Source organism: Peromyscus leucopus, chromosome 6 (assembly GCF_004664715.2).
Source record: "Peromyscus leucopus breed LL Stock chromosome 6, UCI_PerLeu_2.1, whole genome shotgun sequence".
Lineage (NCBI taxonomy): Eukaryota > Metazoa > Chordata > Mammalia > Rodentia > Cricetidae > Peromyscus > Peromyscus leucopus.
In genome coordinates, this window is record NC_051068.1 from 117,677,361 (window position 1) to 117,746,765 (window position 69,405).

The 69,405-nt window shown below is 43.1% G+C and overlaps 2 protein-coding genes across 4 annotated transcripts; one reads left to right on the plus strand and one right to left on the minus strand.

Annotated features, from left to right (window-relative positions):
- Positions 1 to 300: 300 nt before the first annotated feature.
- Positions 301 to 36,473, minus strand: Dnase2b (deoxyribonuclease 2 beta). 3 transcript variants are annotated; one of them, XM_037207188.1, is made up of 7 exons: positions 35,286 to 36,473; positions 15,604 to 15,808; positions 12,554 to 12,731; positions 8,164 to 8,245; positions 5,331 to 5,492; positions 2,653 to 2,850; positions 301 to 781 (listed from the first exon to the last, which is right to left on the minus strand). In XM_037207188.1, the coding sequence occupies exons 2-7, from the start codon at positions 15,714 to 15,716 to the stop codon at positions 441 to 443; spliced, it is 1,074 nt and encodes a 357-aa protein (XP_037063083.1). In that variant the 5' UTR covers positions 15,717 to 15,808; positions 35,286 to 36,473; the 3' UTR covers positions 301 to 440. The 3 variants fall into 3 exon arrangements, with proteins under 3 accessions (XP_037063083.1, XP_037063084.1, XP_037063085.1); XM_037207189.1 differs by lacking the exon at positions 5,331 to 5,492; XM_037207190.1 differs by lacking the exons at positions 12,554 to 12,731; positions 15,604 to 15,808; positions 35,286 to 36,473 and adding an exon at positions 9,078 to 10,527.
- On the plus strand, positions 16,355 to 52,292 carry LOC114698269 (uricase). Its single transcript, XM_028876869.2, has 8 exons — positions 16,355 to 16,505; positions 29,661 to 29,879; positions 31,705 to 31,821; positions 31,915 to 31,993; positions 44,688 to 44,871; positions 47,029 to 47,152; positions 48,972 to 49,055; positions 51,781 to 52,292. Exons 1-8 carry the CDS (start codon positions 16,476 to 16,478, stop codon positions 51,853 to 51,855), a joined length of 912 nt encoding a protein of 303 aa, XP_028732702.1. The 5' UTR covers positions 16,355 to 16,475; the 3' UTR covers positions 51,856 to 52,292.
- The last annotated feature ends 17,113 nt before the right edge of the window (positions 52,293 to 69,405 follow it).

Below are 69,405 nucleotides of genomic sequence, written 5' to 3' on the forward strand. Positions count from 1 at the left end.
GATAGGACCATAGGAGCAAACAGTATAAAAGAGGAGAGAGACAGACAGACAGACAAAGACAGAGAGAGAGAGACAGACAGACAAAGACAGAGAGACAGAGAGCGCTTTTGTTTTCCTTAACTAGGACAGTCAGGAGAGGTTTGTGAAAGAGATCAGATGTAATCTACAAGACAGGCCAATGAAGATGACCAAACTGGAGAGAGTATTTTCTTTTGTTCCATCATTATCATTATTTGGGTTTCTAATTCCATAAATACAAAAACAAATTTCTACTGATTAAAACAGAATGGTAAATGTGGACCCATTACAGTTTTTAAAGTGTTTTATTGGATGCTATGTTGTGTATACCCAGAAGTTTTTAACATCTGGAGAATGGATCCAAGGCAAGAAGTTCCATTTCCAGTGCTTTCAAGGACAGTGCATATGTCTTTTCCCCAAGCTTAGTCACATGGCTCATAATGGACTAATAATCTATGAAATGCATAGTAAATTTCCTGATTGTGGGTACAGATGAATCCTCCACTTCTGAAGGCTTGGCGTGGGTCCCGGTTTAGGTCTCCAATACAGGTCCAGCGATATTTGGAGCCCTGGGTGGAAACGCACCATTTGGAATGGTCATGGTAAGAACTGAAGTAAGGTCGGTGATACAGCTTAATGGCCTTGATGTTGTAGACATGGTAAGGAAGGGAACAGTTTGAAGGAAGCGCATGTCCCTTTCGCTGCCAGGTTTCTGCTAGCAAATCTGTCTTCAACTGTTGAGCCATCCAGGCTGTAAAGATGTCTAGGGGCCAGGAGGAGAGAAACAGTGAATGAGATCACCAGATAATCCCTGAAAAGTCCCTAGGGAGTAGAAGCCTCCATTTATTCTTGCTCTATACATTTGACAAAAGTAATAGCATGACCACATTATAACATAGTGGATGAGAAAGTATTTTCTAAATCCTAAAGCAATGTTCAAACAAAAGTTATTATAAAGTTATTGTAAAGATGTTGGAGTCTGCATATGCATTCTCTCTCACACAAAGAAAGCAATAGACAAATGTTTTAGCCATAAAAAGACTTCTAGAAATAATAAGATGGAGAATTAGAGGCAATTTCAAGGATTTTTGTAAGCCATACTACTATGACTGAATTTTTTAAGTCAGTGAGAGAATTTTTATAAAAATGTTAGTGTAGAGAAACTAATGTATGGTCATAAATGTCAATTTGAGAGGTACCGTCCAGGATGAACTTGGAAGGGTGGATTTCAGAAGATGTAGGAAACATCAGCTTTTCACAATAGCTGTGGCAAAAACACCTGTGTGGACCATGATGACAAGACAGTTGGAGAGGATATGATAAAATTGAAAGCTATTAAGGACCTGAAACTGGTTGGATTTGGTGGCTTGTTGGAAGAACGGGAAAGAAGGAATCTGGAATGTCCTGGAAACTGTGTGGAATGTGAAGGAAAGAGTGGGTATGTTGAGGATAATGGCATGACCAATCTGGCACATTGTACTTGGTATACCTCTACCAACTCCTGGTGGAAATAGCCCATTCACCGTTGAGTACATCTGTTAGTGTAGAAGTCAGGGGCAGAAATCCCAGCCTTGGAAATCATCCAAAGTCTTTCTGGAATTGTGTTACATGGTACATAGAGTAATATAAGGAAGGATAGAAAACCATATAGCAATCTCATCTCCTAAGGAGGCAGGTCTGGCACAAGGGACTTCAATACACCAGAAGGAACACCAAGAGGCTATGCTCCCAAAATCAGTGAAGGAGAGTGTTTCAGGAAGGGAAAGTTTTCATCAGCACCATGGCTGACAATGACTTTTCCTGTCCCTTTAGTTTCTGTACGTCCAGAGTCTGACACAGGCTGTAGGTATTCAGTAAATTCCTTGTAATGTATAAACGAAGCAAGAGAGCAAAAAGCATGGTGGACCACAAAAGTTATGTAAGCATTCATGGCTGGGAGAGATTGTTATAGACAAGCAAGACTCAAAGGGAAGAGAATCAAGGTGCTGAAGGCTCTGAGGTTGTTCCAAAAGAAATTTGGGTGGAAAAAGGGAAACCAGAGAGATGGGCAGTTTAGACTTGAGGGATGGTTTTTAAATAAGCCTGTGTGATACAAAGAAAGAGCCTGTGAGGGCGGGAGGTTTGAAAGACAGAACAGATACAGAAGAAAAAAATAGCAAGGTATTCTGAGGCTAGAGTGGGTTGCAGAGAGAGTCAGGGGGCTGCTGGAATGTATACAACCCCAGGTACAAAAGCATAAAGACAGCTAAGGGGGGTACGGAACTTAAGTGACTGCTCCCTCGTGTTCTTCGTTCTCACCAGGGGAGAGAGGGAAGGGCTGTATAAAGAAAGGGCTTAAGAACATGGAGGGCTCGGAGCAACTGTCTGGCAGATGCTGGAAATAGCTGTGGCTCTCTGCCCAGCCGAGACTGAGTTTCTAGAGCCCCAGCTCTGTGTGTTTGAGGTGCTTCTGTGGTTGAACCAGCAACTGCTACCATTCATACAGAACAAGAAAACACGAGCGGATGCCGGAAGTCTCTCTTCCTTTTTCTTCTAGCTTCCCGACTCCTCTCCCCTTCTCTGTCCTGAATAACCAGAGTGTTTTCTCTAAGCAATCCACACAATTCCTACTAACATGGTGATAGCTTCTCATACCATCAGTATAAGAATTGGATTTCACAAAATGGAAGAAGTTCTGTCCCTGGGCTGACTGAAGCACGGTGAGGTGCCGGCCACGGATCTTTAAGGAGCTGGACTTGGCACACAGCTGGGGCATGTGGATGAGTTCCTGGTGGAAGGTGTTTGGGATGGAGCAGCTGTAGATGTTTGGTTGGGAGACCAAGAGCTGAGAGTCTAAATCAAGAGACAACAAGGAAAAGTCGAGAACTTAAGCACGAATGGAAATACTTACCATGTTCTGGATTTTTGTGTCGATTAAAATACAGAAACAAAAAATTCCCCAAGTGTGGGCACTCCTCCTCACCTGTTTAGAGTAACAGTCTTCAAATGAAGCCTTGTGGTTAAAGTAATTAAAGCCTACTGAACAGTCCTACTTTCCATATATGTTTTATGGTTTTATGTATTTTTAATCTTCTTGGGGGTGGGGGGTATAATGTTTGTATGTATCTATGATGTGTGTGCATATGTGCCTGTGCCCGCCATGGCACACATGTGGCAGTCAGAGGACAACCTCATGTCAGTTCTTGCATTTTACCTCATTTAAGGCGTGGTCTCTCTGCTGTTTGCCACCGCATACCCGAGGCTCTTTGGCCCATGAGCCTCTGGAGATTTTCCTGTCTTACTTCCGTTCTTGTGGTTGGAGTGTTGGGGTTACAGATGCACTGCCACTATGCTTGGTTTTATGTGAATTTTGGGGATTCAAACTCAGGTTCTGGCAATCTGTTTATCCAAACCCTCTTCCCAAACTGAGTTTTATATTTTCCTAATCTAATCATTAGGTAAATTCTAATTAACCTAATAATTATCTAACTTATCTACTTATTCAGTAAATTCTATTGTTATCATCATCCTCATTTTTGAGATGAATTTACTGAGACTCTGTGCCATACACCTATAAAGCTTGTAGATGTGGAGTTGAAATTCATTCTTATATAACCCTGCCCTGGAGGCCACATGCTTTTTTCCTCTGTGTGCATAAATAAAAGTAAAGAACTCCTAGTGCCAAACATTCATTTGAAGGAAAATCAGCTCATTGTATGTCTCATCTCTGTAGAGTTCAGCACTCTAACATATGACTTCAGCTAGTTAGATGAGGGACATGATGGTTGTTCTTGATTGTCAACTTGACTACAGCTGCAGTCAATGAGACCCCAAGTGGATGTGTACACCTTGAGGGATTTTTCTTAATCAAGTCATTTGAAGTGGGAACACCCACCTTTAATTTGAATCTTTTTGAGGTGGGAAGATCTACCTTTAATCTGGGCCACACCTTCTGGTGGCAACCTACATGAAGAACATGAAAGAAGGAAGCTTTTGTTCTTTGCCTGCTTGCCTTCACTCTCAATGTCAAGTTTAACCTTTCACTGAAGTTAGAGGTTACTTCTTTTGGGCTCAGGCATATAATGAAGATCAGCTGAGACATCAAGCCTCATGGTCTGAATAACTACTGGATCCTTAGATTTCCCACTGGTAGACAGCCAACGTTGGACTAGCTATAAGTCACTCTACTAAATCTCATATAGATAGATATTCATTCTAACATTTCTGTTTCTCTAGAGTTTAGTCTAGAGTCTAGACCAGTGGTTCTCAACCCTTGGATCTCAAATGACCCTTTCAGAGGGGTTGCATATCAGATATCCTGCATATATTTTGACATTATAATTCATAACAGTAGCAAAATTACAGTTATGAAGTGGCAACAAAAATGCCGGGTGGTGGTGGCACAGACCTTTAATCCCAGCACTCAGGAGGCAGAGCTAGGTGGATCCCTGGGAGTTTGAGGCCAGCCTGGTCTACAGAGTGAGATCCAGAACAGACACCAAAGCTACACAGAGAAACTCTGTCTAGAAAAACAAAACACAAAACAAAACAAAAGGTTTTATGTTTGGGATCACCACAATATGAGGAACTGTATTAAAGGGTTGTAGTATTAGGAAGATTAAGACATTGGTCTAGACTAATACAGGGCTTATGGTGAAAATCCGGTGAGAAACATTTTCTAAGCTTCCTGTACCTGAAGGTGGAACACACTACATCTTTTCTTAATTCCACACAATATTTTGTCAAATAGAAGTATTTTGGGCTATTTGGGCATGAGATCTTAGAAGACATTATCTGCTGCTGAGGTATGATGTTGGCAGTATGGAGGCAGCATTTGGTCTGAAGAATTAAAAAAAAACTAACATTGAGTCTATATTTAAAAACAAAGGTTTGTCTCTTACACACATACATGCACATACACACGTAGACACAGTTTCTAGTTCCTCATGTAAAGTACAGACATCTCTAATCAGTAGTCTTGTGTTTCTGTATATTTATGTTGACACTGAGGTCTCTGAAGGCAACCAAGGGAAAGTCGACACCCAAGTTTGTCCTTTTCCCAAGTACTCATGTAGCATCTGTCTGCTTCATCCATTTTTTTTTTATTACTTATCTGGCCCCAAAATTAATTTGAAATTATTACCCCTGTTTGAGTTCAATAATGTCATTTACAGACCAGGAACTGAGGCTGGGAGGGACCCTGCCCAAGGTCTCACCACAGCAGAGACAGTAGGGGGGACTCTAGGAACCAGAAGGTCTATGAATAATCAACAGATGAAGTGTCACACTTCCTCCTTCAGCATACTACCCCTTTACATACGCTCCGGTGTTACCTATGACTTCATACTGGCTGTATTTGAAAGTTATGCAGATGCCACTTTGTCCATATCGTCTCCCCGAGGATGGGTATTCATAGCCATCTTCTGGAAATGGAGGAAACCTAGGAACAGAATGAATCAGCCAGAACCCCTGGATTCTGTTCCATACTAGTAGACCTACCAAAGAAAGACACATGTGATTTGGAAAAGTTAGAAAACAGATCTCCTCTCTAAATACATTTTAAAACTACAATATTGAAGCCTACTTACACTTTAGGTTAGTGTTTTCTTAGGCTCTTGAGAACTACTGCTCATTTTTGAAGAATTTCAGTAACAACTCAGGTACATATCATGGTATACCCTTACTGAAAAGGGGAGCCAGGGAAGACACTTTGTGAAGATGTAGGAGTAATTCCATATTGAAACTAGTTGGGCAATTTCGCTGAACTGGAATTTGATCTCGTTAAACATAAAGTCCCCTGGCAAGCTCTAGCTGAAGCCTTCACTGGTGAGTCTCTAAGTTGTCTTCAAAGAGCTGCTAAGAGCAGCTAAGAGACAATAGCAAACCGAGGAGGGTGCTGGCAGCACTTGGCTTTAAGAGGCAGCTGCTCATTTGTTGGAGAAGGCTCACCCAATTTCTACAGATCTGATTTAAAAGAGACAAAGAAAATGCAGGTGGGCATGCAAAAGCATCCTTGTTGAGCATGTTTTTAAAAGTCTCAAGAGCCTACTAAAATGAAAGCCACAAAGGCAGGTTGTGACATGGCAGAAAGGCCCTTGTCCAAAACACTTGCCATGTTTATAAACATGTGGTGGGCTAACCAGAGCTTCCAGGCCACATAAGAACATGCCAGCAAAGGCATTCAGATGCCCGCTGACTTGCTTTTGCAAAGAGTGCCGCTTGAGAAGAAAGTATACCTTGGTGGAAACTGTTGGAGGTTCTGTTGCCTAACAGGTCTCATGACCTTGGTATTAGCCTCCTGGGTGTCAGTGTGCCTGTGGGTCAAATGAAGCCCCAACTTCACATTAAACTCTCTTTTGTTTCCCCCAATCCTCGATGCAAACAACAGGTCAGAAAAGGAAGGCTCAGAGGCCACTGGGGGTGAGGATGGAAAGCATGGCATCTTCCAAATGCCACTGGGTTCCATGGTAACAAGGCTATCATAAGGGCAGCAATGGGATCACAAGCTCTCAATGTCACAATGTTTGATGGGCATTACAAATGATTTATGTTTGGGGGGGTATAGGGAGTAGACAGAGCCTCACGTGGTAGCCCAGGCTGGCCTCATAGTCTATCCCAGGCTGGCCCCGTACTCACGGCAGTGCTGCTGTCTCAGTCTTTTCAGTGCTGGAGTTACTGTGATTGTGACTGTGCCTGGAATTACACTATGTTCTTAATCAGACATTGAAAATTAGCTGCCCTAGGCCCAGACGCACCTCAGTGATATATTAGTTTTGCTGTATAGTATTAAACCTGAATTTATTTCCTGCCATCCATTAAATTTCAAAATATTTTCTAAAATACTAATTTTTTTCATCTCCTGAATAATTGCATCCATAAAATTCAGGGTAATGGTGTCCTTGTTAGACATTGTAAGTACTCTCCAGTCTCCTGCTAGCTCAGCCCCATGTCACCTGCTGACCTTATGTGGCTTCCTCTGAAGATATTTGGGTTTGGAACATTCTGAAGAATACTTATTGCTGTAGAAGTTATTTGAGATATAGTAAGTTAAAATGAGTTGGAAAAATAATAATTATAATAGTTTTATAATCTACTGAGTATTAGGATTACAAGTTTTTGTTTATCTACATTTAAAATTTTTCTATGACACATATACTTATGCATAGTTTGTAAGTGGAAAATAACAAAGACTACTATGTTAAGAATTCCTGTATCAAGTAACAATATGTAACAAAGCATATATTAAGTTACTATTAAGAAAAACTTTGCCAGGCAGTGGTGGCACACGCCTTTAATCCCAGCACTCAAGAGGCTGAGGCAGGAGGATCTCTGTGAGTTTGAGGCCAGCCTGGACTACCAAGTAAGTTCCAGGAAAGGCGCAAAGCTACACAGAGAAACCCTATCTCGAAAAGCCAAAAACAAAACAAAACAAAACAACTTTAAGGATTTTTTAAATGTTTAAATGGAGTTACACATTAAATAGAGTGAATTTTATTCAATGCAAATTACAACTCAGTAAACTTCCATAAGCTGGGTATAAGCCTGTAATCCTAGCAACATGGGACAGTCAGATAAAAAGATCAGAAGTTCAAGGCTAGCTTGAGCAACTTGGGGAGATCCTATCAATGCTCTGGGTGTATAACTCAGTGATAGATTGATTGGCCTGCAAAAATGAAACAAATAAAAAACCAATAAAACCTAACTGAAAAGTGTATATATGCACATGTCTTTCTCTCTCTCTCACATACATATACACATACAAGTATCCTTGCTGGTGTGTGTATGTCCATGTATATATACATATGGATATATATACACACATATACATACATGTGAATATATATGTGACTGTATGTATGTAAGTATGTATGTATGTATGTATGTATGTATAACTGGTATTTGAACAACCAGTAATTGAGTGCTTACTTTAAAGTACGTTTTTTTAATTTTAAGAAATAAATTGGGATTTCTGAAAAGGGATTTGACATGTCAAGCCATATAATTATTTTGTAAAGTGTTATATAGCAATCATATCTCAGTAAGTCAGGATAAGCCATAAAAACGAAAGTTGTCTTTTTAATGTGGAATATGAGGATACTAAAGATGAAAGACTTAAGAAAATGTTGATTCTCAATAGGCAAGAGAAGCCAAGAACCACTTACTTACCTTTGGTGTGCCCGTACTTGCTGCTGTAGTTCGTAGACTTGGGGACACCATCATTGTACATTAGATAGGCTGTTTCATTGCTCTGCAGGAACACATAGAGTTATAATGGCACAAGTCTTCTATTTCCAACTATTCTCACTATTTCTATCAGCTACCCAGCCTACAGCACAAAGCTTTCATTAATACACTTGAGAAATCACCCACAGGAACATGAATTCTGTGATACCAAGATAGAGCGGGAGAAGTCCATTTTCACTCATACAGGTTTTGTGTGTATATGTGTGCATGCATAGTGTGTGTGTGTGTGTGTGTGTGTGTGTGTGTGTGTGTGTGTGTGCTAAAGAACAACCTTGAGCATTTTTTCCTGGCCTAGAACTAGCCAACTAGAGTAGGTTGACTGGTCAGCAAACCTCAGGGGGCCACCTGATTCCACCTCCTCTGCTCTGGGATTACAGGCATGTGCCACCACCTAGCTTTTTTAGCCTCATGTGACAGGAGTCCCATGTGATCTGTGTGTGAAGATGACACTTACATTTTTCTTGGTTGTTTTGGAAGCAGGCATCTGATTGAGCAAGCAGCGTATGATAAAGGAGTGTGGAATTGTTTGCTCAGGAAATGAAGTTGGAACAACCTGAGATTACACCTGGGTTTTTCCACTGATGTTACAGGCACAGTGCGGAGCGGGCTGTGGGGATCTCATTCCCCTGCCTGTGTCGTGCCTCCCTGCCTTCACACAGCTTTGTATTTAATCAGGACTCTTCGTCACCTGCTCCCCTTCCTCTCTCGTATGAGAGCTGTTTTCCCCAAACCATTTCTCAGTGCCACGTTGACATTTTTCTCCTTAGAGAAAGCGGTGAAATTTAATGTGTGATATTGGATTTCTTCTAGTGAGATTCTCCAAAGCGGTTGCTCACCTTCTGAGTCAGAGGCAAGCTGTTGTTTTGGTGGTGTCTCTTTGTCATGTTTTGGGAACTTCTTACGTTTGTTCTGGAGCTTCCATTCCATCTGTGTCAGGATACAGTGACTTTGATCGAAACCAGTGATGTTGATATTGAAAAAAATTCAGTGACATAATAAAAGCAATGAGAGTGACTCATTTCCTTAAAAAAAATCCCTATTCTTTCCTCAGGTAGAAAAGTCAATAATGGGTCTCTCGAAGTTACTTATTTGAGGTAATTCAAAAGCACTTAAAAATGTGTAGTAGCATAGTTTTGATTACTCTGTTTTGGCATTCCAGGAAAGTAAGCTGTTTACTTAGCCTTGGTTTTTTGTTTGTTTGTTTGCTTGCTTGCTTTTTGTATAATCAACCACAGCAGCTACAGAATGGTAATGCATTATCCTTCTCCTGAGAACTGACAGTTACTCTGAGCTGGCATTGGCTGTGGTAACAAGGCCATATGTATGCCTTCCAGGTACCACATGGATGATCTATTGAGGGTATTTGCTCTTATAATAGATGATATTTATTATTACAGCCTGGAGTGTAACAGACAGCTCTGTCTAAATTGGTTACAGCCTTTGTGGGAAGAGATGCTACTGAAGAGTGGAAAAGATCACAGAACAGGCAGGATAGACCTGGTGGCACATACCTGCAATTACAGCATTGAGGAGGGTAAGGCAGGTGGATCGTGAGTTCAAGACTAGCTGACTAGCCTAGGCTACAGGGAGGCCCTTTCTCTTAGAATGTGTGTGCGTCTATGTGAGTGCCTTTGACTGAGCGGGTACGTGTGAAGGCTGGAAGTTGATTTAGGGGGCTCTTCCATTACTTCTCCATCTTACTTTGATTCTCCCACTGCTCCTGGAGGTCACAGATCCAGCTAAGCTGGCTGTCATCAAACCCTAGAGATCTGCTCGTCTCTACCCCATGCTGATGTTGCCGGCATTCGCCACATTTGGCTTTGCGGGCTATCTCCATCTCCCAGGCTCCAGCTCTGTTCCTTTAACCCGTATGTTAAGTGCTGTCTTGATTATTGGATGCTGGACTAAGGGTATTACTCTCTGACCCTAGTCTAGCTGGAGATATAGTTAGAGAAGGGCAAGCCACTGCAGTGTAGTTTGATTATTAAGGAATCTGAAGGGTTCTTATTTGCAAAAGTAAAAGAATAGGAACAACTCCAAATGTACCCAGGCTGTTGGACTCAATCCCCTTGACACTGGTGATCCTCAATTAGCTGTCTGATCTTGCCTCCCACTATCAGAAGGTCAATACCAGGTCAAAGGGTAGAGAAGACAGTTCCCAGTCATGGGGGCAGATGGTTCTGTCTTCCAAAGAACACCCAGTCACACCTACGTGCCGTTTGCTCTGTTGCTTTCTAATTTTGAGCCAATCAGATATGGAAACCTGACATCAGCACTCAAAGCACTGTACGTGTGTGGGTTTTACTCAAACATCGGATGCTTTTACATCATCCTTATGCTCTATCCCAGCGTCCCTTTCACTTCTCACATACTCTTTAATTCCTTACTTCCTTCAGTTTTAGGGTGAGGGTGGGCACGATTTTAGTCTGTAACCCAGACCAGCCTGGAGGTCACTTGTATATCCCAGGTGGGCCTTGAACTCATGCTGATCCTCCTGCCTCAGTGATCCTCCTGAGTGTTAGGATTACAGGTGTGAATCACACCTGACCCTTCTTCCTGTTTCTGTTCTGCTAAGCAGGTGTAGTGCCTTTCATGCCCCAAGGTCACTAATGGAATCTGCCACCGAAAAATCAAATGGTCATCTACCCCAACTAAGGTGAATGGCAGTGGCCTGGCAGTGTTATCTTTTCCTCTTCTCCGTTCCAGGAGTTCCTGGGGTTTATTTTCTCACTAATGGGTTCTTTTCCAGGTTCCCTCCACCTTGGGGAGCAGAAGCACTCAGTCAGTTTTCATTGTACACAATAGCCTGGTTGTTCAAAACAAGCTTGTTGTTGAGATTAAAGAACTCTGGAAAACACCCGAAACAGTGCTTGGCACATCGCATGTACTCAAACAGCCTCCAGTCGTCTTAGCTGTGTAATGTTGCTTCAAGGTTGCTTTTAATGGCTGGTGAATAAAACAAGCACCACCCCGGCCCCACCACAGTGACAGCTCCTGAGTGAATGTTCAGGTAGACTTGTGCAGTAGTACTAGAAGCTAAAGCAGTCTTGTGGTGAGCATCAAATTAATTAACAGGTGAAAAGCCCAGCAAAGAACCTACCATAGTATAGAAACAGTTGTTTTAAACATGCCCATAAGATATTGTCAGGGAATGCATTCACTGGGTGGGTCTACCATAATATAGAAACAGTCATTTTCAGCACGCCCACGAGCTCTTGTCAGGGAATGCATTCATGGAGCAGAACTGTGTGTTAGTTACCGCTTGGTTTTACTTGTCACTCGTGTCTGGAAAGAACTCACGGTAAACCCGATGGAACCTGGGACACTGCAGAGCTGGCCACCCTGAGGCAGCAGACCTACTTATCTAATCCCTGTCTTTGGTCAGTTTATTACCTGAAGTCCAGGTTGTAGGCTTCATCTCCACTCAGGTAAGCCAGTTCTGGGCTCCTGAAGCTAAAGCCTTAGCTGTCAGCCTACTGCTTTGAAAATAATTAATTAAAAGGAAGACCCAGAGGAACCTTTACATGAATCACCAGCACTCATCAGCACCATGATTTAAACAACCTACAGCTCAAGGCATGATGCTCACAGACCTGCATTGCCCAGCAGCCGGAGAGAGCTCTCACCCCATTTCTATTAGGTGCATAAAAGAGTAAGTGCTGAGTGAGTTGGCAGAGATCTGGCAGCCTGAAGGCTTCAGTAAGCAATCATTTCACATCTTGCCCAGTGATGCTGTTGCACTTGATGCCAAATTGTGAGAATTTTGTTTGTTTGTTTTTTAATCAAAGGTAGTTAGCTTAACAAGAACTTATATTTCCTGACCCTTCCTGGTTCCCTTTGCACTGATTAACTAATTGCATCAGATTGTAAAGTTGAGTTCCCATCAATGAGATGAGACAAGGTTGCTGTCTAGTCAGGGATAAAAGATGGAAGCCATCTTGGCTAAGCACACTGGCTAGCCCAGTTTGGGTCCAGCACACCCTTTTTGTTAAAAGAATTGCCTTGCCGGGCTGCTTTCGTTTGGTCTGTGTGTTCCTTCATATGTCATGGATTATTCTTTGTTTTTAAGAAAGTGAACCAACAACTTGGCATTGGTGTAGATTATGATGATGTATTTCTTAAGGCCTTGGTCAGGTTGATTTGGTTGTCCTGAGTGAGTTTATCTCAAGCTTCAAGGGTTAGGTGTGTTAAATATATATCTATAATATAACATATATTTAAATATATATATTCCAAAGATGCTCTTTGAGGAAGATTTAGATTTTGTTTACATACTTTTTATGATCTCCACGAATGATTGACTGTAACCTACCTTGGAGGTATACACTTTATATAGTTGCTCTAAGGTCCTTCCCAAAACACTCTTGCTGCTGTTCATCAGATACTGGCTCTTCCTCCAGCTTCTCATTGTCGAGTCCAGGTACAGGTACTCCAGCCCGGATGCTGCATCTTTACTGCCAGGCCTTTTGGGTAACTTATAAAAGATAAACCTAACACAGCAAATAGTTATGAATTGCTCTCACTTATTGATTGCTTTTCTGATGACAGTCTATGCTAAACAAATATACCACTCACTGTGTTTCATAGGAGGCCTCTAAGCAACGGGAATACTCCAGGCTTCTGCCATTTCTCTATCTTTTCTTTCTTTCTTTCTTTTTTCTTTTTTTACCTTTCCCCCAGGAAGGAAAGTTTGGTGTGGGTGGTATGTGCTATGGCTTAGAATCTAAGACATTAGCTGGCCTAATGACTGGGGCCCCTGAAATGAAAGCTCATGTGTATTGGGAGTGATTCTCTCATTTGTCCCCATAGCCCCAGTGGTCACAGGGGAGAGAAGGCCACGGTCTTGGATTTGCTCTTACCATAATGCTTAGCACCTGGTCTCTTTGGGGATAGTCAGTTGGGGTGGGCTTTGTCTGAGCTGGAGGCTTCTTGCAGCTTGGTCCCGAGCAACTTTGTCCAGCTCAGTTTATCAGAATGTTCTGGATGGAGGATTTGCTCATCAACTGTTTGAAGCGGCCTCCTCTTCTTGTGCCTGTGGTTACTCTGCTTGTTATTTTCTCTGCATATCTCACGGTGAGGACAAGTGGTTGGGCCTATGTAGCATTCAGCCAGCCTTAGGTCATGCCAGGAAAGCCCAGGCTTTCTCGTGTGCTCTAGTCTCATTGGGGTCAAGGTTATTTTTACTGAGCTGGCCTTTGTCCCATAGGACATCTGGCCTCCCCCTTTTAGATATCAATAGTATTCTGAAGTTGTAACCATCAAAACTATCTCTAGACCTTGTCAAAAGTCCTCCAAAAGTAAATCTGGCCTAATTTAAAAACTACTGGTCTAGCCAAATACACTATAGCAGCATAAAGTCCTGGAATTAACCCCAAGAGACTCAGTGAGCCAAACACAGTACGTACACCACCATAATGCAACAGTCTGCCCAAGAGCATCACACTGCTCACCTGGTCCTCTACAGATTTATGTTTCTGTTCAAGTGTCCTGCCTTGTTATCCGCAGGTCCAAGTCCTCACATGTGGCAGAAATATGCTGATTTTGTGACAATTGAGCAATTCCTCTTCCTAGCAGCTACGCCTGTCTTTTTGACACATATTACTAAATAAACCCATTCAGTCACGGTGAAAAAAGAATTCTGTCAGTCACAATTTGGTATCCCTGCCCCCAGCAGAGTAACTGACTGCTACCATGCCATTGTCTCTAGGTGACAGTGGCACTTTTAGTTATTTTTCCTGGGTGACCATCTCTGTATGCAGGTTCTAGCCTAGAACTCCAGGTTGAGTTAGATACCTAGAGAAAAGGAGGCCCAGAAGCTTCTAGCTCCACATTTTTGAAGCAAGTTCATAGTATTTGCCCCAAACCTATTCATCCTATGCTGTTATTGAACATATGCTCTCAAAAGCCACCCAGCCCAGGTGCCCACCTACCTTCCATCTTCCCAGGCTATTCTAACCTCTGTTTCCACTACCAGCTCTTTAACTCTGGTCTGTACACACTGTGGTCTGTTTTGTCTGTCATACTGTGGAAGTCCTTTCACTCTGTCGTTCTAGACTGGTTCTCTCCCATTGTCTTTGCACTATTGCCATGAAGATTGGGTCGTATCGCAACCTTGTTCCAAGTCCCTTTCAACATCAGATTCACATCCCATGGAAGCCCTTCCTGCCCCGCCTACACCTGTCATTGCAGTTTCGTCTGCAGACACCTTGGCACATTCTCCTCATCTCAAGCAGTGTGACACACTCTGAGTGCCAAACTTCCCATGCTACCTCCCGATTCTGCACTGATTCTTTGCTCCTCTGTTGGCCTGAGCTGCCATGACTTCTCTCTATTATTTTTAAAACAACTTCATAATTATTCTTAAAACTTGGCCCAAAGAGGCCTTCAGGGCTGTGTGCTTCCTAATGTCCTATGTCCATCCCACAGAACTGAGCTCCCTTAAGGGTTGGAAATACGTTTTGTTCATATCTTTGTCTTTAAAACTCAGGGCAGGGCCTGGTCAGAGCTCATAGATGTTGAAAGACTGAATTGATTGATGCTCTTTATTCGAAGTTCTCTCAACAATGTCAACTGCCATAGCAGACCTAAACACCAGAGCTGAAGAGTGGAAAACGGCCAGATCTCCAAAGAGGATCTCACCACATTGACATAGGGTGGTTTGTCTCTGACACTGTGATAGAGACCAAGCAGTCACTCCTGCTCCATGCCTAGGCTGAATGAAGGTTAACCAAACAATGCTTGGCTCCATTAACTAGTTTCTCTTGTTCCCCTGGGGAGAAAGGTACGCCTCAGTTTTAGAAAAAGCCCTGTGCTTTCCTGGCTTTGTATGTCAGAAAAAGCACACGCAATGAAAGGTAATTGCCAAGTGACAGCTGTCAGCTCGGTTGCACTCTGCCCCGCCCCCCAAGAGCACCCACTCAGGCTCCAGAGAGCGGTTTGGCACGTTCTCAGTGGCAACTCACCCACTCAGCAACTAGCTCTGCTTGGGAATCGAGCCCATTGGCACACTTCAAGTCTTCTTCTTTTTAATTAATTAATTTGTGTGTCTATTTATTAAAAACAAGATCTCATATAATCCAATCTGGCCTAGAACTCACTTTATTGCTGAGGATGGCCTTGAACTTTTGATACTTCTGCTGGGATTACAGTGTGTCCTATCTTGCTTAGTTTATGTGGTCCTGGGGACTGAACCCAGAGCTTCATGCATTCGAGACAGGCACTCTGACAACCCAGCCATGTCCTCAGCCCCCGTCTCTGGCTTTTTAAAGGGAGGAAGCCAGGTGAAAGTTTTCCTTAGGCTCATCACAGACATACCCCGACTTTCAATTTGCACACACCAACCATCCCATTTCATTCACCTACCAGTCCACAGCTCCTCCGTTCTCCTTTTTGCAAGAGATTTCTGGTGTGCCCAGGACCCAAGAGAGGGCAAAGAAGAGCAAAGCCAGAGCTGTTCTTGGGGGATTTGCTGCCATTTTCTGTCTGTGGCCGTGGACGGTGGAGTCAGTGTTAAGTCTTTCTCAGGCTGTGCTGGCTGGGATGTGGGTTCTATTCACATTTGCTGTCACTGTTGGGACATAAACAGAAGAGGCTGAGTCCCATGTCATCTGATGGTTCTGTCACAACATTCCAGTGTGACTCTGGATGCCTTTGTGCTCAATTGTTGACTAGCTTGCAAAGTCATAGAAAAGTCTGGAGGGAAAAGGGTATTTATCCTGCTAACCCATGTAGTTAACTCCTTGGAGTGGATGAAATAGTGTGAAGCGCACGGGAACAAAAATTCTTGACAAGTGGATGTCGAATGAAGTGTGTTCCGTGTTTCTTTTCCCTTCTCACTGAATATCTGGGAGTGTAAATGCATGTGATTCATACATTAAAAGTGACAAAACCCAGTGCCTTATTAATAATTAGGATCTGTCACCTATAATACTCTCTGTCTTAAGTGAGTAGTAATTTCTAAAACAGAATGCTGAAGGTCGCTCAAAACTAAGAGCAAATTCAATTGCATTATAGCAAAAACTGTTGACGTCTCTTCCACACACCCCTAGCTCTGACCACTCAGCAAGGCGCTCTGCTTTAAAAAGGCCATGGTGTCTCCCTGTCTACTGTGCAATCAGGTCAATATTGACCGTCTACTCTTTGGGGATAAATAAAAAACTTTACCAACCTCTCTTCAGCTCACACCACTCCTTCTCATTCTTGAAACTGAGATCGGAGTTGAAGGCTGAGGGAAAATGGCCCATTACCATGGAGACTACGGCAAGGTGAGCTGCCCACCTTGAGAGAGGGAAAGAGTAGACAGATATACAAACATCCGCAAAGAGTTTTTTGCATGCTTTGAATCCGTGTCTAGCTGTCAGGCTAAGTCCGGTTCACTTTATGCCTGGGAATCATGATGACTGTTCTGTCCCTCTCCTTGATTATGGATTCAGATCAGAGTCATCTTGGAGACCCAAGCAAGAGCCTGGGAGGTCAGGCCACTTCTATGGGTTAGCCTAGCAGGTGTTCTTCAGGTCTTCGAGTTTGTAGGAAAGGGAGGGCTTGTGAGTCTATTTCTCCTAAGACAGAGGACTAAGGAGCTCTATGGACCCATTGACAAAACTCACATTATCGTGGTACTTGTAAAAGGGCAGAATTCTGGGCCTCATCTCAAACCTGCAGAATCAAAGTCTCTCCAGCTGGGTCAGGAATCTGTGGTGTGTATATGCATATGAGTTTGTGTGTGGAGGTCAGAAGTCCATACTGGGTATTTACCTCAATCTTTCTGTCTTAACTTTTTGAGGTAAGGTTTCTCAATGGGCTGGAACTCTCAGTGGGCTAGCCAGCAAGCCCCGGAATCCTCACCAGTACTGGGATCACAGATGCTTGCCACCTTGGTCAGTTCTTTAAAATGTGGGTTCCGGGGGATGGAACTCAGATCCTTATGCTTAAGTGGTGAGCACTTAAGAACTGAGTCATTTCTCCAGCTCCCAGAGCCTATATTTTAAATAAGCTTATTGTCAGTGCAGGTACATTCTAAAATTTAAAGCCAGTGCCCAGAGGTCTCGCTGATGGACATCTGGAGATCGATAGCTTTCTATAAGGGAGCGGTCAGAATCAACTAAACCAAGAAACATTCTTCTTACCATTTCTGCATTTTGCTTTATAGGTTATAATTGTGTTCAGAAAAGGATCCAATAGCTGCAAGCAATAAAAATATTCAAGGCATGGCATTTATTAAAAAAATTAGTATCATTTATCTCTTTTACTTTATAAAACTTATACAATTGAGCACTCAAGTATAGGATTTGTTGAATCATTTGGAGGACATAAGCAAATCATTTTCATTTATGTGACCTAATAGCAGCTTTGTTGATTAGGCTAGAGAATAATTCCTGCCTTTTTCTCCTTGTCATATACGTAGCATGATGGTGATGACATTTTAGTAAACGATCCTTAAGTTTTAGCCAAGCCTATTCTTACCTTCCTGTGAGTGGGCTGAAGGACACCTGTATTTGGGTGACATTTGCTAAATCCAATTTCATTTCAAGGTCTGGAAAGATGCTTTAATCAACTTTCTTTTCTGGTGTCACTGACTTACTGTGCTGGCTGGCTGTCAACAACTGTCCTTATACAATCACTTCAATCACTTCACGGTCAAACACTGTAACCAGCTGTTGGGGGTTTCCCGGGATTCCAGCTTGGCCCCAATTTCTCCTGATATGTCCTTTTTTTCCGTTTTCTTTTCTTTTTACTAAAACCAATAAAGTGGTAGTATGGAAAGAAATCTAGAAGCTGGGTGGATGAGGAAAATGCAAACAGGACAGAAGGCTTCTCGTGATACCACTCGATTTTGCAGCCACATTGTATAACAGCATGGAAACACCACACTCTTTCACGGTCTAAGGATCTGTCAAAACAGTAGAAATTTCTTTTTTTTTTTTAGACTTGACCAAGTAGAGTAAACAGGGAAGAACTCATTGCTTGGAAGTGGACTGACTTTGTGTTCGTTCACCCAGAAATTCTAGAAAACTGTAGTTCTGATGTTTCTGAAGAGAGCTTTCTCATCCCTCCTTTCTCATGCTCTCCACATGTCTTGCATCTATCATGTATTCCAGCTCCTGTGTGTGTCTGCATTAGCACTTGATTACTCTTAGATATGTGCGTTTTTATTTTTAATTGTGTGCATTTGTATGTGCACATGGGTGCACTGCCTTCAGAGGACAGAGACTTTGATCCCTTTGGAGCTGACGGTGACAGGTGGCAATGGCCAGCTAGGCATGGGTGCTGGCGAACGAGTTCAGCTCCTCAGCAAAAGCTGCAAGAGCTCTTATCCATGGAGCCATTTTCCAGTGCCAGCACTGATTCCTTATTTGGCTTTTTCCATTCTCTAGTTCCTTTTAGAGAATTAATCTGTTACTTATTCCGTCTCTCCAAAGTAACCAATTCTTTCTTGAACTGTGTCCAACAGATTCTTATCTGATTATTAATTGCTAGACTCTTTCTTTTTCCCGTATATCTGTGTGTAGTGTGCATGCATGCATGTGGACCTCTGTGTGTGAGTGTGTGTGTGTGTGTGTGTGTGTGTGTGTGTGTAAGTGGAGGAGGTCTGACTCTAGTCATCATGTTTGTGTGAGAAGCACTTCACCTGTTTAATCATCTCCTTCAGCTCTCTAGTTTTATTTCTTCCAAATTAAGTTTTTAATATTTGCTTTACTTTCTCAATGTTCAACCATCTATTTCTGTCAAAACATTAAACTGTTATTTTGCACATTGCATCTAATTCTACTAGTACCCATATTTGCAGGTTACACTTTGCTGTTGTTGTCTGCCACTCGTTACCGATACCTTCCTATTGGTGTATACTTTTTGCTTTGGGCTGTAGTTTATTTTCCTTGCAAACTCATCTGTGAAAACACTGAAAGGATAAAGAGAAAGTTGGGGTTTTTCAGCCTCTGGCAGCTGCTGCCTCCATTGGTGGCAGTGCAGTCTTCTAGTCAAGCTGCTGGCTTATTTATGTTTGGAAGGATGACTTGCATTCCATAAGATGTATCTGTTTAAGGACAGCTTTCTCTCTGAGCAGATCTGAGAAATCTGCTGGTAGACTGAGAGGAATCTAGAATGTGACAGACTGAGGGGAAACTTGATGTGCTTGTTGTGTGAGCAAAGGAGGGGGCTAGGAATTGTTGATAAAAGGAGACAAGTCAAGGAAATGCAGGGCAAGGAGGCGCTCAGAGGGATGTGGTTAAGGAGAGTATCATCCGTGGAAGAGGGTGGACACTTGCATCAGCCTGGTTCCAACCATCCTCCACACTGCTTTGGAATGCCAGTTTCTTCTGGAAACCTTCCTTAACCTGGCTCTGGTGTCCCTACAACATGTCCTGGAGCTCACTCTACTGTTTGAGTTAGAGTAATTAAAACACTGTGTGACTACTTACTTGTTTCAAGTGGTGGGGAACTCTTGTGGGCTAAATCTGGCCAACTGACTGTTTTTATAAATAACGTTTTATTGGCACACAGCTGTACCCATTGATGTATATATTGTATTTAGTTTCTCTTGTACAATAATGGCAGAACTGAATCTTTGAAACACAGCCTAGAAAGCCCAGAGTATTGACTATTTGATTCTTCACAGGAGAAGAATGTTCTAGCATAACATTTCTACAAGGGCAGAACAATGTCTGCATTGGCCACCCTTGTGTCTCTAAGCATGTCTCCTTGCTTTCTACCTCCATGAAGCTAAGTCAGTAGAGCGCTATGAACATGTGGAGTGAATGGAAATGAACTGACAACCTTTATCTGGAGTTGTCAGAAACCTAGAACGATGGGGCTGGGAAGAAGGCTCAGTGGTTAAGAGCACGTGTTGCTCTTACAAAGGACCTGGGTTCAGTTCCCAGCACCCACATGGTGACTCACAACTCTCTGTAACTCCAGTTTAGGGGATCCCATGCCTTCTGACCTCTGTATCAGGCACACATGTGGTGAGCATACACACATGCAGGCAAAACATTCATATACACAAAATAAAAATAAATACATCTAAAACTATTTTTAAAGAAACAGAATGAAATCTAATGAGAGAAATCAACAAGGTGGGTATACAGTAGCAGAGAAAGTGCTGCCATAAGAATTCATACCCATGTTTGTAAGTCTGGGAGACAGCTGTAGTGAAGAGAACCAGGCAGCTTGTATCCCATGGTTGCTTCTGTATATAACCAGCTGCGTGGTTTCACTTCAAGGAGCATCTGCTTTCTTTCTTGAAGATGGGACTCACCTGTCCCTTCACAGAGGCCTCTCAGTGACCAGAGCACAGTGACAGTGACTTCTGGTTCCTCCCACTTTCTTCCTATGTCTTCTAGGACAGGTATTTCCTTTCTCTTACATGTAGACTAAAGCCAGTCCCTGGCGAGATATTGTTAAGTGGCTCTCATCATTCCTGCTTTCAATGGTCCTGACCCAGGTCAAAGTCAACACTCACCTCAAATGGTCAGTGCCTGTTACTGAAGGCACAGCCCTTCATCTGCTACAGAGAGGCTACCTTTCAATTCTCCTCATGCGCAAATACACCCATGTCAACACAGAATCCAATGAAGTTCAGAATCCCCAACAGTTAAAAGGGATGGTGTGGGAAGGGACACATCTTGAGATTGGTAAGTTTCTGCCTAAGTCTCAGTCCCAGTCTGACCCATGTATGACTTGGGCAGCTCCTTTTTTATCTATTTTTTTTTTTTTTTTATTGGGCAGCTCCTTTTATCATGAGTCTGTCCCATGTGACTTGGGCAGCTCCTTTCCTATCCCTGAGTCTGTCCCATGTGACTTGGGCAGCTCCTTTCCTATCCATGAGTCTGTCCCATGTGACTTGGGCAGCTCCTTTAACATCCATGAGCCCATTTATTTTAAACTACTGACTCTTTTCTGCCAGCTCACAGAGTTGTTGGGAGGAATAGGAAAGATGATGTCAGCCCCAGTGGGTGGAAAATTAGATGATAAAGTGCTATGTAACTGTGAGTGTCTGATAGTGTGGCCAATTTCCCCCCCCTGTCAGGATCAGTCTGTTCTTCCTCTCACTCATGAGTATGACTCCAGAGGAAATTGTCAAGCAAATGAAGGGACTGTGATAAAGGGTTAAAAAACATGTCGTTTGGTGACACATAGCTCTCACTTTGCCTTTCTATTCCCTAACAGTGTATCCTGAGAAGGTTATCTGATTAGCCCTGGTGTCTCCCCTATTCAATAATGGACTATGATATGTACTTCATAGGGCTTTAGTGGAGAATTAGAGGAAATCCTACAAACAAATTTCCTGACATATATCAAGCCCTTAATGCAAGGCTATTGTTCTTAAGTTCATCTTCAGGCCTTGTCACTGGGAAGCAGGTGCTTTTGCTGTGTACACTGCACACAAATGTGCTCAGTACATCTCCTTCGCTGTGTACACTGCACACAGATGTGTTCAGTACATCTCCTTCACTGTGTACACTGCACACAGATGTGTTCAGTACATCTCCATCCAGGATGTTTCAGATGCCGCTATCAGTTCTGTATTGTGATGTTTCCCACCCTATTCTAGGAGTTCCTGGGCACCTTCTTCCAGGTTTCCTACCCTGAGGTTTTTGGTGACGAGGTTGGCAGGGAAATTAGCATTTCTCTTCTCATTTTTCGTGATGAGTAAAAGAATGAAGATAACTGAGCACCACAGTTGGAGTTGTAATGAGGTCACAGGTTAGTTACCCTTTCTTTTCACCATGAGTATACAATGAGGTTTTATTCTTCTCTTGAAGCATCGTTTAGGGTCAGCTTTGAACAGACTGCACATCTCCCTCGAGAGCATTAAATCACTCTTCGGGCTCAAGCAGTATAGTCTCATCATATATTTAGTAGATCCCATGCAACAAAACAAAACAACCATAGAGCAAACACACACACACACCACCACCACCACCACCACCACCACCACACCACCACCACCACCACACTGGCTGCTTCTAAGAGTGTCACTTGTTATTATTGTTCTGATCATTAGTATGTATTAAGATCTACAAAGGTGGCACTAACTTGGTTCATAAGAGTGCTTGTTTTCCTCATACCAAGTCAGCATTCTTTCCCCTCCTTAAAGATTTTATATTCATAAATACCCAAGAAAATATTCAAGGAATGAGAAAACTGGATAGAGAATTTGAAGACTCTTCTTGGAAGATTTCAAGGAGAGAAAGAGACAGAGAGGAAGGGATGGATAGAGAAAGAGGAGTGAGAAGAGGAAGAGGGCGAGTGGGAAGGGAAGGAGGAGTGAGAAGAGGAAGGGGGAGTGGGAAGGGAAGGAGGAAAGAAAGGAGAAATAGCTAGAGATTGATTTTCTAATCCATAATTCTTATGCACCACAGTATAACTGAATTATGATATCTAGATGCAAAATAGCTAAGAATTTTTTAAATCTCTCTTGTGAAAGGTGGAGATGGTCCTTATATTAGTTCTAAGACTCGAGAGAAAACTCTAATTGATTAAAGTGATGAAAATCTCTTCCTGGTTTGCCTAACATTTTCTCAGTAGTGTTCCTGTCATTAAACCTGTTCCTGTGAAGATGTAAACAGACATACACACTACATCAACCTTTATTTTTGGATATTGGAAAGAGTTGAAAGACCTCAAAGTGTCTTCCTTTGCCAACAGAATAAAGAATTTCAGTGACGGAAGTATGACAGAGTGTAATAAAATGTAGAAGACTGGAGAAAGCTGAAAGGAGCTTCTAAAACAGGACTCTGTGAAAAAGAATGAGTGTGTGTATTAGAGAGGTCTGTTGTTATGAAATTGCTGGACTATTATAACTTCAGATAACATCTAATAAGAGGAGGGTTCCTGTGTGGTTACACAAGGGTATTTTGTACTTTATTGTCTGAAAATGATTCAAACTCCTAAGTTCCATAAGCCAACCTCAATTTTTCCCCTGCAAGAATTCTTATTTTTAAAAAAAAATATTTTTCTTTGTGTATATGACTCTTTTGTTTATTTGTTTGTTTGCATGTATTTATGTGCACCACCTGTGTGCCTCTGGTGCTTGCAGAAGTCAGAAGAGGGCATCAGATTCCCTGAAATTAGAGTTACAGACAGTTGTGAGCCACCACGTCGGTGCTGGGAACCGAAGCTTGGTCCTTTAAGAGCAGCCATTGCTCATCACTGCTCAGCCATCTCTCCAACCCCGACTAAGAGTTCCTACGAGGAAAACATAGATGCATGTGTGAGCTCTTCCCCTACCTCTACCTACTCTTGTAACTTGAGAAGGGCTTAAAGTTGTGTTGTTAAACTTTCTGAGAAGTAAGTGAAACAAATTTTCCAGTATTGAACTAAAAATGACCTAAATTTCCTAAATAGTCTGCAAAATGACGAATCTCGTTTCTTGGACAAGTCATTCATGACATTGTATAAGACACTGTTGAGGGCTGTGCCAGATAGAGATGATCTTGACAGACCTTCAAGATGCTAGCATTGGGGAAACTAAGATGTGTACAGACGCGAGTGAGGAAGGGTGAGTGTGAGGTCAATGTTATGCTTGTTTACTACAGTTCCCTGTGAGTTCAAAGAGAAGAGCTGTATTTTGGGGAGAGGACTGGAGGGACAGAACAGTGACTTATAAAGACGGGGCATTCTAGGGAGAGAGGATTGGTATTGATTGGCATTTAAAATCACAGAAACTTGAAGTTCATTCTTAGTTGTGTAGCTAGAGAAATGAATCCATTTTCACCAGGTTCCAAATCTAGAAAGTAGGGAGAGTTCACTGGGTGTCTGGTACATGTCGGCACTAGCACGTAAATGTTAAGGTTAAAGAAAAGCACAGGGAGATGTGTACAGTGGAGAGTGCGCAGTGTGTGGGTGAAGGAAAATATTCACTTCATGTAAACATCCTCCAGTGTGTCCATCCAATTAGGATTCGTTCAAAATTCAGTTGATATTGATGAGGATTTGCTTTATCTGAGATATGAACAGCTCAAATTGGTGTGTACCTATGTGACAAGAATCTCATCATTGTCTTTATCAAAAAAGAACAGAGCTGCACAGTAATGGAACTGATATCAAAACATTGCAGCTATTTCTCCCAGTCAAAGGGGCTGCCAGATAATGGTGCTAGCCAACATTCACTGATTACTACACCCCAGTAATTGTTCTGGGTAGTCACTTGCATCCTCACAATTATACATCAGAGATGCTGTCATTATCCCATTTCATAGATGGAAAAGGGAAGGAGTGAAAACAAACAAACAAATACTTGCCCAGGTCTCTGTAGCTGGTAGTTGGTACAGGCCATCTGACTTTAAGGCTCATGTGTTCTTATCCCTACACCAATGCTTCCCTGCTTCTAGGAGGCCATGTGTGCAGAATGACAAACCATCTCTCTCTTTCATGCTGTCTCAGGGCTGGTGATCAGACCCCAGAAACCAAGCTGAGCAAAGTCATCTTAACTGTTTAAGCCCCAGTTACACAGCTAACCTGTTTTGAGTCACCAGCTCTTCCATAATGGAATGAAATCCATGTGTGTGCTGTAGAAAAATCCACACCTGCTCTCACAAATACATAAAGATTTAGTTACAACTTCTTGAAATACATAGTTCTGCCTAAAATGCATCTATTGGGTCCTCAGGAGTTTAAAAGACTTGAGGATAAGAAGCCCTAAGACAATCAAACCCACTTTAGTGCAGCCAGCAATGATAACATTTATGAACTCATGTAGATGTGAACATTCAGAAGAGTCCTTTGAAATCTCAAAGATCTTGCTAACATTATTTGCAGGCAGTTGACAAGTCTAAATCCCTATACATTTCAAGACATACAGGAAAGGAGAGTCATCTTGTGCAGAGCCTGTTCAGGGTTTGTTCAGAGTATTACTGTAGGACATGCTTCTTAAGTCACACAAGTGTGAGGAAGAACCACCTGAGGTATGGGTATCAGTGATGATGAAATTCCAATCAGGCCATTGTACCTGAGGGGAGATGGTTGGAAGCAGGCCCTTTCTGACCAGATGCTCCTTGATTTTCTGCACTTGGGCTCTGGTTTGGAGTATACCACAAGTATTTATCTTTATCCATTAGGATCCTTCATGCAGAATTGGGCAAGTGAATATTATTTATCAGTGATAATTATAAACAACATTTATTGAGCACATGTTTGCCAGGCACTTTCTTGGGTGCTTTATGCTCTAATAGGGGAAGTAATAATTATTCTTGTTGTATAAATGGAAAAATTTATATCCGTTTGGAGTCAATGGTAGATGAGCAAAGACTCCACCAGGGCTGCCTGAATCAAAGCCCATCCTCTCCAAATGATGCCATTTGTACACACTAAACATTTGTCATGGCTGTATCTCTACCTGCATTGTACACCGTGAGGTTCTGAAAGTGACATCCTATTCTTTGGCTACAGAACTGGGAGAGGATAGCCTCAATTCTTGTGCAGGCCATTATCTACTGACTCTTGGGTATTCCATGCTTGGCTTGATGTTCCTGCTTCAGATTCAAATGCTGTGGTTATTTGAATGAGATGTCCCCTATAATCTTGGCATTTGACTGTTTGGTTCCCAGTTGCTGGTGCTGGCTGGGGAGTCTATGGAGGTGTGACCTTGATCGAGGAAGTATGTCACTGGGGGCAAGCTTTGGGAGTTTATAGACTCATGCTGTTTTGAATTCATTTTCTCTGTTTCATGCTTGCTGTTCAAACTGTGAGCTTCCTCCTCCTGCTACCATGCTTTTGCTTGCCATCATGGATTCTAAGCCCCTGTGACCATAGACGCAAATGAACTCTTCCTTCTGTAAGTTTTCTTTAGTCATGATGTTTTATCGCAGCTATAGAAAACTAGCTAATGCGTTTAACCAATTGGTTAGATCCTTTGGAGTCTAACTCATTTCTCAGTAAACTCGCCTACTCAAGCCTGCTCAGGTGTCCAGTTTTGTGAGACAAAAGCTTGCTGTGTAACCCCAGCTGGACTTGAATCAATGATCATCCTTTCTTAGCTGAGATCATATGCATGCTCTCTGACACCTGCCTTAGGATCTTACTCAAGAGCTCTGACCTCTCTCTCATGTGCCTTGAGTGATCACTGGCCCAGAGTGGACCTGTCTTATTAGCAATACAAATGCTTTGTATCATGGCCTCTCTCTCTATTCTCTACACTCCATTTTGTCTTTCTGGGATTTCCTTCCCTTCTCTTCCCTCCCTCTCCCTCAAGCACACACACACACACACACACACACACACACACACACACACACTTATGCGTTTAGTGTGTGTGTGTGTGTGTGTGTGTGTATGTGTAGATGAGCATGCTACTGTGTGTGTGATGCCTATAAGTTGGTCAGAGGGCAACTTATAGGCATTGGTTCTCTCCTTTTTACATGTAATTCCTGGAGGCCACCATACTTCGTGGCAGGCACCTTTACTTGCTGAGCCATCTGCCCAGCCATGGACCTCTCTCTCTTTTCTGGCCAGCTGTGCCTGTGATCTTAGGTTGTGGTCACCAGAAGGCCTCCCTTCCTGTTCCTGTTTTCTCAAGAAGGGGACTTTTTTTTTTATGGCATCAGAACTGAACCCACTCTTCCTTTATTGGCATCTTTGGTGTGTTTTCATTAACTAGTCTGTGTCATCAGGCAAGCAGAGGAGGTGGTTAGTAGCACGATCCATTCATTCATGACAGATTTATCAAGTTCCTATTTAAGATCCAGGCAGTGTGCTGAGTGCTGGAGTTGCCATGGTGACCAAGATAGAACTTTCTCCTGCTTTCATAGTTTATTGCTTCGGAATGAATCACACAAAAAGAGGCACTTGCAATACAATTTGATAAAGATTCCGAGGCAATATCAAGTATCTTGAGAATACATCAAAGGAGCCACCTACTCCATGTTTGAAGGGCTAAGACAGATTACGTGGAGGAGGTAAGACTGAAGACTTGAAGGATGACTGGAAGAAATATATAAGTCAGGTGAAGAGGTTGGTAGTCAGGGAGTGTGAAGAAAGGGGCAGTTTGAGAAAGATGCAAGGTCTACAAGCAAAGAAAGCATCTGATCCACAGTGAGTTCAGAATATCAGAAGCAGCGATTAGGTAGGGTGAGAACAGATGCGATATTGCAGCTGATTTATGGGAGTACAAGTCCGAGTGTCACATGACAGCTGCATGCCTGCTCGGTTCCCTGTGTTCTCACAAGCTAAGTTACTACAGCTTGAATGTGCAATGGCAGAAGATGGGGCTAAGGGTAGGCGGTACAGAGTGCTCCCATAAAATAGAGATGATCAATAAGCCACCACCCATGCAGTCACAAGGGCTGAAGCAGCCGAGTCCCTTCTTCTCCTAGGTAGAATTCCTGAGGCTCAAGACACGCTGGTGTCAAAAGTGTTCTCCTTCCCACGTGAATACACTTACCCAACATTGCCTCTGCTGCAGCTACATCCCACTGCCTGCCATGGGCACTATTTCCACTCGAAACAAAGCTGGGGCTTGCAGAGTCACCAGCGACCCATAGAGTGCTGGTGGTTATCCCCACTGGTGCAAATGGAGACACTGAGGCTCAATGACATCCAACCACTTGTCACAAGCCACCAAGCTGTAAGTGGCAAGGTGGAACTGGGGCCTGGGCTGATCCCAAAGTGATTGTAACAACACAACAGCTTCTTCTCTGCCACCATTGCGTTCTTTTGAAGAACCCTGAGCTCTGATCTGTCATGTTCTTACTGGCAGCCTCTTTTTCACATGAATGTTTCTTTAGCATTCTCTCCTGTATCTCAGGCTGAGTTTGACCTGCCTAAGCAGCCTAGAATGACCTTGAACTTCTGACCCTACTCCTTCCACTTTCCAAGTGCTGTGATGGCAGATGTGCACCACCACGGCCACTTTATGTGGTGATGGGAATGAAACCCAGGGCAGCCTACCAACTGAGCTACGCTCCCCCAGTGCCTCATTGACCCTTGTTTTGACGATGTTTCCCAAAGGTTGGATCAAAGATTTTGGGAGTGCATCTCTAAGAGTCTCCCATCCTGGACAGGCAGGATTCAGTCCAGACACCCTGAACGTTTGTATGTGTTAAATGAACAAGAGCTTGCCCCATCTGACCACATCCCCAAGATTTGAGATGGCCTTCCATTCCTCATGTTCATTAATGAAACAAGAGCTCTTTCCGGTGTTGGCTGGTCCTTCTCTATTCTCCTCAGAGGAACTGGTGATGTCTCATGCAGTGATCTTTAGGCAGTCCTTGGCATCCAAAATGAGGGCAGCAGGAGAGGGTCCCATCTTTCTACCCAGACTTGCCCTGTGCGCTGTTTCTCGTTTCCTTTCATTTTTCCCACTTGCCTTACCGCTTTAACATCAATGTCCATGCGCAAAGCTATAGGGTTTTCGGACCCTCTGCTCCCTGCTGCCTCTCCTCCCAAACACCCAGCAACAAGTCTGGTGGGTGCCAGCTGTAGAAATGAATGTGTTCCCCAGCTAAGCCTCAGACGCAGGTCTTAATTAAATGCCTCTCCATTAGAGGTTTAGCTCTCCTTGCAGTCAGATGGCCCTGGCTCTGCATTCCTGACAGTGTTCCGGATGCTCTCACCAATTACTCGTCTCCTTCCTGGCAGCAAATAGAAAAAGCAATTTTCAAATTGTTTCCATTAAAACAGATCATTTTCTCAGAAATATCACTTGAAAAAAAAATGGATGGGGTGGGCATGGAATTACTTCCAGTTAAGACAGTCATGGGATTTTCTAGAAAAAAGTTGGTTCTCACAGGGGTCACTATATAGTTTAGAGTCCACAGATATGAGTAATTACACTAACTCCACCTTTACTAACCGTGTGAAGAGGGCGAGTCACTTTATTTTTGTCCACCATTTGTAAGATCTCAGTACTGAGAGCGGCTACAAGGAGTGGTAGCCTGTGACCTGGGAGGTTCCGGTATTACCATTTTAAAAATCATTTTCAAGAGGGGCTAGAGAGAGGCTCAGTGGTTAAGGGCACATACTTCTCTTGCAGAGGACAGGAGTTTAATTCCCAGCATCCACATTAGGTGGTTCATAACTGCCTGTAACTCCAGCTCCAGGGAATCTGACACCTCTGGACTCCATGGGCACCTGCATTCACATTCACAAACCATCTCTCTCTCTCTCTCTCTCTCTCTCTCTCACACACACACACACACACACACACACACACACACACACACACAATGACAACTAAGTAAATGTTAAAACTGTTATCAAGAGAACCATCTACCTGTCTGTCCTCAGGGTAATCTGATATATTTTTGTTTCCCAGGAGCCTCTTTTTCCCTATGAAAGGCGAGTCTTCAAAGGTTGGATGTGTTATTGCTTTCATAAGTGTTGTGGATCTCACTTCTTATAAACGTCTGATAAAATGAAAACCTGAAGAGACTGTGGCCGGCATTTTAGCCTTCTTCACTCAGATAACTACATTCTCATTACAGAACGATGAAGTGGAATTTGTCCGAACTGGCTATGGGAAGGATATGGTCAAAGTTCTCCATATTCAGAGGGATGGAAAGTACCACAGCATCAAAGAGGTGGCAGCTTCAGTGCAGCTGACTCTGAGATCCAAAAAGGATTACCTCCATGGTGATAACTCTGACATCATCCCTACAGACACCATCAAGAACACAGTGCATGTCCTGGCAAAGCTCAAAGGGGTATAATCATTCTTCATGCTAGCTGCTTCTCGATGCAAATCAGTGCATGCTCGCCTGGGGGGGGGGCACTCGCTTATTTTAAGCTCTCATTTCCTTTTAACCTATTTTTACATATGTGCCATTTTTAAATTTTTCCTTTCTACCCTAAAATTCTCAGGCTTACAGAAACACTTGTTTCATTTTATTCGTTTAATTTACCTTGTTAGTTAGGGAGAAAAGTTCCTGGGCAAATTAACTTATAGGCCCAGGGAGGATTTCAGACTAAATGAACACATTTCTTGTGCTTTATTACCTCGAGACTGTGCATTTGTAGTAGAAAGGGCCATTGTTGTATGGTAAACGAGAATATCGATTTTAGGATACTCTCCATATTGGCAAAATCCACTGCCCCAAATTTTGTGCCCCATTTTAGATTCCTGATTGTTGTGACAAAATACCCCACACTCCAGGGCATGGGGAGCAGCCGAGGTAAGGGTTTGTTTTGGCTTGTGGCTTGGGGTTATAGTCCATGGTTCTCAACCTTCCTAATGCTGTGACCCTTCAAAAAAGTCCCTAGTGTTGTGTTGACCCCAACTATAACATTGTTTTGGTTGTTACTTCATAACTTTAATTTTGCTACTTCTGAATTGTAATGTAAATATCTGTATTTTCCAGTGGTTTTAGGTGACCCCAAAATGGTCAAGATCCACAGGTTGAGAACCGCTGGTATAATCCATCACCATAGGGAAGTCTTGGCAACAGGCATATAGAAAGTTAGTCATCCCCTGTCTGTGGTCAGGAAGCAGAGAGGTGAATGCTGGTGTTCAGCTTGCTTTCACCTTTTCATTTATTCTGGGACTCCAGGAGGTGGGATGGGCACACCCACATTCAGGGTGAGTATTCCCCTGGTAGCTCAAACAGACACACCTAAAGACTGACTTTCCTGGGGAACACTGGAGCCCATTTGCAAACCTCCCGAGTATTACAAGCACATCGAGAAAATATTCTGGACGTAAGTTACGTCTTGTTTATCTGCCAATGTCTCCTTTCCTGCAAAGCAGGTTTCTTTTAAACATGGGACGGTGCTGGAGAGGTGGTTCATCAGTCAGGAGACTGGCTGGTCTTCCAGAGAACACTAGTCGCATTTCTAGCACCCACATGGTGGCTAGAAATGCCACTATGTGGGTGCTAGAAATTACCACTTGTAATGCCAGTCAATTCCATGGGATCTAACACCTTCTTCTAGTCTCCATGTCACCAGACATGAACACGGTACACAGACATGTATGCAGGCGAGACAACCATACATATAAAATCAAAGTAACAAAAATATTGAAAAATAACAAATAACAAGACAGAGTTTCCTAGGTGATGGAAATCTATGGGCCACACCCAGGAAGGGTAGAGGAAACTCAGGACTGGACCGTTTCATCTGCGGAGATTCTAAGTCTGCTTCTCTCATTGGAAGAGACAAGCGATGGGTGAAGAGCCCCTGTGATGTTCAGCAATCCCTTTCGGCTGCGTTTGGCAGTGCTTTCCTGTAATCACAGCCCGTGGGAGGCAGGTCAGGACTGCCAGGAGCTTGATGCTCTCCTGGGCGACACAGAGAAGCCTTATCATAAACAAACAAACAGAACAAACAAACAAACAAACAAACACTGCAAGTCAGATATAGGGGTTTATAATCTCAAAATGAGGTATAGACAGAAAGATCGTGAGTTCAAGATCAGACCGAGCCGTGTAGTCAGTGAGCCACTCTCTCAAAATAAAGGAAACTATCAAATCAGCCTAAATGTTTTAAATGAGACATTTTGGTCAACCTTTCTTTCTTTCTCTTTTTTTTCAGATAAAAAGCATAGAGACGTTTGCTATGCACATCTGTGAACACTTCCTTTCTTCTTTTAACCATGTCACCCGAGCCCATGTCTACGTGGAAGAGGCCCCCTGGAAGCGTTTTGAAAAGGTTTCATCATTTATGCTTCCAGTTTAATGAAAGAAATTGCTATCGTGGTTTGTGCTGGAATGTGACTGGAAACAACTTTGTCTTCTCTTTCAGAATGGACTCAAACATGTCCATGCTTTCATTCACACCCCCACCGGGACACACTTCTGTGAGGTGGAGCAGATGAGGAGTGGTAAGAAACCATTTTCCATGTTTTTAGTTTGCAAGAGACATCGGGTGTCTCTTGTTGATGTCTTTGTTTTTCTGGCCCATAGCAATTCTTTTTATTAACACAGACGAAAACTGTAGAGAATTTGTAAACCTTTTAAATCTGAGACTGAACTGAACATGGTGACTTTGGATTTTACATTACAAGGTTATCTACCTTTTGCTGAAGGGTAACCAAGGGCATGATTCTTTCGATTACAAAAGCTGGATTCTGAGTGGTGGAAATTTTGTACTACCCAGTTTTGAAGTGAAACAGGAAAAAAAAAAAGAAAAAAGGCTGGAAATGTGGAAATGATAAGAATGCGATTTGCTAATTCTCTGACCAACATTTTTGGTACAGTATCATGAGATAATGATAGTAACCCAATATTTGAAATTACTAAGTCTCCCTGACATTTTATTTGCATAATAAAATACTAATAGTATCATAATCTCTTTAAAAATGAGTCTCAGTTAAAATAGCAATGACTATTACATAATTGTGTTTAGCAAGAAATTTAAAATTTGAATCTAACTATGAAACACTATTATAGTATAGACCTTATTAGTACCAATAATTAATCTGAGCAAATAAAGTCCCCAAAGCTGGTGTTCCACTGATTTGTTGAGGTCATCAGAAGCAGAATTAAGTAATCCATTCAGATTATTGAATCTCTTCGAAGCAGAGAACTTTGGAGCATAGAGCCGAAGACAGCAGAAACAGTCATCTCAGTAAGAGACTCTGCAGTGGTCATTATGGAGTCAGAGTTGCCTTTGAACTTTTCCTGTTTCTGTTGCTTTCCTTCCTTCTTCATCCCTCAATGTTTCTAACTATTTGAATTAAGCCTAGATAGAGCTAAGTCTGTCTCAATGTTTGAATAACATGTCTACAATTATTTATAGAAAAAATTGAAAAGTTGTTGTATTAAACTGAAAAGACTATTTTGCTCACCACATGCTTAGTCATGTGGTAAAAGTCCCTCACTGAGCTGTTATCTAAAACAGCTCAGACTTAAGGAAGACCTTATCTTCCCTCCCTGCCTTCTTTTCTTTTTCCTCATTCTGAGTCTCCTTCCTCCTTCCTTTCCTTATATATGATCTTAGATGCAATAAAGAGAAACATATCATGGCCAACATTTTCTTCTTAAGCCACACTGACTACTCTCAGGAAATTAGAAAGTCTAAGCCAATTCTACTTAACTTTATATGTAATTTTAAAGTTTTTTAGTAGTCACTTTAGGAAATCAAAGAGAAACAAAGAAAAATATTTGAATAAAAGATTTAGCTTAATCCAAAATACTATTTATAAAATAAATACTAATTAAATAAATTTCACTCTTTGAAATAGCATGTCTCCAAATCATGTAGCTATCCTTCATTAACAGTACACCTTGAGTCATGTTAGGTAATTTCAAATGCAGACTGATAACAGGTGTCTGGAGGTCACTGTATTGGTCAGCCTAGCTCCCAGCTGGTTTTCAGGGAACTTAGCACACTCTTTATCCTATTCTTTATCAAATTTTCAAGACTAGAAATGACTGGAAGTAGACTTGAGCAGAGCTGATTCAAACTAAAGGCATTTATGGAAATGTCATTCATTTCAAAGTGCTGGGATCATTCATTCACACACGATTTACTAAGCAAGTAGACTTTGAAGACTTATTACATGCACAAAAGATGGTAGGTGAGGAGATGTACAGAATTTTTCCGAATCTCAGAGAATCTCAAATTTCATTATTGGAGATATACTTGTAAACAAATTCATTGCAACATGAAAGGCTAAAAACCACAGTTGAGAAATGAGAGGCATTGTCATGGAACAGAGACATCCCAAAACTGAACTCTTCCCAGGGCAATGTAAAAGGCTTTGGCAGGAGAGGAATTTTGGAGAGGAAATGTTTCCATTGACTTTGTAAAAAGATTTGCATTATGTTGGTCATGAAAGAGGAAGGGTCTGCCTGTAGAAGCAGCGGGACTTAGAGAGGCGGGATGCAGAAAAGAGTGGAGGAGGTGGGCTAGGGAATTCTGAGCTCCCGCCTCATGCTGGGCCCACACTGGACGGATATTTATTTAATTGTTCAATGGGCAAAACATTTGTAGAGCAGGACTAAGTTCAGTGGGTCTGATTCCTTGGGCACTGCTGAGAGGCCTCCTGTGCTGAACTGACATGCATAGTCTAACTTAAAGGCAGTTTGCATAATAAACCACAGAGCACATTATAATTCCTCTCAAATGAATCTCTAATTAAGGTCAGAGAGGCCTTGTGGTCACAATAAGCTGTGTTTGAACTTGAGCTCCACTAGTTAATAGCATGATTGTGAGCAAGTGAGTTACAGTTCTTTAGTAGGTTTTCACTGGCAGGATGAGGATTCTGAGGCCCACCTCTACAGTTTTCCAGAGAAATAAAGGAGATGATTACCAATTAATTTTATTAAAGCTGTAGGCATAGTACCTGGCATATAGGAACTTCTTAAATAGTAGCCATAACTATTATTTAGTTTGACAACAGAAAAGCAGAGGTCTCTAATGGTCAAGTGACTGAATAAGTTTGTGTGTGTGTGTGTGTGTGTGTGTGTGTGTGTGTGTGTGTGTGTGTGTAAATCTGTAAGGTCTTTGTCAGACATTCATTTAGAATGTTTGCTTCCCAACTGCTGGGGCTGTTTGGGGAGCCTCTGGCATATTTTAGAGGTGAGAGCTCGCTGGCAGAAGTGGGTGGCTAGCTCTTGGTTCTGACCTGCTCTCTGATTCCTGGTCTGCTGCTATACACACAGCTTCTTCCGCTCGCTTCGGCCACCATGAACTTCTCTGTTCTGCTACGCTTTCCCTGCCATCATGGGATGAAACCCCGAGATGGCTGAGCCCAAATAAAGCTGTGGGTACGCTTTATTCATCAGTTCTAGAGGACATGGACAGACTGGCAGCTTGCTGTCAGTCCTTTGTGAGGCCTTTGTGAAACGTGACCAGTGAATCAGTGGTTGAGTAGAGCTGAAGGCTGAAGGGAAGGAGCTATGAAAGTTGGATTTAAAGTGGAAGGAGTGGGACCAGAGAGAATATACACATGAATAAAGTTTGGAGGATAAAGACAATGAGTTTTGAAATGTGGAGTGGGAGATAAATTTGGGGACCATCAACACATGAACGACAGGTGAATGAAGGGAGGGAAACAGTTCCAGAAAACAGAAATAACATATAAAGCATATTGGCCAGGTTCTGTAAAGGAACAAAACTGGTAGAATAAATATGTATATATCAAAAGGTAATTTAGTAGATTGGCTTACCGGATAAGGTCCAGGTAGTTCAGCAATTGCGGTCTCACACTAGAGAGCCCAGGAATCCTGTAGTTCATTGTTTAGTCTGTAAGGTTGCATGTCTCAGCAGCCCAACCTAGCTCTGAAGGCTTGGAGGGTTCCTGGAGAGCTGCTGGTCTTCAGTCTATGTCAGAAGCTCCAAGAACCTTGTTCTAATACTGGTGAAAGAATGCCTTGGTCATAGCGTAGTTGCATTTGCCAACAACAAGAGTGAAGGCAAGCAAGCAAAAAGCAAAAGTTTCCACCAGTATGTGCTGCCAACATTTAGGGTGGGTCTTCCTGCTTCAAATAATCTGATCAAGACAGTTGCTCACAGGAGTGCCTGGCAGCTTGTGTTTTAGTTGTTTCCAGATGCAGTCCAGTTGACAACCAAGACTAGCCATCAAAGTGAGAAAAGGGGAGGTAAGAGAGCCCAGGGAAGTTAGTTTAAGACTTTGGCAGAAGGCTGGCCGAAGAGACAGAAGAAGGAGGTGGAAGAAGGAGGAGTCTGGAGAAAGTGGTGTCACAGAAGTAGAAGAGAGCTATGTTTTCATTAGGGATAGTTACAGAGGAAGCAAGAAGCACTGCAAAGAGACCCACATGTAATGGCTCAGCACCAGGGCTTCTTCCTACAAGACTGGCTTGTTGTTGGGGTAGAGGTGATGTAGCTCAGTAGTAGGGAAGTTAGACAGAATCCTAGGCAACCTTTCCTTATCACTTCCTATGTTGGGGGTTCACCTTGATAATCAATTTCCATGTCATATAAGTAGGGGATGTAAAGACATTGAAGGAGAAAAAGAGGACAAGACCCCTCAGACAGGTCCTAAAAGGCCTATAGCACTTCTCCTGGCAAGACTCACAGTCATGCCTGACTGTGGGAGACCATAAAAATGTGGTCTCACGGGGTGTCCAAGGAGATGATGAAATCGATTTGGTATCTGCCACAGAAAGGTTAAGAGATCTAGGTTAAAAGATAGCTGAAGAGGAACTCTGGAGTCGGTAAACATCCTTAGTGATTTCTATGAAGATATTTTCAGGCCGGGGGAGTGGATTAGGAAGTTATCAGTCACTAAGTCCAGGACACTGCTGATGATCAAACAGAACAGAGTTCTCTTACCACCTGAGTGCCAGGAGTTAGTATCTGCCTGAGTTCTGATCACAAGGCTGCTGCTCCCTAAGTTCTAACCACATGGCTCGCGATGCACAGTATAAAGAGCAGCCTCAGAAGCAGTTCAAGTCTTTTGTCTTTGCAGACCGCTACAGCGCTTCTGGGAACAGACAACCCTGTGGCAGTTTGCCCAGACGTTCAATTGATAGATCTGAGCTCATGCGGCTCTGATGTCCTACAGAGCTAGCAGGGCTGGGGTAAGGCGACGGCTGTGCAGTAAGCAGATTCAGGTTCCCATGTGCACTGGATGTAGCCCGTGTGCACACACAGGGCTCTTCATGGGAAACCATGTGTATGCTACCGCAGCCTGGGGAGGCCAGCTCCTGAGAACTGCTCCAGGGTTATAAAGAGAAGACCTCAGAGGAGAGGGACTTTAGGAAACTTTTTTTTTTTTTAATCTGAGGGTCAAATAAAGAAATACACAAGCTTTCTGATGGTAACTTTCTCTTTTATTTACTCTTGAAATAGTCCTCTCTTAAAATCTTTCTTGTTCTCTCTCCTGCCTAGCTATTCATCCTTTCTCCTCAGCTCTGCACACACACACACACACACACACAACACACACACACACACACCTCTTTTCTTCTCCCTCTACCCAACTCTGTACAATTATAAGTTACATTTTCAGGGTCTGACCAATTCTCATAACACATGATAAGTCACACAGTTTTTCTCAGTCTGGTTAGGTCACACTGACCAGCCAGTGCACATAGCCTGAGTGATTAGGGGTCTTAGACAGAAAGTAAACAGTAGTTGGATTAATCTTGAGTTGTAACATAAATTAAGGCTGGGACTACATGCAAAAGTCAATACTTAGGGGGTTATGTCTTAATGATATTATCTTATTTTGGTTTAGCAATAAACACTTGGGAACTTGTCTTTGTGTAATTATTGCAGGAGCAGCTTAGTCTGTTTTAAATTTGCTCTAAAGTCTTTGCAAAATGGGTAAAAGGCTGTCTTTGTGACTGAGAATAGTGCTGTTTTCCTGTGTCAGTTAAGAAAAAGTATTCTGGTATTATTTCTATTCATCAGAATTATACAACCTAAGTAGAAATCATCTTCCTGACCATCCACAGCTAAGTGTGCCCAGTAGGTAGAATATATATATGAATGAGATAAACACACATGCAGTGGGAAAGCACCCACTGTTTTTAGGAAAGAAATGCAGTAGCACATGAGAACATTACAGACAGAAGCAATTAGTCAATGACAGTTAGTGACTTCACGGCTCTGCTGAGTGGGGCTCCCTGTCAGGGAGTGATTTGTCTGGTGGGTTGACCTGCCAAACACTCATTGTCACCTGCTGTATACTTCCACAGCCCTTTGCAGTACCCTATCTCTCTTTTGAGAGCAGAGATACATGTTCTTTTTGTGGCAAAGTCCAATTCCTAACTTATTATCTTAGTATTAAAATGGAAGGAATTGTGACATGAATTCATGTTATAATCATCTTCATAAGCAATGTCCATGGAGAAATGGCTCTGTGGATAAGAACTCTTGCTGTGAAGGCATGGGGATTTGGGTTTGAATCCATAGTATTCAATGCATGAATGTTTGTGCATGGGACCTCAGTACTTAGAGGAAAAGACATTCTGATTCCAAGAGTTTGCTGGTCAGCCAATCTAGTCAAATGGTGAGCTTCCAAAGAGACCCTGTCTCAAGGAAATTAGGTGGAAAATGTTAGAAGCAGATACTTGACATCCTGTTCTGGACACTGTACACATGCACAGAGGTGCATACACTCACACACACACACACACACACACACACACACCCTAACACTTATGAAAAAGAAAAAAAAAGAAGCAACGTCCTTGTGTAAATTTAACTGAGAAAATTAATCATTAACTCCTACCCTCCACCTTACATAGTGAAGGCCGGTGTTACAAACCTCTGTGGTTTGTTGGGGCTTGCTAGAATAATGAGAACTCTCCCTCCCCCAGCACATGTCCTGGGTCACACACTCATCCATGTAAATCCCCAAAGAGATCCTCCTCAAGAGGATGAGCAAGTTCCACCTGGTAGACTGAACAACCTCCTCTTGACCTGAACTGTCTGGGAAGGTTGCTGAGTCTTGGATGCATGGATCCTGGTGTTGCTCTAAGATTGTTGACATTGTTCCTTCTTGGTAGCTCCTTTATAGATACCTCATTATGTTTAAGGATTTCAAAGTCTGCTGGTTCCTTGAGAGAATCTGGAGGAGAGAGAAATTTGTTCACCTGTAGGGTCAAAGGCTGCCCTGCTGTTGGTGACGTCCCACATCATGACAGGAGAAGTAGACTCTGCATGCATGAGGCAGGCAGGCTACTGTTTAAGTGCCTTTGAACCTCCTGAATGCTTTCTCTTCTAGACCCGGAGGCTTAGCTGAACCTGGATATCACTGTGGTGACTGAGTCACTAAACTGAACTAAATTAATCCCTAAACCTCTGCAATATTTGAATTAAAATTCACAATTATTTAAGCATTCAGTGGCTTCTGTTCTGACTCTAACTAAAAAACAAAGCAAAGCAAAACAACAACAAAAGTGCACCAGCTGCGCAAAGCTACACAGAGAAATGGAAGATGAAAGAGGTCGCAAGTAAGGAGACTGTATTGTGACAGTGGAAAAGAAAGCCCTCCCACTTGCTGATATGAAGGTTACTGGCAGGTGGAGCCAAGCAATGGAGCCAATGAAATAAACCCCAGAGGCAGACCTGCAGGTTTAAGGGATGGCAGTCTAGATCGATGGCAGAAGTAAGGGGTCAAGTGAGAGGCCACTCTAAGACAGCTGCTTTCACCCCTAGACACCTGGACTGAAGGCTTTTGGTCTTTCCATAAGAGAAGTTCTTGGCAGACACAAGGTCCTAAAATCACCTTCCTCATCGCCCAGTCACACTAAAGTCAAGTTAGCCCTCTGCCTGGCGATGCCATCTCTTCTGTCCCCCCCCTCCCCAGTTGCACAGCCTGGGCTTTGAAGACCCTTGGGGGAGCAGAAGGATCAACAGAGGCAAACACTACTTAGTTGATCTTTGCTTTTCTCTAGCCTTTTACAAGTTCGCGGTTTCATAGTAGAGTGATTTAATACAGTTTTAAAACATCCCCCCTTTTAGCTATTTTTGTCCGTTTTTGGAGGCGTTAGCTGTGGAAGCAATTATCCTCTTCATAACAGGAATTTTTTTCCCTCTCAGCTCAGTAAAGCTTTGTGCTTTCTTGACACCTGATGCGTAGGTAAGGAATTGGTCTTGTTTTCTATTAATTCTCAGTGAGTTTCTTTCCCTTAGAGTACTAAAGGGTAGATGCATGCTTCTCTGAGAGATAAACCACCATTTGCTGAGTGTGTAGGAGGACACTGGGAGCTGAAGAGACTGTGTTGTAGCAATGTAAAATGGTAAAAATCTTCCTGCTGCATTACCCCATGATCATGGCGGGGAGACACGGGTTGATTAAATCCTTTCACGGATGGACACCGAGAAGGACACTGCTTCTGGTTGAATTACTTCTTGTGGATCTAAATTGGGATCTTTTTAGAGTGTGTGTGGAAGCATATTTTTAGTTGGTGGCCCCATGGATGTGAAAGCCCGAGGTTTTTACCAGTGCTCAGTAGGCTGGGGCACTGCCAACAGAGAAGATAAAATAAGCGCTCTGACTTCATCCAGTATGTGTAATGTGTGCCAAGGAGAAAAAATTCTTTTCAAAATTCAGAGAGGATAGTTTTTGTTGATTCTGTTCACAGAGTGATGGAGGGCATCAGAGTAGTTGGCTTCTGCTCTGACAAAATGGGGAACAGTTAATTGTTCGTGAGAACAGAAGACATTTATTCTGTGGGAATCTGTTGCCAAACCACATTTAAAAATGCAAGGGCTTTCTCTGTTTCCAGAGTCTAGTAAGAAAATAAATCATTTCAAGGTAGCCAGCCAGGGCTGTCACTCTGAAAGGTCTACACATGTTACTCCAGGACCGGGGGAACACAGGATGAAGGGCTTTGGTTTCACGGTCCGGTGAGCCTGTAGGGCACAGGAAGCTCAGGACGACAGGTGGCTAGCGTTGGTGTGGAAAAGCCAGCTGTGGAAAGACCATCGTGGTGACTTCCTCAGAGCATTTTGGATCCAGCGGCTGTTCTATGAAACCCTCAGGTGCCTTACCTTAGGCACAACTCCAAAACCCAAGGATGGCTGCCATCTCCATTTCAAAGATGAGAAAATCAAAACAGGAAGAGGTGAAGTGATTCCTTCAGGGACATAGTTTTTGTGCAGTGGGAGAGTGGTGTGGTAGGAAGGGCACTGGGACTTGAATTTCGGGAACTTTGAATGCCAATGCTGGGGATTCTAGATATGCAACACCACACTACACACACACAACGCCACCCTTTTCCCAGTAAGATTGTGGGAGGAGCCAAAGCTTGATGGGCAAGGCAGATGCTGGGGTGAAAGGCAGCAGCACTGGAAAACATGGAGACCTGTAGCCCGTTTCCCGTCACCTTTTCATTCACCTTCAAAGGACTCTGCTCTTTGTGGTAGCTCTGGGCCGCTGTCTCCTGTTTCATTTCTTTGAGATTCTGTTTTCCAGAAGGAGAGACCGGGGGATGCATTCTAGATACTAGTTTGTAATGATTAGAGCCGCTCTTTAATGGGAACTCATAGGAAATTTGTCTTTCTAAAGATTTATTTTTTTTTTCTCCTTTTAAAATTTTGTGTATTGTACGTGTCTGTGTTGAGTATGTGCATATGAGTGCAGGTACCCACGGAGTCCAGAAGCATCAAATCCCTCCAGAGCTGGGATTACAGGTAGTTGTGAGCCAACCACGGGTGCTGGGAACTGAACTTGGGTCCTCTGCCATGGCAACCACTGTTCTCAGTGGCTGAGCTACCTCCGTAATCCCTGTAACAATTTAATGAATAAAATACCTTCAAGATGCGCAGAAGCCATTTCAGAAAGTGATGCCTCACTTTCATCAGATGATGGAGACGCTTTTCAAGGCTGAGGCCCCCAAAGCTCACTGTGGATGGGCGGTGCTACCCTCCGGTCTCCTGGAACGCCCTCTTCAAGTACTGAGATGAGGCAAAGGAGCCTAAGGAAGGAGAAACATTGCACAGATGGAGAATGCTCTAAAAGGAGGGCAGAAAAACATGGAATCTCGTGGTGTGCTGCTGAATTTAAACCCCACCTCTGCCTATTTTTTTTTTTTTTTCTGTGTGATGATGAGCGCAGAAATGAAAGCCTCCTGCATGAAAACATTTCCTCTGGAGACTTCTGAGGACTAAGTAAGAAAATGCCTTGGAAAGGCATCAGGCAAAAGCTTACACACTGGGCAGTACCAGCCAAAGCTGTGCCCTGCCTCTCCTTTGCCACCCGGGGTGTGTGGGGAAAGGCAAACGGTAACGCTGGAGGAAGTCAACTGTCCCGGCAAAGAAGAGACTCCACTGGGGTGCTCTTGCTCCTTGACACAAATGTGGTTCTCTTGGGTTTGAGACAGACACACAGCAGTGAAACACTGAGTTTGTGGGACCAGTCCCCTTATAGATGTAGCATCTGGGCTGAGAATGCAGTGTGGTGGCAGAGCACCTGCCTAGCATACCAAAGACCCTGGGTGATTCAGTACCCGGGACCAAAAGGAGAAGAACAAAAATAAAATTAGACAAACCTGGGCAGCTGAAGGCATTAAGGCGCTGCTGGCAGCTTCCTCTTGGTCTTTCTTCAAGTACAGCATCCAATGAGAACTTCTGAAAGTTTTTCTGTCGTATGGTTTATCCTAGGACATTCTATACAGAACGCTTTATTTAATCAGAACATACTGAATCAGCAGATCTAGCACTAACCTCTGGCCACTGCTTTCTCTGATGGAAGGACTCGTGTAGCTTTGCAAATATCAAAATATAGGCATTGCTTATCCGGCTCTGGAGAGTCACAGCTCCCGATGCCGCACACACAGGTGATAAGGAAGCACACAGGGTTTTGAAGAGCTCGCTGGTGCCTTTTGACCCTTCTTGCTATACAGCCCCATATGTAGCTCGGGCTGTTTCCTAACCTGTGGCTTGTCCTGCCTCAGCCTCGCAAAGATTGAAGTTATAGATGTGGGCTTCTATGCCTGGCCCTTGGGTTTTAATTGTGGACTGTGAATTATCCTCTCCTTTTACTAAGAACATATCAGTGATGCCCAGGAACTCTGACCTTTGACTTTTAGACTAGACAGGCCATGAAGGACCTATTTGTCAGGACCAACTTAGAGGTAGAAAAGAAGTATCCTTAAGAATCCCACTTCAGGGATTTTCCAAATGCTCCCTAAATGTCCTCTGTCTCACCAGCCCATGCACACAAACAAGGACATGGTGATGTTCATTACTGAACTTTTGTGGTGCTGTAGGTTTCTCAGTACTAAACTTCCAGGTGTCCATCCAAACTCCCTCCACATGTGAGAGCTTGCCCAGGCTGCCTTGCTCATGCTCACAGCCTGCACCCACGGGGGACAAGTGTGGTCTCAGGACTCCGCCTGGATTTTATTGTCAGCTGCCACATCTCCTGGGAAGAAATCCCTTCTTGTCGGGTCCCGGGGTGTCAGTGCCATGGTCTGTCTAGCCCACTACACTGCTTGCCACAGTTTGTTTAACACGCAAAGATAAAGAATGTCCCCTCCCTAGTTCTGTGCAAACCCTCCATCATCTGGGTCCTCGCATTGGTCAGATGTGTTAGTGAGAACCGGCAATAAGTCACTGGTGCATTTAGGAAAAGGAGTCCAAAGCTTCCTCCTGGAGCAGTTGTACCAAGAGCAAGTCCCTTTCTGAATTCTCTACTTCTCTCTCCTCGTGTCTTCTGTCCTCTCCCCTTTTCTGCTGTGTGAGTCTGAATCTGTGCCTGCCCACCTTGTCAACCTGTCTGTCCATGTGTCCCTAACAAAGGGCTTTTACTGTGTATTTATTGAGCAGCATGGGATGAATGGCGTGGGGAAGGGATGAGGCTGCTTTTCAGAAATCTTTAGCAGAGTTTTATAGGGAGTGAGACTCCACTGACCCCAGCTGACCCAGATAACTGACAAACTGTTATCAAGCAGTGCCTGTATGCTGCTTTCAATATTTATGGCTGACTGCTATTTCATAAGGCAGCTCTTGTTCTATTTGCTGTTTCCAGCAAGTGATAGTCATAACACACATGTACTCTTCTCTGAGTTGGGGCATAAGCCTAATTTCAGTTTAAAGCTGTACATCAGCTTAGGTTGTAGAAGTTGATGACCTGGGAAATCCAGGGCAAGTAAGGTTAGTCATCACACTTTTTTTTTTTTTAACTAAAGGCAGGTTAAACAAACAGGCGGAGTACACAGTAGGATAGCAGTCTTAAGTCTTGGGTGACCTCAAGGTGCATTATTAACTCTGGCTATGGTGAGGTCCAGCAGAAGTTCCAGTCTCTTGGGATATAAAAGATGTTTCTGTAATACATGTTGCCACAGGCCCTGAGTGAGCACTACTTGGCACACAGTAAGTAGCATCTTCCAAATGGGCCCATCACCTCCCACCACCTATTGCCTTTGAGGGGACAGCTGAGAGAAGAGGTGGCAGATCATCCCCTTCATCATTTTTATCCCTTCCCCAACCCCTGGACCCATGAAGCAGCTTCAGCCCGAAGCCAGAAGTCTCTATGAATATCAACTATGCAGTCAGTGCCTGCACCAGCAACTGTATCTTCCCGCTCTTTGTTTGGTCTCAGTCAGGTCACACTATTACTCACTTGAGAGGTTGTCTGGTCTTGGCTGAGCTTATACCCACCAGGGCATCAAGTGTTCTCAGGGTATAGTGATAACTGAAGTCACCAGCCACTGTAGACCAACCAGAGGACACATTGCAGGCAAGGGATCTCAGTGGCAGAGAGAGGACATACTCCTGAGGATCTCATATATTCATGTCAGAACCATTGCTGTTTGAGTGACATGCACCTTGTGTTCTGTAAGATGATTTGGCTGAGACACCCTCACGGTACCTGGGAGAAGTCATTCAGTATGGATAGATATATCCTTGGATCTTCTATCTTCCTTGGGCAGGAGAGGGCAGAGAGTCTGCAAATCTATAGAGAAGGAATCCTAGGACATGGGAAGATGGAAGCACAGTGTGTGTGTGTGTGTGTGTGTGTGTGTGTGTGTGTGTGTGTGTGTGTGTGTGTATCTGTGTCTGTGGCCAGGATTTTCGCTGCTGTTGTAGCTTATCAGTAAAAAGACACTGCTTCTGTGCTCATCCTCTCCTCACCCTTCTGCCTGAAACAGGACCTCCAGTCATTCACTCTGGAATCAAAGACCTCAAGGTCTTGAAAACAACCCAGTCTGGATTTGAAGGATTCATCAAGGACCAGTTTACCACTCTCCCCGAGGTGAAGGACCGATGCTTTGCGACTCAAGTGTATTGCAAGTGGCGTTACCAGAGAAGGGACGTGGACTTTGAGGCTACATGGTATGACAAGCAAGCACGGGATCTAGAGCTGGGCCAGGTTAATGGAGTTTTGGATCAAAGAAGAAACTTAGCGACCAGTCAACTCAACTTCCTAGTTCATCGGGAACCCCCCCATCTCTGTGTGGTCTGTGTGTGGGTGGGTGTGGATATGTAAGTGTGCATGCACTTGTTTGCACTTTCATGTGGAGGCCAGAGAACAACTTCACGTGGTGTTTCTCATGAGTTATCCACCTCAGTTTTTGTGACAGTCCCTTATGGGGACCTGAGACTTACTTTTTAGGCTAGGTTTGCTGGCTACCCCAGGGTCTTCATTCTCCTCAGTGCTGGGGTTAAGTATGTAGCATAATTTACAGCTTTTAATGTGGGTGCTGGAGATGGAACTTATATCGCTATGTTCAGTTGACAAGCTGTCTTCCCAGGCCCTCTTTTTCAAATTTTATTAGTGGCTCTCAGTCATTAGTGTACAGTGGAATTACTCAGGACGTTATTAGAATAAAGGTCACTGGGCTCGCTCCTAGGCCCCCGGGAGAATTTGTATTGCCAACAACACCCCAGGTGACATTTCTGCTGCTGGACTCCATCAAATAAAGATAACATGTAGCCTTTCTAGCTACGTAGAGGGCCTGAACTAAGCTTCCAAACCCTCTCAGCTTGCCAGAGACTTTCTCAGTTTCAATAGCTGAAACTTTCATGTCCCAGGAAACCCCCTTGGTTTTGGGAAAATGATGACAATTGGAAACCCACAGACTAAGCTCCGTTCTCTGATATTCATATAAGTGCTTTTGTAAGTGGGACTGAGGAGAGCGTTCTTTAAGTAAAGTGTTCGCATTGCAAGCACGGGGCTCCGCATCTGAGCATTAGAACTCTCACATAAAAGTCGAGCATCATGGTGTGCACTTGTAACCCAGCACTGGGGAGATGGAGCCAGACGGTTCCCTGCAGCTCACTGACAGCTAGCCTGGCTGAATCCGTGGCAAACTCCAGTAAACATCAGAGACCCGGTCTTAAGGAATAAGAAAATGGAGAGCAACTGACAAAGACACGTGAGGTTGACCTCTGTGCTTCATACAGACACATACACACATGCGCTGCCTGCACACATGAATATGCACACAGACACACACAGATACACAGGCACACACATAGGCACATAGACACACAAACAGACACAGGCACAAAGGCACACAGAAACACACAGAGACACACACTGTCACACACACACACACACACACACACACAGAATAAATGACAAATGCTTGAAGTGTGTAAAGGTGTGAGTTTTCTAATATCTCTGGCAAGGAACAAGCAGACTTCTGAACCCTCAGAGCTTTGACTATGGGTCTCGTCCCTTTGCTGAATCGCTAATTGTTAGACATTTCTACCCAAGGATGAGCTGAAATCTGCTCCTCCTGCTGCAAAGCATCCTCCCCCTGGTAGTTTCTATCTGCTCTTTTTCTTATTCGAGAGGCTTTTAAATGCTTGAGAAAGTACCTCAGCCTAGTCCTCTTTCCCCTTGCTTACTTCAAGTGCTCTCCCTGGGTAGCTGGGGCCTACGGTGCTGATGTTGAGGAGACATCAGATTGTCAAGCAGGGGAGAGCTCCAGGCCTCCCACTGACAAAGGTCTCAGAGAGGAGTTTCAGTTGTGAGCTCAGTTTCCTCTTTAAATGAGGGATAATCCTGGCACTGCCTCAGCTGTATTAAAGATTCGCTGATTTTAATCCCAGAAGATGTTTGGCTTACAGCATGGCACTAAGACTCTGAGGCAATAGTTCAGGGACGCAGGCCTGCAAAGGAGAAAGAGCGTTTGTGTTTGGAAGTCTCCTTCCACAGACACATGCACGGTAGAAGATGGATGCTGAAATGCTGTTTGTCCTTGGAACCACTCTGTGAGAAGAGGCAGATGCTTAGTGTCTGTTTAATGCCGTGTGAGAGTGTGTGTGCATGTGTGTGTGCGTGAGAGAGAGAGAGAGACAGAGACAGAGAGATTGAGAGAGAATGTGAAGTGGACTTTGCTTGTTTTCATTTGACATTACAGAGTAATAATCCTTTCTAAAACCATCTATAAAATGGTTTTATGGGTACTCCTACTTCTTAGCTTTATAATGCATTCCTAACAGATTAGACTAGCTCCTTCAGTCTCCCATTCTATGTTCTAGGGGCACCATCCGGGACATTGTCCTGAAGAAATTTGCTGGGCCCTATGACAAAGGCGAATACTCCCCTTCAGTGCAGAAGACACTCTACGATATACAAGTGATGTCCCTGAACCAGGTTCCTGAGGTAGGCTTTGTCACTTGCCATTCTGAGGATCGAGAGAAACTGTGTCTCCTGTCAGCTCTAAGGAAGAGTTGAGTGTTAAAATAGGAAAGTGGAAGACACATGGAAAGTGGCATCTGTTGTTGTTCTGAAGCTTGTTATAGCAAGTGAGAAGAGCGCAGAAAATGGAAAAATCTGCTCAACCTAAAAACACAGGCCGCTGCCACAGTGCTTCAGTTTTGTGGGCAATTCTTTTAGCTCCTTCAACCTACCACAGATATAAACTTCAAAGTCAGGCCACTTCCATGCCTTGATGGGGAGATAACTAGACAGAGGTTGTATGTTTCAAGGTATGAATGACAGATGTTGAGAGATTTAATCCATCCTTCCATTCTTCCTTCCCCCATCCACCCACTCATGCCTCTGTCTACCCACCCACCCGTCCATCTACCTGTGTATTGATATTTCTGGACATTGTGCCTCTGGCAGGACCCAAGGGATACAAAGATAAGCTAGACATGGTGCCCTCACTCAAATAATCCATAATTAAGTGAACAAAGAAAACAAGGAAGTTTTTAAAAATATCAATAGTAGGTTATTATGGAAATACAGGAGAAGAGTCTAACTCAGAGATAAGGGGTAGCATCAGATAGATTTTCAGGAAGGACAGGGGTGTGCTGAGTCTTCAGAAACAAATAAGGGTAAGCTGGCTTTATACTCAGTGGCAAGGGAGCAGGACAATGTGGAGATAGGAGATGGCATGACACAGACATTCACTCTCAAGGGCCACCCACAGGTGACTTGCTAGGAAGGAAGTATTTTCCTGTGTGCGGGCATATGGTGGCGGCGAGTCAGGAGGACATTTACAAGCTTCTTTATTTATAGTCTATGATCTCTTCAGGGAGCCACTGAGGGTCGCTGATGGGTCACAGCAAAGTATAGCATGGCAGGATTTGCATTCTAGAGTGATCACGGGTAGCAGCGTGATAAAAAGCACGACAGACCACAGGCTGGGAATCTAGTGGGATGATGTTATAGAAGTATAGCCGAGAAATCCTGGGCCAAGACCATGCTGAAGGGAGAGAAAGAAGCATTGCCTGGACCAGAGCGACTTCTCTGCCTTGGCCTAGCACTGTAGCATCCTCCTTCAGGCTTTCCTCTGCCTGTGCCTTCCTGCACCGGGTAGAGTTGGGTAAAACTAAGGCAGCAAACTCTCCAGGTGCTCACAACTCCCCCAGAATTTTTTACCCAGTAGCCTGGAGACTTGGGCAAATCTCTCCTAGAGACCTGCTTTGTCCTTGGAGGCTCCTCACTGGGGTGTACATTCTTAGGCCTAGAAGTGAACCAGAGACATGGATGTGGCTTGCCATACAAGGAGAATATCTATTCTTATGACCAGGAGAGAAGATGGGCTGGCCCAAGGTCTGGGGTGGGCTTTTCCCATGTCCTGGTACAGCATCACAAAGAGTCAGAATTTTAAATTACAACCTGACCTTATAAGTTTAACGAAAGTATCTTTGTAAATTAGAAAAATAGAGTATAGTTTACTCAGTCTTTGTCATGTATATGGGTTTGCAGTTTGACACTTATCCTAGGGCCTATACTAGGAATCATCCTGGGAACCTGAGCTTTTCACAGATGGTTTTATACCGAGGGGAGAGGAATGCGCCTGCACCTGTCTCTTAGGAAGACTAGTCGGGGAACAGTGATTGGCAGCAGAGGGCATGGGGGAATACCTTAAAGACACAATCATGGTCACAGGAAGTGGTCAAGATGGGTGAGGTAGATGGAGGAAGAGAGGCTCTCCAGTGCCAAGTGTAACACATGCTATTGTGGATTCCAGATAGAAGACATGGAAATCAGCCTGCCAAACATTCACTACTTTAACATCGACATGTCCAAAATGGGGCTGATCAACAAGGAAGAGGTAAGAGAGTTTCTAAAACATTGAAAGCACATTTCTGCCCCATCTCCATTCAGTTTCCTTGTCAACTTGGGACAATATCACTGCCTAAAACCTGCAGCGGCTGCTGGCTTGGGGGAGTATTTATGTTGTCACTGATTAGAACCCTCTTTAACTCCGGGTCTTTCGATGCCTGAGGCTGAGTACTCTAGAAGTGGATGAGTGGTTACGGAGGAGGGCTGTAAGTTGCAGGGAGGAACAAAAAGAAGGAACAGAGTGTGCCCAGGAAACAGCTCTAAGATCTCCTTGGGAAAGTGCCATGGAAGGTCGCGGCTGCATTATTCTTCCATCACGAGGCAGTGAGGAGAAGCAAGACTGTATTTTCATTTTCTTTTATCGTGCCCACCTTTTGAGGAAATAGCCAATTCAGGAGCGCACAATACACTTGGGAGAGATGAGAGTGTGTTTGTGCTACAGACGGCAAGAATGAGAAACTCGTGCTTTCAAAGGGAACCTTTGTTTCAGGAAATACACAGCTCTGGCTCCTTTTTAACTGTGACAATCAGATGGTCTGACTAGGCAGCCTGGAGCTTTGATTGGTAGCCTCTGTGGTCACTTCCTGGGAGATCAGAACTGACTCTGCCCCAGTGACATTTTCCATGATAGACACTTTGACCCATCTGCAGCATCATTTTGGGTAACTGTGATGAGTGTATGTGAGGGAGTAGGGAAGAGGCCATCTATGGATGGCCCTGCTGATGGACACCACGTGCTTGGACGCACAAGGTTAATGGAAGAGAAGCTCTTGCACTCTGGGACTTTGGTCCCAGCAGCCTTTCAACCCCTCTGGCCAGGGACCCGATTTCTCTTTTGCAAACAGTGCTGGTGGGTTCCACTGGCTCTGCACCATCAGCCACATGTGAACGCTTGCTCCGGTGCTGGAAAACAGGCACGAGGCTTATGTATCCTGTAAGAGATGACCTAGGACCCTGACTGGCAGGAGAGGGAAAGTTTGGCCCCAAGTTCATTCTGCTGAAGGGACAGGCAACACTGTTTACCGCAGAGGAAGGGGAGGATGGCAAAGGGCTGAGCTGTGAATGAGGACAGAAAGCGTTTTGTGTGATTACTCACTGAAGGGCAGGACATGGATTGAAACCAATCTTGGCCATGTCTGCCAGAGGCAGAACCAATGACAGGACCTGATGAACGCTCAGGTCACAGTACAGTCAAGAGGGTTTGTGAGGGGTCCACTGAGCTGTGGGCCCTACCCATCCCCTCCAGAGCTAGAAGTGGATGAGTCTTTGTGGAGAGGGTTGGAAGCTGCAGAGAGGAATATAAAAAGAAGCTACAGAAGACAATCCTTCCTAGATTCCAGCAGGGCCTGGAAATAGGAAGCCTTGACTCTATAAAATAATAATAATGATAATAGTAATAATAAAGGACCTGTCCTGAGCAAAGTATCCTCACACTGAGAGCGACAGCTGTAGTCACACTTGGATGTTTATCCATATGTGTACTAAGTGAAGGCAACATACGAGAAGCAGGAAGCTGAGGCACGGTGACAACAGCTGTGGAGTGACAAGTGACGGGTTGGGAAGACAGAAGGACTCTTTAACACAGCTGTCTGGATCCATTTAACATCACACTCACAGCCCTGGGGACCTCAGATGATCTTCAGGGAATGGCTGAGTCATAGCTATGGACAATGACTGATGTCCAAAGTGAATTATCAAAAGAGGTCAAATTTCTTCATTACATTTTTGAAAGCAGGATTGTATAATGCATTTAGAAATAGCTTTATTGTAATGACTAACAAACACAATGCTTCTTAGTGGCAGGTGAAATGGCTGGGTCAGTAAACCACTTGTTGAGTAAGCACGAGGTCCTGAGTTTGGTTCTCCAACACCATGTGAGCAGCCAAGCGCTGTTCATTGTCAACATTTTATTTTTTTTTTTTTTTTTTTTTTTTTTTTTTTTTTTTTTTTTTTTTTTTTTTTTTTTTTTTTTTTTTTTTTTTTTTTTTTTTTTTTTTTTTTTTTTTTTTTTTTTTTTTTTTTTTTAAACATGACATACACCACCCCACAGATGAGACCAACTGCTGAGCAACATAGACTGCAAAAAAAAAAAAAAAAAAAAAACATAAATGTAAAAGACAGTGCTGAGGAAGCAGAGACCGTTGGACCCCCGGAGCTCACTGGCCAGCTGCTCTAGCTGACCTGGTGAGCTTTAAGTTCAGTGAGGGACGCTGCCTCAAAAAATAAGGTAGAGGGCTGGGAGAAGGCTCAGCAGTAAGGGCACTTGATACACAGCCAGATGCCCCGAGTCAGAACCCTGGGACCCATATAAAGGTAAAAGAGAGATGCAGCTACACAGAATTTTCTCTGCTCTCCACAAGAGTAATGTGACACATACAACCCCCTTCCCAGTTCTCTCTCTCTCTCTCTCTCTCTCTCTCTCTCTCTCTCTCTCTCTCTCTCACACACACACACACACACACACACACACACACTCATACATATGATGTACACACACATTCATACATATATACAGTAACCCAAAACAGCACATAAAACTCACAAAATTCCCATATTTTCTGAAAAATCAACTCATGATTCAAGTATTCCTAGGAAGATGAGGCACTGCTAGGCTTTTGCTGCAGAGTGCTCAGTTTCCTCCCTGACGACATTCTTGCTTTAATTCTGCACATAGACAGGAGAAATCTCTGAATCTCCCTGTGGTTCCTCTACAGGTTTTGCTGCCTCTCGACAATCCCTACGGCAAGATCACTGGGACAGTCAAGAGGAAGCTAGCGTCAAGGCTGTGACAGGATGGCTCCAGTCAGTTGTGATGCTGGGGACCACTGTGTGTTTACCTGCAAAAGATTTCAACTTGGGATATTGATTGCTTTCTTCTGTGTGAAACAATTGCTCTCTTTGTTCCTAGTTAAACAAGGCATTTTGCGGATCCCCACATTATCAGGTACAACATACCCCGTGGCTATGGGCAGTTTCCTTAAAAATCACTAGGTAGTGTTAGAAGAACCACAGTGATATTTATCCTTGTTGCTCTTGTATTTTTCTGCCTTAGAATCAGTCTTTAGAATCAGATCATTAAGAAAATAATCATGAAGTAGGGGTGTTGCCACAACGATTAATCTGAACACAAGTTTAAGAAGCAATCATTGTTGTCATCTTATTGATATGTCTGGGTAGTGCAGAAAATATAATAAAATCGTGTGAAAAAACACCTTAGTGACTTCAAGTGACTGAATATTTGTGCTTTTAAAAACTCTGGCATTCAGACAAAAGCTCAGTATGGAGGGGGCCAGCTGGGCATGAAGCTCCAACTCTAGCTGAGGAGTTATTGGCATTTGGTGCTGCTGGAAGAAGGAAAGTCAGTTTTGTTTAAGGTGTGGCACCCAGTATGTCAATCATACTGCAGGGCAGTTTCCATGCCTAGATGTAGTCGGATAAACCCAAACTGGCCAGAGAGAGAGAGAGAGAGAGAGAGAGAGAGAGAGAGAGAGAGAGAGAGAGAGAGAGAGAGAATGAAGTTGGGTGAGTGAGGAAGATCTAGGATGAACTGGGATGGGAGATAAATATGATCAAAATATATTGTATTAATTCTCAAATAATTAATAAAAATATTATTTAAAATAAAAAAATTGTACTTTTAAGTTCCTCTACCAGTTAGTATGAGTAAAGATAAGAACATTTCTTACTGTCTTTTAAAAAAAGCCCTTTGGCATATATCAATGATGATTCATTTCCAGCCTAACAATGCTTTTATGACATTGCTGTATTGTTTCTATGATTTTTGCAACTGTAGAAGAATACTTAGCACATACTAGAACACAAATAAATATACATTGTTTTTCCTTGAATATTGGTGTGAAGAGCCACTTTTAGTGAGTGTTAAGCCAGTCAACAGATAGATGAATGACTATGCACATGGAAATAAGGCTAGAACACACTTCTCTGAACATACCAGTACAGAGACCTCTGGATAATGGAATTCATGAATGAGATTTCCTTTGGATCCTATATGTTTCTGATTCTTCCAATTATGAATATCTATTTCTTCTTTCATGATCAGAGGCATGTAAACATAATTGGTGGCTTAGAAATGGATAGCCTTGAGAGGTGGTTAGCTTTATATCAGTCTACTGACATCCATTGCATGTATTCCAAAAAGCTTAAAAATGATAATTTTAGAAACCTACATATGAATAACCTACATAACTTTCCTGTTGGTACTTTCTCATTGGGACCACCAGCCCACAAATAATGACACAGAGATTTATTATTATTAATTATGAAAGCTTGGCCTTTAGCTTAGGCTTGCTTTCAACTAGCTATTATAACTAATTAACAATAATTTTAATCTATGTTCTGCCATGTGGCTTGTTGCCTCATCTCTGTACTACATATCCTGCTCTCCCTGTGTCTTGCTGGTGAATCCTCTTCCTCCCTCTCCCTGGAAATCCTACCTATTCTCTCCTGCCTAGCTGTAGGCAGACTTTCCTTGTCCTACCAGTCAGCTCTGTCCCACCAGCCAGCTCCCAAATAACCACACAGAGACTTATTATTCATTATAAATGCTCAGCCAATAGCTTAGGCTTGTTACCAACTAGCTCTTACATCTCAAATTAACCCATATTTTTTAATCTATGCTCTAGCAGATGAGAGTACCTTTTTCCAGCATGGCATGTTCATTTCTTGCTTCCTCTGTGTCTCCTGGGCTTCACTCTGCCCTTCTTCTTCCCAGTGTCCTTCACTTGACTCTCTTGCCTAACCTCTTCTTGTCTAGCTATTGTCCAGTTAGCCCTTTATTAAACCAGTGAGAACAAAAAATATTTACAGTGTACAAAAAGATTGCTCTGCAGTACCTAGCTATTTGCCATTCAGTTCTTTAGGCAGAGAAACATCTTTACTATGTACACAAATAATCTACAACATTTCCCCTTTTTGTCTAAATAAAAAGGAAAGGTATTAATTCTAACACAGTAAAACTATATACAATAAGAACAATTATCAAGTAAGGATTACATTCACAACATCCAGTCCATATGTATTTGGCAGATTCAGAGAAAGGACTGAATTCTCTATCTTATCTTAGTGAGTCCAGAATTTTATACCTAAACCATTTTCTATCTAAACTTGTATTACCTTCTAAAAATATCTTTTTTAGATCTTAAAACGTTTTCTTAGATAAACCACTTAAGCTTTTATGTCTCTCAACTTTATACACTTGGCACCTCTTTTGTGAATTTCTTTTCTCAATTTGGTAACAAGGAAAACTGTAACTATCTAGTCATCAACCCCATCAAAGACCTGAGAAGGATATAATATACCTAGATAAACAGGAAGTACAGAACAAGCAACTTCCAAAACTACAAAAGAAAAACAGCTATCGCTGGACAGTTACTCAAGGTTCCTCTGTAACACTGGGCATCTATCTTTGGCCTATACACCTAGTATACCTGACAGAATTTTCTGTGAAGCAGGAATTTTGAAGGTCTGTCCTACCTTGTCTTGGCAAAGTTTGGCAGTCACTTTCTTTTGTGTTCTGATTGTCCAATTTAAACAGCATACTGTCAGTAGTTGAGGCAAGCGCAGTTTCTTGTCCAGTGGCTAGGTTTGTCACACAGAAGGCAAACACCATATGGAAGTTTTTTGATGTCCAACATCCTTTTTTGAAGTAGATTGGTGCTGCCAGGAGCGAACATGTCTCATTATCATAAAAAGCTTTATGTTATTAAAACATCTTAAATGCTGTGTTTCATAGGTCTCTAATGTGTTTGAAGATCACCTATCTAAAATATATCTGTTTAACCTTGAAAACATACCTAACATGACTATAAGTTTGATTGTTATAGATGACTAATTACTAACCTGCATTTCTTAACTATCCTAAGTAGTTTGTAACAATAGCTTTCAAGTACTAGAACTTCATATCACATTTTAAAATGAGCTGCATAGGTACAATACCTTAAGTAAGAGTAGAAACATATATACAATATGTATAACAAAAATAACCTTAATTTTGTATCAATATACAAAAATCCATACCAATGTAAAATTTTTGAGAATAGTAGTTGCTTTTTAGTCTTAAAGTAGATTCAATAATCTACTCTTTTATCCTATCATTCCCATACTCCCTTTTTATTTTCAGACCAAGACTCCTGAATCTAATCTCTTTTGCTTAGTTTCCTCCCTGACTACAATCAATAAGAACTTGCAACCAAACTCCCTAAATGATGGTACACATCCATAATCCACCTAACTACTAAAAACCACCCATCCCACCTCTTGGAAATGTTGGTGTCATGTTCTCTAGGCTGCTTCTTGCTCTCTGGGGGTAATAGCATCTTTAGGAGACCCTTAGGAAATTGGGGTAGCTGGGCAGTGGTGGTGCATGCCTTTAATCTCAGCACTCACTCAGTAGGCAGAGCCAGGCAGCTCTCTGTGAGTCTGAGGCCAGCCTGGTCTGGAGAGCAAGATCCAGAACAGGCATCACAACTACACAGAGAAACCCTGTCTTGAAAAACCAAAAAAAAAAAAAAAAAGAAAGAAAGAAGAAGAAGAAGAAGAAGAAGAAGAAGAAGAAAGAAAGAAAGAAAGAAAAAAGAAAAGAAAATTGGGATAATCGTCAAGTCCTGGGAGAGCTAGCTGTATTATTTTTTGTTTAGTGTGATAGGAAAGTGTAGGGCTTATCTGAAGTTCTGACTGGAGTAGCCTGTGAGGCTGGACAATGGTAGAATTTTGAAGATGGATTACTTGGGCTACTTGTCTTCATTGGTGTTTGGTCCTTTTTTCTGAAAACACAAACTTTCAAAGGTAACATATATATATATATATCTGTATTAACACAAGTATGAAATGTGCAGTTTACACAAGTCAGTTAAAGATGATTTTTTTGTTTTATGTTTAAGTAGGTAAAAGGCAACTATGAACTTTATAGGTCCATTTGGACTATATAACCAAACTGTAATGTAAATCTCCATCCATGTTATATAAAAGGATGGCATGTAATAGTATGTCATGAAGACTCTGTAGCCAGCAAGATTTATCATGTCTCATCCAGTCTCAGAGCTGTTCCCATGTTGAGGGATCAGCATATATGTCACCGGTCCTGTAGTCTTTCTTGTTTTTTTCTCCTATGTCTGTAGCCAAGATCCTCAAGAGGTCTCCCCTGGTCAAATCTAATCTCGATTAACTTTGAAGGAATCCATAGCTTTTTGTTTCCTGTGGAAACAAAAGCACAACCTCTTCCCAATGTAACACATTACCTGACTTCCATTCTGAAACCAAGACATTCCCAAAGTGTGGTGATATTTTATTTGTACTCTAATAAATAAAGCTTGCCTAGAGATTAGAGGAAAATGCCAGCCACTATATTAAACATAGAAGTCAGGCAATGGTAGCACATGTCTTTAATCCTATCACTCTCGAGGCAGGGATCTATCTGGATCTCTGTGAGTTTAAGGCACACTGGGAACAGAGCCAGGTATGGTGGCACATGCCTTAAATTCTAACACTAGTTAACCATAAAGGTCTGGAGGTCTGTACAGACAGACAGGAAGTGACAGAGCTGGGCTGGAAGAGGAAGTGATGTGGCTGGGCAGAGAGGAAATGAGTTGGCAGAACAGAAAGGAATATATAGGCGAGGGTATACAGGAAGTAGGTCTCTTTGGAAGCTGAGGAGTTGATGAGGTGAGGTTAGCTGTGGCTTTTCCTAGTCCTCTGATATCTTAGGTTTTAACCCTGATATCTAGCTCCAGGTTTTTATTAATAAGTCTGTTTAACACTTCGTTCTACACTGAAGTATATATAATAAGTTTAATTCAGCAGTCCCTTCCACAATCCAGTGTCTCTCAGCAGCTGTTATTCTCTGTTCATCAGCATTCAAAAAATTTAAAATTAATGAAGCACCAAATAAGGTCCAAACTCCCTGTGTTATAATAGTTTTCATCCTCATGTGGCTCATTTTTTATATTACTTTACTCTCTCTTTAAAGACTTTATTATTTGAAGTTATCTTTTTCTCTGACAGTCTGTATCCATTTTCTGCTCTTTCTTCAGCACTAAACGCATCTTTAAGCATCGTGTACCTTTTTAGAGGTTTTTCTGAGGCCGGGCCTGGCTTTCTGCTCCTCTGCAGTATTCTCTGACCACGCAAGCCACGCCTTAAAGGGCCAGTCCTTTCACAGCATAGTTCCACTTAGCACATGGCACTGGCAGCTGCCTCAAGCCCGAAGGCAGTGGCCAGGAACTGCACCTCTGTAGGCTGCCAGGATCAGCCCGCCTGAGAGACTGTGGGACTAGGAAGCCACATTCAGCTCCTTGTCCAGACCTTTTCTTAGCTTTCTTAGGCCCTGTTTGAATATTTGAGCCTCCAGACTGGATGCCATTTGTGGTAGTACTTTCTCAGCAGGACAGCCAGTCTGAAAACACTAACACAGAGACTTATTACTAATTATGAAGCTTGGCCTTTAGCTTAGGCTTGCTTTCAACAGCACTTGTAACCTAATTAATTCATCATTTTTCATCTACCTTCTGCCATGTGACTTGTTACCTCATCTCCATACTGCACCTCTTGTTCTCCCTGCGTTGACTAGTGAATCCCATGCACCCGGATTCCTCCTCCTCCCCTGTATCCCCAGAGATCTCACCTATCCTCTCCCCTAGCTAATGGCCATTCAGCTCTTTATTAAACAAATCAGAAGGTACTTTAGGGCTGAGGCATATCTTTACAGTGTACACAAATACCCCATAACACTTTCCTCTGCTTTTAAACGTTTCCTTCATTTTTTAAATTTATTTTAAATTTTATTTTATGTACATGCATGTTTTGTCTGCATGTGTGTCTGTGTACCATGTGCATGCCTGGTGCCCACGGAGGCCAGAAGAGGGCACTGGATCCACAGGACTGGATTACAAACAGTTGCCAACTGCTATGTGGCTGCTGGGAATTGAACCCTAGTCCTCTGGAAGAGCTGCCAGGACCATCTCACCATGGAGCCATCTCTCTAACCCTCCCTTTATTTTTAAAACAATACAATCGACACTGTTTTAGAGATGTTTGCGTACAGCTCTTCGTGTTGCTGATAAATGGCTGCATTCACCTTTGTTCTACTTCTATCTTAGGTGCCGCTGGCATTAGATTTCTATCACTATAAACAAATACTCGCCCGCACCCAATCCAGCATACAGACATACTGTGATTACACTGTACAAGTGAGTTAGAAACGCAAAGAAAGACATGTTGGGGGTTCTCGCTGAAGAGAGTTTTAGTTAGAGATCTCAGATGGCCTCTCTCCTTTGGACCCCTCACAGGGCTGGTGCATCTTCACAAGGGGAGCACAAAGGAATGAGTGCCACAGCCCAGAAGCAAAGATAAAAGAATCTGTGCTCTGTAATCTGTCTGAAGAGTATGCCCTAGTGACCTAGGAATGTCCCACAGGGCCACTGCTCTGCAAGGCTTCATTGACTCCCAGTATACCAACCACCCTGGGATCAAATAGCTTTGGAGACACTCATCCAAGTCATAGCAAGGGTGTGGCTACCGGTCAGGAAAACTCAACTAACATCCTGGTTCCATCTTGCAATAGACCAGTAGTTCTCAACCTGTGAGGCATGCTGCCCCCCCCCCTGGTCAAATGACACCTTCACAGGGCTTGTCTAAGACCATTGGGGACACAGATCTTTACATTACAATTCACAACAGTATCAAAATTACAGTTACGAAGTAGCTACAAAAATCACAGTAATGTTTGTGTCTGACACATAGACATTTCAACGTAAACATTTGCTGAATATAATCAATGTCCAGCCTTCTTTCCACTGTTGTGAGATCCAAGTCGAACGTCCTCGTCAGCCTGTGTGGGTCAGGTGAGAGGTCTCCAGAGTAGTAACCTAGAAGATGCTGGGAACTGGTTACAGGCAGCTCGTTCTGTGCCTGCTTGGAAAGAGCACAGGAGAGGAAAGATCAAACAGCAAGATAAGGATCGTGCCACACCACGTTGAACGCTCACGTGACAAAGTGTACTTCCTGGGTCCTTCATAACCAAATGAGTGGGAGTTTCTGAAGCAGAAGCCCATGTCAGGGCAGAAAGACCCCGAGACAGAAATCGTTGCCTGTTTCAAGCACGCATGCATTTCCCTTCCCCTGCATACAGCATGGTGACAGTGATGGGGTGTACTGAAAAACAGTCAGGAGTTTTGCCTAGTCCTTTTGGTTGTGACAAAGGGGCAGACCTGAACTGTAAACATCTGCGAAGTCACTTGTACCATACTGCTGATCAGATTGCTCTCACAGGCTACAGGGGTACTCCTCTAAGCAAAGCTACTCTCACGAAATTCTCCATTCTCTCTCCATATCCTTCATTGACCCTATCTCAAGGGCTTTCATGTAAGACTAGTGGAGATGGTTGTGGACAACAGAGAGGTGGTTGGCATGGTGTCCAGTGCAGCAGCCACCACTTGGGGCTTGGGGTTGCGACACTCAGGCTTCTGGGTGAGGATTGGTCTATACCATCTAAATCTCATCTCCTAATGAAAGACTTGGAAAAGCAATCCTGTTGCTTTCCTTTTTGGAGGAAGTTCATATTATTATTTTTATAAACTGACTGTCCCTTTTTTCTACCCTGTGTTAAACTGATTACCTTTCTGAGATAGTATTTTACATACTTATCATTGAAATAGAATTTAACTTTGAAATAGAATTCAACTTTTGTCAATCACTTGCAGGTTTTAACTGTAGAAATTTGAACTTTTCTTTTTCAAACCTTTTAATGCTTTTTGCAGGAAGAACACTTGGCTGTGCGACTTTTGCCCTGTTAGTGGCCTTTGAAAAATTTCTGTAACATCTGCCTCCATGCCTGTATTTGGGGAGGAAGCCAAACATGTTTCCAAAGTCATGTATTTCAAGTCTTCTCACATGACACATTCCTACTTCCAAACTCCACCAGTTGCAAAGCTCCACCTCTTGTGATTTTTTTCATGGGCTTTGTTCTGATCTCTCACAGAGTTCAGGGGCCTCCCTTTCTTCCACTGGCCTTATTTTTATTTTAGAGTTTTCTGTTAGTTATTTGAGAGTTTCCAGCAACGTATTTTTAAAATTATACCTCCTTTCAGAGCCAGGCCAAACCAAGACTTTCCCTGAGACCCTGATGTAGGGAGGAGTGTGGTTCCATAGTTCCTTTTCTAAAAACAGGAATATACTTGGCAAGGCCACTGATAGCTGGGGCCAGGGCCTTGGGGAGCTGTTGTTTCATATCCTGAGAACTCAACTCTTGCCACACTAAAGGGCTGTGGCTATCACTCCCAAGGCTGCTGTGTGCCTGGTCTGTGGCACACGTGAGATATCCTGTGTTCACTTTGTGTGACATTGCTTGAATAGCTTCCTACTGACTTCATCCCATTGTGTGATAGCTTTCTCTTGACTTTGTCCCATTTTCCCCTGGAAATAGTATATAAGATGCTGTACTGCTGAATAAGCTTGCTTGGCATAAGACATAGCTTGTACAAGACCTCCTGGTCCCAGCTTTCTGACTTCTTTATCTTCTTATCCCAGGTCCTCTCTCTTAAGACTGTCACTGACATGACTGCACTGACCTGCATGTCCAGGTCATAATCCACAAACTCTCAATTCGTCCCCCTTTCTCTGCCCACCCTGTCTTTTTCCATCTTTTTTTTTTTTAAATTACACTTTCGAGACTAATTTGAGTCACCCAAATATTCTTGGATATGTGGTCTTCCACTGTTGCATGGTCGACTTACCAGGGGCTGCATTCTTAGAAAAACTTGTCTCTCCCTTCCCACAGCAGCTAATAATTGCCAATAGTTCCATGGCTAGGAGTGGAACTGTGTGCCTAATTCATGTATCTCTCCATTCTGGGATTTGGTCTGGCTTAGGCTTGCACAAGTATTGTGACTGCCATACTGTACTCAGAAGATAATGTTCCCTTGTAGTTATTTACACATCAGACTCTTACACTTTTTCTGCCCTCTCTTCTGTCTGAGGGATCCCTGAGCCTTGGGAGTGGAGTGCAGTATATATGTTCTTTTGAGGGCTGAGAATTCTGCAGCCTCTGATTCTCTAGCTGTAGTTAGAGGTGGGTCACTGTATTAATTATCATCTATACAAATAGAAGCTTCTCAGATAAGGGATGAGAGATTCTTCATCTACAGGTACAATGATAAGTCGTTAGGAGTCAGTTTCATATTATGTCCAGTTGGCAGCACAAAAGCAGCAGGTTTTCCCCCAGGCTCTATGATCTCGTCCAACCATAGGATCTTAGCTGAGGAATGGTGCCAGACATGGGTTTCATCCCAGAGAGTAGGACTTAAACTCAATCAGAAAGTTGTTGGATACTCCCACTAACCTCATGCCACTGCTGGACCAGTTGGTGTGTCTTTCCAGATCTGTCACTATTGTATCTCACGAGGTTAATAGCTGGGTATGATTGGTGCTTACTTTTCTCCTCTGGTGGCTTGTGTAGCATCTTCTAGCACTATGGAATCTAGTTAGTGGGGATGAAGCTTCCGGGACTGTAAGAGCTTGACTTTGTCCTCTTCTATGACTCAAACATGTGGTGTCTTCAACAATAGAGTCTTACTGTCAAGTTTTGGAGGATAATCAGGAACAATGGGAGCAGTCTGAAATGTTTGGGAGTCTAGGGACCTATGCTGGCTAGTTTTATGTCAATGTGACACAAGCTAGAGTCATCAGAGAGGAGGGAACCTCGATTAAGAAAATGCCTCCATAAAATCTGGCTGCAGGCAAGTCTGTAAGGCATTTCCTTAATTAGTGATTGATGGGGGAGGGCCCAGCCCATTGTGGGTAGTGCCATCACTGGGCTGGTGGTCCTGGGCTCTATAAGAAATCAGGCTGACCAGGTCATATAAGGGGGTTCCAGTAAGAAGCACCCCTCCATAGCCTCTGCATCAGCTCCTGCCTCCAGGTTCCTTCCTGTTTGAGTTTCTGTCCTTTCTTTGAGGATGAACTGTGATGTGGAAGCATAAACCAAATAAATCCTTATCTCCCCAAGTTGCTTTTTGTTATGATGTTTCATCAAAGCAGTAGAACTGGCTAACATCTCCAAAAGAAGTAACTCATACCCAGCGCTGGACATTTATTTATGCTCTGATATTTAGTAAGAACAATGTTGCCATGTTATAGGTTAACTCCATATATTTCTCTCTCTCTCTCTCTCTCTCTCTCTCTCTCTCTCTCTCTCTCTCTCTCTCTCTCTGTCTGTGTGTGTGTGTGTGTGTGTGTGTACCAGTGTCTTTTATCTTCCTTCTATGGTGCATCTCTCCCATAGCCTTTGCTCAGACTGGCTCTCAGAAATGCTTGAGGGTTTTTGAAGCCTATCCAGACTTGAGAATATAGTAGCTTCAGACCGCTTCCCCGGAAAAATAAGGGTTCATGTCTCTGTAAGTGTATGCACCTCTATTAGGGAAGTAGTCCTGCTCTATTCTTAAAGCCTAAAGGAATCCAGTAGAAATTTACTGCATGAGGAAAGCATCGATGAAACCGGAAGGCGAGTGTCCGCTCACCTTTCACAAGAAAGGGTAAGTACACAGAGGAGGGTCCCTGTTGATAGCTTCTGAAGGTTGCCATGACAAATCACCAAGAATTGGCATCAAACAGACATTTATTCTCTCCTACCTAGTTTTGGTGGCCATCTGCCCAAAGTCAATGTTATAGCCTGGGTGTGCTCCCTGCAAAGGCCCCAGCAAAGACGACTCCATTCTTGTCTCCTTAAGGGGCTCTTGGCTCATATCTGCATCACCTCCATCTCTGCTTCCACAGTCATTGCTTCCTTTTCTTCTGTCAGGTCTCCCCTGTATGACTCTTATAAGGACATTTGTCATTGGTTTGGGGTCCATCGGGCATTTAGTGTGATCTCCCCACGATTCTTAACTTAAGGAACTCTATAAAGGCTATTTTCCCCACAGGCTAGCAATCCACTATGACAATAAGTAGGAGGACAGTAGGCTTCTTGAGGGCAGCTCTACTAGAATATGTGGGCTGTTAACTACACACAGGCTACTATTCCCATCAGACCCGTAGAGTGACCATACCTCTTTCCACTTGATCAGGCATCACACATACACCTGTACATCCATAAAGAGCTTGGACTGTGGGTCCAGATGGTACCCAGTTTCAGGATAGGCTCCACCAATACCAGCTGTGTGACCCTAAGCAAGTTATACTCTAAGCTTTGGAGCTTTCATTTCTGAGATGGGACTGATAACTGTACTTATCTCATAGGACACAGGGTAACAGGATTATCTCTGGTGGCTCCTGAGTTAGAACGCCTTTGATTCCGTGCAGCTGGATATCTATGTCTTCAATAGAAAGGACAGTTTGTTTACTTAAGAAGCACAGGGATAGGCTGTCCCAGACGGACTGGCGACTCGAGGATGATGCCAAAACTCAGGTTCATTTACCTCTGCTCTGCCGTCTTCATTCTTAGAGTGTGATAAGGCGACATGGTCATGAAACAGACAATAAGAAGCCTGCTAAAGATGATGGAACTATTACCCAGTTGAGACCAAAGAACATATTCCCTCCAATACTAGAAGTTTTGGTCCCTGGTGTCTAATCATCAAATCCCTCTGCAGAAACTGCCTTTGGCAGAAGAAAGTGGCCTCATCCAAGTTTATATGTATTCTCTGGGAACATCTCACAGTCAATATCTAGCCACATATGAGTTCAGAGGCATGGGATCTGGCTTTCTATGACCAGTAACTCTCAGTAATAAATATCCAACCTCCCAGCAGTAAAGACTAATATTGAAGGACTTGATGTGGTGGCTAATAGTAATTTGGTGGCAAGTCAAATAGACAGAACACTTTTCATTTAAAAGGGGACAGAGACCAGACCATTGCCTTCTTAGAGCACGATAGAACTTGAGCATGAAGACAAACCTGTAGTTTTTATTTTAGATGGGGGGGGGGGGCGCGGGAATTCAGAGACTTAGACAAAGTAGACTTGTAGACAAGCTAAAAATGAACCAGAGGCCAGAAGCCAGGTCTCCTGACTTTTAATTCAGTATTCCTCCTCTACTGGGGATTTGTCTTTTTGAGAGTTTGCCTTTTTAAGCTGTGGGAGGAGTAAGCCCGTGTCTGTCGGGTCTAGATATGTGCAGAACGCATGTGACAACACACGGACTCTTTGGTGGCTGAAGGAAGTTACCTCAGTGTTAACACTTCTTCATGGAAGTCTACTCAAACAGATAATTAAGCAGACTAGTATCAGCAAAGTTGGCTCAAATTAATGAGTGCATTTTATTCAGATTTTTCATTTCTAAAATGTTTTGGCTGTTTGCTGTTGACCCATACCCCTCCATCTTCATTAAGATCAGAAAGGTATCACACAGCCTCTCTTTCATTAACTTCACAAATGCATTTTAAATGCTCACTTCAGACTGGAGATGAGATACCTGTACATTGATCAGACCTCAAATTAACTCCTCGAGATTCTGGAGCCCAATACAAATTTATCTGTAGTTTTCTTCTCAGTGTTTCCTTTAACTGATTGTAACACTTTTGAAGGAAACTTAAATGAGGCTTTTTTGGCTTGATTTCATTTGTTTTTGTTTGTGTGCCCTTATGAAGATAAAACACTTAGAACTATCCAACAGCCTAAAAGGAGTAAAACTATTTTAATTCTGAACAACATCAGTGTTCATCAGACAGGCAGTGTCTCGGCTGAGCACCTGGTAATTCTGTGATGGTTCTAGGCTTGCAGTGAAGGGAGATCTTAGTAATAAAACCATATTTTGAGTGCACTTTCATGTGTGATCCTAATGACTGCTTAGGGTCTTTTCATTCAGTTCCCCACTGACCTCGTGAGACTGGTGTTAGGAGTGTTGTTTTCCCCAGTATCTGTTCTGGCCATCCTGATTGGTTGGACCCATGGCTGCCTGAAACAATGGCTATGGTTCTGCATTTCCTTTGCAGATGGTATTGCCAAATGCCTTAGCTCCTGCTAAAAGGCTGCCTAAGGACTTCTAGAGGAAGTGCAAGCCTTCCTGTTGCAACTCCTATGCTTTTCCTCCATTGCCTACAGGGATCTTACCTGGAGCTGTTGGGTTTGGGCATGGTGGAGAGGATGCCACCCCGAACACCAATTCTTCAAGGCAGCAGTTGCTGGCTGCTTGCCAAGCTTCCCTGGCTGTTCCTCAGAATGATCCCACAAGGCCTGCAGTATTACTTTCAAGTCAGTTGGCTTCCAGTATGTAAAAGTTGAATGCAATCCATTGAGAAAAGTATACGAAGCACAATTTACCAAATGCCTCTGCTGCCTTTGATTTACAAAGATGATGTTTAGCATGGGTCACCTTGCTAGAGATGGAGGTCCTTGTAGAAAGCTTGTTTTCATGGCTTAATCTCATTTTTCTGGAAGCTTAAAGTTTTTAAGCCAAGGTGTCCCATGGGCAGTGCCTGAGAGACGGCATGCCCATTCTCCCTTAGCTGGTAGCGCACAGATCTACCCAGACAATGTAATCCCTGCAAGTGAGAGGTGCATTTATCATCATTTACCACTTCCTCATGACCTGTGTCAAGCCGTGAGTGGCGGGGCTGGATTCCAGCTCAAGTCTGTACAGCACAATACTGGCTTCTGCCCATAACTTTCTTACCAACCTCACCTGTCTGCTGTTGCTGAGGAGATGGGCCAGCCTGTGACCTTATTCTGTAGAAGAGGGAACATTTTCTAATAGAAGGCTTTTTAGTCCAAGCTTTCCTGGTTCTTCCCTAAGGAAAACTGTAAAGGAATACCTCACCAAATGAACTGAAGAATTGAGTTCAGCTATCTGTGGCCAACTCAAGCCTTCTGTGACCTTACTTACAGGGTGCTTCATCACTGAACATCAGGGCTAGTCTACACCCAACTCTCCCTCCTGGTTTGCTGCCTCCATGTGATTCTAAGAGGCAAACTGGCACGATCATCAAATGGACTTGGATTTTATTATCTTTCAATAGCACACTGCCACAATTGGCCAGAAATGGTACCCAGGTTATTTCATTGCCTATGGCGCTCCAGCACTGAGCTAACAAGCTGTCGTTAGTGTGCATACTGCGCATCCTCCTCTTCCTGGGGTTTCTCTTCCCCGTTTAGAAGCAGAATGAACACATTTTTCTTAAGAGGCATTTCGGTCCTGAAGCAGTCAGCCCTGTGAACATTTAACTTCATCCCCCATCATTTCAGAAAAGCACTTTGTGGCTCTGGGCCCAGGTCTGACCCCTGCAGATTCCATTTGCAGGGACTGTGAATCACCACCAGTAAGTACTTTTCTCCTGTGGCTTCCAAATCTGGAAGTGGTTGGGCAACTGTGGTTTATTAGACTTGTGCAAATTAAATTCCCCCAAAGATAAATTTCACTAATGCAGTCAAAAGATGATTTGCGTTCCTGACAACATATACTAGATTCCAAGAACAAAAAAATAATCTATATTCACATAGGGTGTTTGTTAAAAATAAAATGAAGACTGTGCTAACTGACACATTTTTCTCAATATCCACGTCCATTAACTATCCACTACCAAAATGATTCTCATGAGAGGTGAGAGGAAGGAAGGGAAAGAGGGGAATTATGTAATTATATTTTAATTAAAATTTCTTTTGAAATAGTGCTCATGCCTGCCGCATGCTCTGGGTGAAATATCCCAGCTTGTTTCTTTTCAATTAAATTGGCTTGTAATCTCTAACTCCTGAATTAACTTACTCAACAAAGGCTCTGTGTTTTTTGTGTTATTAAAATAGTGTAGGGCAGAGTTAGTGTCTAAAACTCAAATGCCTTTGGAATCCAGACAATTACTGCAAGTGCATTGAGCTAAAATGGCATTAACACATTGGAAATTCCAGCCCCATTGGAAGTGTCCCAATATCATTTAAACACACACACACACACACACACACACACACACACACACACACACACAAACTCTGGCTAAAGTAAAGACAGCATGTATCAGTTTAGACTACACTGAACAGTGGCCAGCCTGTGGCCTAGACTTTAAATCAGCCTGTTACATATAATTTGTAGGGCATGAATTCAACCTTCAAATGTGGTGTGTGTGTGTTTGTGTGTGTGTGTGTGTGTGTGTGTGTGTGTGTGTAGAACAGCAGGGACTTCCTTGAATCTCCCTGATTCTGGTATCCTCTCTGCCTGTGCAGTTAAAATTAATCACCATCAGATCTCACATACGTTTTTATCACAAAATATATTGGCATCCAGGCAAGTCCTTTCCCACTGCATTCATGGTATGTGTTACCATATGGCAAGTGCATTTGGGACCACTTGTAGACCAAGCCACACTCACGGAAATGCAGTGTGAGGAACAAACGCTCCCAGCTGTGGAACATCAGCTAACCTGGTGGCCTATTTCAGTAACAGTGATTGCCCTGATGGAGAGGGACAGAACACTTCAGTACTGCTACAGATTCAGTCACAGCATCAGTCACAGCGTCAGTCATCCTGGCTGCCGTGGGCCTTTCCTTCAGTGTCTGAGAGCAGCAGGCAAGCTTGAACTTACCGATTTTGTGTGAAAGGTGTTATCAGCTGAGGGACGCTTTTCGTATTTTTTTCACTTGCTTTTCAACCATCTCCCTGTCCTCAGTGCACACAGAGAAATTCTATGCTGAGGCTGAGTTAGGATATGCCAAGTTCAACCTGGAGAAAAACCTAGTTAAAAAGCCATACGTTGTATCATCTGCTCTGAGTGGTTAGTGACCCACTGATGGCAGTCTGTACAAGCTGTTCCCAAATACCCCCGATTTCTCATAGGCATTACAAGGAAAACAAACCCTGACATTGAAGAAGCAGGTTCTAGAAATGGGCACTGATGTAGCCCGAGGATGCTGTAGGATGCCTTCTTGAGATGAGGAGCCATTTTCATAACCAGAAAGGAAATCACATATGGAGATTACTCAGTTGCTCCAGTTAGGTGTGATGCTTTGTCATGGATTTGACCTTCAGTTTGGGATTGGCTGAGGCTCAGTTGCTTGGTTCCTATGGTTTTCTTTGGTTTAGGTTACAATCTGCCCATAATTAGAGTTAGGGTGTAGTTCATTATACAGAGACCGCCTGGGGTCAGATTTTATTGCTCATATAAGCTGGGTTAGGGCGAACCTATTTCAGTTTTATTACAGAGTAATGAGGCATGGGCTTGTAGCTAGCTTCACAGGTTCACAGGAGAAGGATATTTCTAGAGTCCTTTGCAGCTAATAAATGGCAATGAGACTAGGTTCTGGTCAGCAAGATGTAAGATAAGGAATAAGAAATGTCCTAAAACAGAGGTCCTCAATCTGTGCATATCAGATATTGACATTAGGATTCATAACAACTGTAATGTAGCAACATTACAGTTATGAAGTAGCAATGAAATAATTTAATAGTTGGGGTCACTAGAAGATGAGGAACTATATTAAAGGGTCACAGCATTAGGAAGGTTGAGAACCACTTTCCTAAAAGAATGACGTTCGACTCCTTTGTTCCCTCCTTCCCTCTGCTGTTTGGAATTCGTGTGGTGATGGCAATGTCCAAGACAACAGTTTTGTGCTGTACAATGATGGAGCAAAGAGATGGGAGGAGCTATGTGCCTCGCCTTGCTGATGGTTCTCCTTCTCTGGCCATTTAGACGGGGACTAAGGAAGCTCGTATCTTGTTATGCTAACAGTAATGAGGGTGAGGTGGGCAGTCCCCATCACTCCCAAGGGAGCTGTTTCCAGTTAACACAGAGTTGTTGGAGCAGGTGAGTTCCACTCAAGTTCTCCCATCATCTCCTTCCTCTCATCAGCGTCTCCACAGGCTGTTGTCTTAACTGCCTCGCCACTTTACCAGGGCCTAACTGTGTTCTGCCTATTGTGCCTGAGCCCCAGGTGGGAGGCTGGGACTAGAAATAGCCCTTTGCAGTCACTTTTCTTGTTGATAGTGCAAAGCAAAACATTGAAGTTCTAGACACCCCATCAACTCCTTAACTGAAGCAATTTAAAATGCAATTTTTGTTTGAGATAGGGTGTCCTACAACCCAGGCTAATCTCAGACTTCCTATGTAGCCCAGGCTGGCTTGAACTCCTGATTCACCTGCATCCACCTTCCAAGTGCTAGGATTACAAGAATGTTCTGCCATGCCCAGATTATGTGGTGCTGGGAATCAAGTTTGAGGACCAGTGTGTAGCAGGCAGGCACTCTACCAGCTGAGATATATCACCAGCCTGGGATGCATCTTTGAATTCTGAACTATTCAACTGTCTAGGTCCTTTCACTCTTATCTTTAGATTTTATGTTCTTAGTGCTGGAGAGATGGCTCATCAGTTAAAATCACAGGCTGCTCTTTCAGAGTACTGGGGTTTGA

Coding starts and splice junctions, on each gene's coding strand:
- Dnase2b (XM_037207188.1), bottom strand. CDS start 15,716: ATGGCAGCAAATCCCCCAAGAACAGCTCTGGCTTTGCTCTTCTTTGCC. Junction 8,246..12,553: donor ATAAAGTGTATACCTCCAAG/GTAGGTTACAGT, acceptor GTGTTCCTGCAG/AGCAATGAAACAGCCTATCT. Junction 2,851..5,330: donor CAGCCAGTATGAAGTCATAG/GTAACACCGGAG, acceptor CTCTTGATTTAG/ACTCTCAGCTCTTGGTCTCC.
- LOC114698269 (XM_028876869.2), top strand. CDS start 16,476: ATGGCCCATTACCATGGAGACTACGGCAAG. Junction 29,880..31,704: donor TCCTGGCAAAGCTCAAAGGG/GTATAATCATTC, acceptor CTTTTTTTTCAG/ATAAAAAGCATAGAGACGTT. Junction 31,994..44,687: donor GGTGGAGCAGATGAGGAGTG/GTAAGAAACCAT, acceptor TGCCTGAAACAG/GACCTCCAGTCATTCACTCT.